The sequence below is a fragment of the Thalia democratica genome, chromosome 4 (genome assembly GCF_965202585.1).
Source record: "Thalia democratica chromosome 4, ktThaDemo2.hap1.1, whole genome shotgun sequence".
Taxonomy (NCBI): domain Eukaryota; kingdom Metazoa; phylum Chordata; class Thaliacea; order Salpida; family Salpidae; genus Thalia; species Thalia democratica.
Window position 1 is genome coordinate 16,962,296 of NC_139168.1, and position 72,089 is coordinate 17,034,384.

General features: G+C 25.4%; 4 protein-coding genes across 4 annotated transcripts in view; 2 read left to right on the forward strand and 2 right to left on the reverse strand.

Annotated features, from left to right (window-relative positions):
* Positions 1–7,449: 7,449 nt before the first annotated feature.
* Positions 7,450–27,069, forward strand: LOC145834431 (neuronal membrane glycoprotein M6-a-like). The gene is made up of 10 exons (XM_082941859.1): positions 7,450–7,582; positions 8,868–9,004; positions 11,236–11,340; positions 16,468–16,648; positions 17,553–17,712; positions 19,513–19,681; positions 21,078–21,177; positions 22,371–22,440; positions 22,922–23,142; positions 26,271–27,069. The coding sequence occupies exons 1-10, from the start codon at positions 7,491–7,493 to the stop codon at positions 26,419–26,421; spliced, it is 1,386 nt and encodes a 461-aa protein (XP_082797985.1). The 5' UTR covers positions 7,450–7,490; the 3' UTR covers positions 26,422–27,069.
* Positions 27,070–32,159: 5,090 nt separating this feature from the next.
* Positions 32,160–45,778, reverse strand: LOC145833082 (alpha-1,3-mannosyl-glycoprotein 4-beta-N-acetylglucosaminyltransferase A-like). Its single transcript, XM_082940281.1, has 8 exons — positions 45,539–45,778; positions 37,256–37,399; positions 36,220–36,402; positions 35,107–35,226; positions 34,629–34,730; positions 33,228–33,377; positions 32,363–32,478; positions 32,160–32,274 (listed from the first exon to the last, which is right to left on the reverse strand). Exons 1-8 carry the CDS (start codon positions 45,776–45,778, stop codon positions 32,160–32,162), a joined length of 1,170 nt encoding a protein of 389 aa, XP_082796407.1.
* Positions 45,779–59,444: 13,666 nt separating this feature from the next.
* Positions 59,445–64,678, forward strand: LOC145834030 (calcineurin subunit B type 2-like). Its single transcript, XM_082941345.1, has 5 exons — positions 59,445–59,560; positions 59,909–60,023; positions 61,679–61,828; positions 62,552–62,614; positions 64,156–64,678. The coding sequence occupies exons 1-5, from the start codon at positions 59,484–59,486 to the stop codon at positions 64,261–64,263; spliced, it is 513 nt and encodes a 170-aa protein (XP_082797471.1). The 5' UTR covers positions 59,445–59,483; the 3' UTR covers positions 64,264–64,678.
* A 6,838-nt stretch (positions 64,679–71,516) lies between these two features.
* LOC145834806 (multiple coagulation factor deficiency protein 2 homolog) overlaps positions 71,517–72,089 on the reverse strand; it is a 2,077-nt gene continuing 1,504 nt past the window's right edge. Inside the window, exon 3 of the mRNA XM_082942318.1 lies at positions 71,517–71,823. Within this exon, the coding sequence (XP_082798444.1) occupies positions 71,672–71,823 (152 nt within the window). The 3' untranslated portion in view covers positions 71,517–71,671. The remainder of the gene's footprint in view (positions 71,824–72,089) is intronic.

Consider the following 72,089-nt stretch of genomic DNA (forward strand, 5'->3'; position numbering starts at 1 on the left):
ATTCGTTTCTATGGTTTTAGAAATTGTTACTTTTAGTAGATTATCAATAAAACTTTGAAAGAAATTGTTAATTAACTGTGTGTATGACTTGAATGAGAAATGACAAACTGTCTAACCTTAATTAAATAAATTTTTTTTCAGGAAACTTTAAAGAGTTCTTCAAAGAAAAAAACTCCAGTTGCGAAATCAAAAACCACCCAAGGCTAGTAAATATATTATTTGAAAAAATACAAGAACTTTTTGTTGTAACTTAAACAATTTTTAAATAGTTGACAGAGTGGTAAATATACTAAAATAAGATTGAATGTGTATTTATTTCATGGTGTGTTTATAAAAAAAGAAAACATAGAGTTTAATTAAATGTATATTGAATAAATACTTATTTTTTTATTTTTAAGTTTACCTTCAATTTTGTTAATACAGTTTTATTTTTGTTAATACAGTTTTGATTTTTTAATTTGGTGAATAAAATAAAATTAATGCAATTTTTTTTTAACAAAAACAATAAATTGTCTAGCACCAAAATCAAGTAAGAGAAAATCTAATGAGCCATCTAAACCTGAAGAACCGACTGTAAGTTATTTTATTTCAAATATTACAACAAAATTACTTAATTTTCAAACTTAAGTACAGATTTAACTAGCAGTCCTTATAAAAATAAGTTATGTTATAAAAGTTTGTTTTTGTTGATTTTAGTTATTGCCTTTAGCTGTTACAAAATATACGATGTATTAAATGAAGAATTACTATTGAAAATATTTAAATCTAGTATTCAATATTTTTTTAGTCTGAAAATTGTCTATAATAAAAAAAAAATAAACTTCTGTCAACACAAACGAAAATATTAAACTATTTATTAGAAATTAACATAATATTAAATATACAATACTGCCAATACAGAAAAGTAATACAGTCAATATTACGAAACTTTTAAATAGCTAACTGCATTACTATCCCTAATTCTTAAAAACACTACTAATACTAATAACTTACTTAGTTTTTTGTTCCTAATAAAATATTTAATGTTGTGATTATTTTTCACTTCAAAAAATAAATTGACACTCAACATTTTGTATAATAGAAGAGATCACTTTTAAGATTTTCTTTTCTATTTAAACAAATGAATTAGCAAATATGACAAAATTTTTATACAGTAAAAATAATTTTCTTATTTTATAACAACTGAATTATTTTAATACAACCTGTACCATAGAAAAATCTGAATTCAAAAATTGAGACGAATTTAACTGGTATTTTAAAAATTTGAAACTTTGAACAGAAATCACTTAAAAACTTGAAAAAATGATTTTTTACGAATTTTGAATTTTATATATTGAGTTCTGATTTGGTTAAACATCATCTGTCATATACAAATTATTTTGTATCATTCGATTTTTATTTTTTTGGAGCACATTTGAATTAACATTACAGTACCATTTTATACCTCTATGCGTTAAAAAAGTTTTTACCTTAAATTCAGTTTTATACTAAAAATGGAAAGAAGCACTTGTAACTATAAAAACATTAAAAAAATCAGAGCACGTAGAAAATAAATCAAAAAATAAATGAAAATCAAGTAAATATCGAATATAAAATATTCTAGCGGCTAAAATATAGTGTAATTAAATTTTTTGAGGCTGTTGACACTTTTCAATTTATTAGTAAGAGAATTATTGCATATGCCTAATATTTTACTATTTTAATTTTTTTATGAAAACTGTTTCACTCCAGTTTAACTTTGTTTAAGTATATAACGCACAAACTTTATTTTTAACGTGAAACTATTTGTGTTATGTTTGTGAAATTTACTTTAATTCTCACACCTCAGGTAGACAACAACTGTTTCTTTATTTTTAGCTAGAATGTTTGTTTAAAAAAAGTATTTACGCTTAAGTTTCTCTCTCTTTTTTTTTTGTGATTTTAACTTTAATTTTCACACCTTAGGAGCAGGAACTCAGGTCTTCCGCCCGGGAGTTCTTGCAAGCTGTCGATCGAGCTACAACGCCGATCAAGGTCATATACAGTGAGTTCAAAAAGAGATACCCTGGAAGAATCGAATGGGCAACGAGAAAGCATTACATGAAAGATTTGATAATAGAAGTTTGTTTTTTAAATAAAAATAGCAATAAACAGAGTTCTGGACACTTGTTCGTTTTGTTGACCTAATAATAAAAATTATTACCAATAAAGTTCTTAAAATTTCTTATAAAGTGTTAAAATTAGTTATTTTTAAATATTATTAGTAAATTAAATGTTTTTGGTTTAAAAGTTATAAATGATATCTATAATTAGAAGTTGATTTTTTAATTTTATAGGTAATTTTTAAAAAATACTTAACAGGAAATGGACAAAATAAATGAAGAAAATGAAGAAAATGAAGAAGCGTGACGTCACGATTTCACATGACGTCATCTTATAGCAACTCCACCTGACGTCATCACAGAGCTTTGATACCATCTAGAGTTCAAAAAAAAAAAAATACTACTAAAGTTTGAGAACGTTTTTATAAGTTACATGCAATTTTACGTTCTGTGAATTTAAAGTTTTATATAGAACTTCGAACCAAGTTTATTTTAATTTAAATCTGATGTTTTCTTAATTTAAGTTCTTTTCTTTCAGAAATTATTTTTGTAGATGAAGATGTACATAAATGTATCGTGTTTAATGTATAGATAAAATAAATTACGTTTTCGAAAGAGGTGATTGTTTTTAAAAGTGTTCAAAATTATATTATGAACTAAATTAAGTAAGAATAAAACAACTTAGAAATATATTTTACACTTTTTTTCTTGGACTTGAAGCGGATCTGATCACGAAGTAATGCTTGACTTTAATTTTTATCGTTAGCTAAAAAATACCTAAAGCTAATTATTTTAAAGTTTCTTAAAACGCAGTTTATATATTTGTTAAACTGATAAAGCTTTTGATAAGGCTTATCTTTATAGAATTAAAGTGCTTGAATAAAAAGAAAATGCTTAAGTTAAAGTTATGTATTTAGTTAATAATTGCAAGCTTTGAGACTTAAAATATTTTGTATATTTTATATTACAGTTACATATTGCTACAAAAAAGTGTTGAGTTTCTCACATATCAAACATTAAATTTCAAATTTAAAGTTTTTTTTTTCGCTAATTATAGTTTAAAGTTTTTAGCAGGTTCATTTAGCTTTTATTATTTATCAACTTTTTAATAAATAGTTGAAAAAATTTTAGTTACCATTTAAGTTGATAACTAACAGAAGCTAAATTTAAATCAGCTATCACATCCGAAAAATAAATCATTTTAATAGATTCTCAAGCATTCTAAAACGGTTTAGGTATTACGACATAATTTTTATTTATATTTAATTTAAACAAATGCAATATTTTACTATCAAAGTTAATAAGTAAAAATACCAAACACTAAAACAAACTAGACCGAGTTTGTTTTACAAAACTATAATGATTTACTATTAAGCCCTTGATAGCCTTCAAACTATATTTTATTTGTAACATCGGCTTATATACCAAAATAATACTAACATTGCAGCTGCCTTTATTAAATTAAAACCAAATGATAGCGTCGGCTGAATTTCTCAGACCGCTTCTGATTAGCTAAGACTTTACAGGTTTTTATCTGAGTTTAATATACAAAACTTTTTTTTGTTTATTTTTCATACATTTCAGTACCTTGGATTAGGGATAAGGGTATAGATCAGAAAAATTCGGTAAGTTTGGTTAGGCATAAGGGTATGAATGTTTTTAACATTCTGTTGTTTTATTAACTTACCTCATTTGCATAAATTTTTAAAATGTTATGAATAAATACATTCCCAGAAATTTATTGCTGCAGCCGACCCCAAATGATATAATATTAACAAAAATCTCAAACGCTGACAGTAATTGTTGTTACTTTAGCAAAGAGGTCGGCATCAGAGTTGTCAAAGCGCTAATTGTTGTTATACCAAACGAGTAGTAAAGCATTTAAAACTTTGTTTGTTTTATACTAAAATTTTACGCTTGAGTAACTAAGTATTTTTTTTCATTAATTGTGGCTAGCAGTTATTTATAAGCAACCAGACTTGAAGATTTTTAATTTACTGAACCTAAATCTGGCCATATCTCACTTTACAAAAAAATACATGGACCATAGAGTTCTATTAAAAATCTGGCATTTAGATATTATGAAAAAAAAAACTAATAAACAAGAATTTTGAACCGAAATTTACTAAAAACCCATGAAAAATCTGGAATTTCAAACATCAAAAGTATTATTTTTTATCAGTTATGGTTTTAATCAACTTAAAACACATTTAAAGTAGCTTTGTAACATTTTTTAAATGTTGTTATACTAATTAAGAAATATTTTATCTAAAACTTAATTTTATACTAAAAATGGACAAACATATACATTTAAAACTGCATAAAAAATTTCAAATCCACTTAAAATGTTATGTAAGTTTATTAATTAAGTTAAGCATTCAATTGCGTTGTTTTCTTAAAGAACTTTTTCCAGCCTTTTTCAGTTTAGTAAAACCTAGAAAAAAATATATATTGAGTTAAAAGATTATCTTGCACAAAAGTTTGTATAAGCAAGAAGGCTAAGACAAACAAATTATGCAGTATTTTGGTTATATTACAGTTAAGCGGTTGGGAGTCAAAAGAAATAAGTTTTCCGTTAGGTTGCGTTACAAAAGTAATTTTCTCAAATCAAATATTTATTTTTAAATTTGTAAAAGCTATGAGCCATAAATGATTTATTTGTTGCTATTTTTTACAAGAGACTTTTTTAATTAATTTTTAATTTATACCAAGTCATGAAATAAAAATATGACTAAAGTATGAAGAATTAATAATGTTTACCAATTTATGTATATGCATTTGAAAATTTTTGCATTAATATGGTTTGTATTATTTAAATATGTACTTTAGTAAAACTTTGCTACAGAAAAATGTTTTTACACTACACTGTGATTTACATGTGACTGTGAGTTCACACTGGTGGCAGTGAACACACAATAGAATCGTTGATGTTTTATTAGTTGCAGCGTCCACATATGCTTGCTTTTCACGATTTTCCCACACTTTCTTGGTTTTAGTGTTGAGATTTTAATCTTGTCAGTGTTTGCAAAATGGTTTTAAGAATGAGATGTCACCAAGAGATTTTATTTTCAGTAATATATATATATAGTTTTGTTTTTAATTAGTTTAAACTCAATTTTAAAGGGAGGGTAAAATTACAGGTGATAACAACTTAATTTGCTTGAATTTCAAAAAATGTCTACTGTTGTAGCAGGAAGAGAATAACATTTTTTTTCTACTCTTAAAATAAAAAATTCCATAGAAGACAAAAAAAAAAGAAAACAATTTCTTTGAATAAACTTGTTTTAAAAAACTAATATAAGTTTATAAACTATATTATTAAAAATATATTACTTTAACAATTTTTCAAGAACATAATCATATCTACTTTTGTAATGTACTTGATGACGCTTGAATTCAGAAAAATTATGGGTGATTATGTATAGATTAAACTTTTGATTTCAAATATACAGTACAAAGTACTTTAAGTATATAATTTTACTATATTTTTCACATAAGAACAAACTAAACAAATTGTATGTAGGTAGTGTATATGTTTTTTTTAAAATTGTCACGTTACAAGCTGTGCTCTAAAGAATTTTAGTTAATTTTGGAGCTAATTTTTTACATTAAAACATTTTTAACAAAAACATAATGTGAGTAAGAATTTAAAAATTGACTTTAAATAAATAACAAATAAGTTTAAAAGAATATGCGGATGTACGAATCATTAAGTTGATAGTTTTTGTCAACAAAAATTATTTATAAAGTTGTAGAAACCTTTATTATTATCACCCAATTGTTGTTTATTATCAAGTCATACTACATAATATTTATTGGTATCTATAGACAAATTTATATTCTATTATACAAATAAAAGTTTTTTACCTGAAAATTTTATTTTTCAACATTGCTCTTAGCTTCATAATAGGATCAAAAAATTATTTTTTAGCTTAGAGATATTAAATACGAACTTTTTTATTTTCTTTAATAATTTTTATTGTTATATAGTTTTAGCTCAAAAGTAAATGTATTTTCATATCACTAATAGTATCTATACATATATATTTTAGTTGGCTGGCAAAAATACATTGACTTTAAAACTAAAGTTAAATATTCTTTAAATAAATGTGGAATTTCTTATAAGAAAACTATAAAATTAGTTACAAAAAGTAATTGGGCTCACTAATAAACGATTCTATTAATTATGTTAAATTTCTTAAACAAAAAATAATTCCAAGTAAACTATCAGTTTTAAGTTGTATTTTGCTAAGCTGAATATTAAAAAAAACTGTTTAATAAAATTCCACATATCAACAAGAACTTATAGTACTCTAAGTTTGTGTCCATAGATAGGGCACAGCTGTTTCTTACAAAAATGTACATACAAACTAAATTTTAAAAAATAAGTTATTTTTTGCAGAGAAATAGACAAATAAAAGAAGTTTATTAACTATTGTCATTTTTGTAAGAAGCCTCTTATACAAAAAAAATCTATTACTTTGTTACTTTTGAAATATATTTTCTTCTAAAGAGTTTTAAGTTAAGAACAAATGGTTTCTGAAAATATTTTCATCTGAAAAAATGCTGTTAAGATATAAAATATGGATAAATAAAAATTAAGAAAGTATAATGAACACTGCTTAAAAAGTTAAACGTAATTGTATTAAAAGTTGTCATACTAGTTGATATTACTGTTGAGTTAAAAACAAATTTGGCAGAGTTATCAATGCTAGAAAGAGATTGTAAATTTAAGTTTTAATGTTTTAAGTGATATATATATTTATTTATATTAGTGCATACCTGTGGTTCAGATTTTATATTTTTACAGTTTAAAGATAATCAAATAACAGTATACTTAAAATATATACTTTATTTCTTAACATGATATCATTTTACATAAAATACACTAAAAATCACCAAGTTCAAAGACTTTTTTTTTAATTTTAGTTAATTATACAATAAATCTTGTGTGAAAAATATGTTATTCTAATATTATTAGTAATAATTACCAATCTTAATAGCTTATTTATTTACAGGTGACACGCTTTTATCTTGTTGAATTTTTTTTTAAGTTATTTAAAACTTAATTGCTTAATGGTTCATAACTTATTAGATTTTAATTATTACACATGTAGTATAGTGTTTGTAGCATGGAATATGGATAACTTAAAAAACTGTAAAATAACCACAAGTTAAAAATAAACCTTGACAAACCAGCTGAAAGCCAGTGAAAATGTCAGTTCTGAGACTAAATCACTTTGATAATTAGTACAAGGGAAACAAAACACTATACTTAAAAAATATTGTAATAACTGGCAACTTAAAATGCCCTCAGAATATTACTCTATCAAGTTTTAACCACATCAAAAACACAGGTTACATAAATATACTAAATACACCAAAGCTTTAAGATTGAAATCAAGTAAGATGTCAGTTCATAGCCTGAACCACCTTGACACTTCATACAAGGGATACGAAATAGATGCAAATGGGGGTGTCACTGAAATATACGACCACAGGTTTCTATATAAGTTTATTAAAAAAAGCAATATTATTTAAAATAAAATACTACTTTTATATGTTAATATATAATGAACAAATCTAAATACAACCTCAGGTTTTATAAATTTACATAACAATAGCAGGGTTGCCAAAAAACCTGAAAATCTGGAATTTGAGAAATTTTGCTAAAAAAAAACTGGATAAACTTGGAATTTTTAATATGTTCAGTAGTAGGATTTTAATTTGAAACAAATAATCTATCATAAAGATAAAAAAATATTGTCAAAATCAAAAATTTATTTTATTAAAAAATTTATTTAAAGTAGCTTTACAGTATCTTTTCAATGTTTTTATTCTAAATAACACAGCTTCTTACCTTAAACTCAACTTTAAACTAAAAAAAAAACCAAAAATGTGTACTTTTAAAAACCTGGAGGAAATTTTGAAAATCTGGAAAAAATTGCCAAAAATATTTAACAACCCTGTAATAGTTGTTTTATAATAATTAAGTTTTAAATTTTTTATGACTTGTTTTATACATCTATATAAGTTAAATAAAATTATGGTTTTTTATAGCATTTGAAATTTATGACCACAGGTTTTAAATAAAACAAATAATAGTTATTTATTTTTGTATTTCTATCTGAAATATGCAGGGTTGCCACACATTCAGGATACTTTGTAACTTGAAAATTTCACAATAACTCAGGTTTTATTTTTTTCTACTCAGGATGACTCAAAATAGATTTTTTTTACACGGGAAAATTTAAAAATAGTTTCTACTTTCAAGACAGATTTCTTCAAGATTTGAATGAAATTTAATTTATCAAGTTTAAATGTTTGTAATTTACACTATTGTATTTATTTTAACATCAAATGTAGAAGTAGATACAAACAACTTTTATTTTTATCATTTATTAAAAATAAATTAACATAAGGTATAAGTAGTTTAGAAAAAAGTTTTTTTTTCTAAGATTTTAATAAAATCCAGATGACTCAGAATACTTCAAGGTCACTCTAGATAGTTTTAGAATCAAAAAGTGGCAACCTTGAATTTCAAATAAGGTAAAAAAAAATTGTATTATATTAATAAAATAATAAAAGATTACAGACTTTAAACATTTGTACAGAATAAACTAACAGTCAAAGGATTCCTCTTTATAAAAAACTGCAAATTCGATTTGCACATAAAATTTCAGAGTACTTTAGAGAGTGTTGCTCTAATCCTTAATAAACTTGAAGTAAAGTCAAATCTCCTTTCATTAAACAAGTAACGACATTTATTTAAACATCCGCTCACAGGGGGGAGGCGGAGAGCGTCGTGCCTCCACCATCAACTGCGAGGCAGCCGCTGATGATCAACACGGCTCAGGTGAGATCGGCGAGGAGCGCTCCGCCCAGCCAGGCCACCAGGAGAACTCAGCATCAGAAACAAGCAGGTTTTTGTTGATATTTACCAGTTATATGTGTAAGCAGGTTTTTGTTGATATTTACCAGTTACGTTATAAGTTGCCACACCCAGGCTGGTTTTAAACTTAATGGAAGGTGGGTTTTGATAAACAGCTATATTTTGAATTTATGTGCAGTAGCATGTTTTTATTATTATAAGTTATTTGCAGCAGAGTTCCCATGCTGGTTTGAAACTTAACGGTTTTGGTCTTTCTAGTAATATCTTTTCCTAATCAGCATTTGTTTGTTAAAAAACATGTTTTTGTCTAACTGTTAAAATATTTTGTTGTTATAATGACTTAAAGCTTGAATGACAGTTTATTGCAAGTTTTTGACTCATGCTTTTTGTTTTTATACTTTATTCTTTCAATTTGCACTGACCTGGATAGTTGGATATAATTTAGGCTAGATTTTTTTTTAAGTTGCAAACCCGTAATACTTGTTAAACTATATTATCCAAAATTAAGTTATTTGATTAGTTTTACATTCTAGCCACCTAGAAATTGTACTCATCAAAAAGATGCAGGTACTTAGTTTTAGTGAAACCAATTATTATATTTGATATTATTTGTCTTATAATTATATTAAATAATGACTTTTATCCATTTGAAGTAAGTAAGTCGTTAATTTAAGATTTAATTAATGTACTTTAACTTTTTGATTATGTGTTATGCTGTCAGTTATGTTTGCAAATATTAAACTTAAAAGTCAATAAAGTAATGTTTGTTGTTTAAAACAAAACATTAAGTAAAACTACCAACAATAAAATCTATTTTAAATGTACCAGATTAAAATTTTTTAGTTTGTGTTATTTAAATTAATTCAAATAAACAAACTTTTCCAGATTGTTTAACAAATTTTCATGTTGTTAAAGGTGTTTTTTTAATGTTTTTAAAGTTTAATTTAAGCTTAAAGTATAATTAAAAACTTAAATTAAAGCTATTAAACTTGCTCTTTCAAATAAAATTTGTACATAAGCTTATTTTTTTACATGTTGACTTCACAGTTGCTAGAGTTTTAACTTCACTGTGATTTAGATATTTTAAAAATTAATAAACTTTGAAATTAATTGTTGAGGTATAACAAATCAAATAATATCATTTCAAATATTGTTTAATCCTACAAAAGACTAAATTCACTAAAATCCTACCTCCTTGACCTTTGAAATTGTTTAATATTTATTTTTTATTTCTTTCAAACTATAAGAACTATTTTAGCATTAGAAAAAAAATTCTGAAGATCAATGCTTTTTTATTTTATTTTAATTTTATTTTACATCAGAATTACAAGTCTTTTACATTATTTAAGGAATATTTCCTAAAAATTTGAGGTCTGGAGCTTTAAATACAATAAAGTAGATACTTTTCTTGTGAGTCCTTAAAGTTATGAGAAAATTGGCTATTGTGTATTTATGGATAATTCAGAGGAACAATTACAATTCTGAACTTGATTTCTAGGAGATAAATACAAATTTGACAATTCAAAAAAAAAAAAATTCGCCTTGTGGTGCTCTAAAGTTATAATAAATTATTAAAAAAATACAATGTGCAAAATTTATCAGGGAAAATTACAGTCCATATGTTTTTATTGTTTTTTTAGCAAATGGACTGTTTCTAAAAATTTCAATATAAACTTGAAAACAATAAAAAATTCTTTTGAATTTATACACAAAGCATTCTATAAGGGTAAACGTTAGTTTTTGTGATGAAATGCCTTAAACCTATATGAAAGTAAAATTGATATGTAAAATAAATAAAAATTAAATGAAAAAAGCTGCACAAGATTATTAGTGATACTAAGTTTCTTGTATATAATTTAAAGTTTGTTCTTTTACTTCTAGATGTAAATAATGCTTTGAGTTTGTGAATTAAATTTACCAAACTTTAGTCAATTGCTTTTATACTATTTAAAATTTACATATTCAGGTAAAGTAAAATATTACTAACTTTTTTTGCTACTTTCAGTATTTGTTTTATCAGGATTCACAAACTTTGTACGGCTCATGCTGCCTTTTTCAATTTAAAATGTTTTTTGCTACTCTAACTGCACGTGGCAGCCTTCCATGTATTTTAAATCTTAAAATAGCTGCAAAACTAACTAACTATTTTAAACAAACACAAATATACAGGTTGTTGTTCGAGCCAAGTAATTCTGGCTGTGCATTAACTTTTAAAGCATTTAAATCTTAACTCTAAATTGGTTCATTATTTATTATTAAAAGGTTGCTGTGCGAGCTGTGTGAACCTCCTGACTGCTTGTGGCAACCTCCCTTGCGCTTCCGCCTTCAGTCTCATTTGCATATGGGCCGGAACCGCCATGTTCATGGGTTGGTTGTGTAAATTTGTGTTTAATATAAAAATCAATGGATATCTATTTGTTTTGTAATTCTAATCTTATTTTAACAAATTTATGCTTTGTTTTGTTTAATACTTTAAAATGTCAATGAATATTGCTTATAGAGTAAAAATGGTCTGTGTTTGTTTGGAATTTTAGAAAACACCATCAAAATGTTAAAAATCAGATTTTTAAATACTGTAATTAGTTTTAAAATTTGTTTTATATTAGTTGAAAACTATTTTCTTAGTGTTTGTTAAATAATCTTAAGTGTCTCAAACTAAATTTAGAGGACTGTATTTATTTTATTTTTTATTTGCGAAAATCACACACGCAGCTATAAAACAAAGTGCAAAACAGGTTGATATATTTTTTGATTTGGTTAACCCTGATATAAACTTAAACTAATGATTTCGAGATTTTGGGTAAATGGATACATTTAAGTAGAAAAAATAGTTAAAACTGTTTTTATTTTAGTTTAAATATTAATGATCTTAAATTTGTTTATATAATTTTAGACCTTTATTTTTAAAGATTTGTTTTATTTTTTAAGACACATAACTGAACCTGTTTAACTATTTTAGAGAACAAAAAAAACGTGAAAAAAGACTACAACAAAATAAATAATTAAACTAAAAATATAAACATCTTGCTTTTAATTCGTTTTAACTGCTTTAAAAAATTGTTGAAAAAGAAAAATTTAACATTCCAAATTTTAATTTCATAACTTTAATATTTAAATACCAATTTTTGTTTAATTTGTGTTTTTTGATCTCAATCATTTATTTCTCTTAGTTCAGATGTTATTCAAAAATCACTTTTTACTTTACACATACTTGTGTATTAATTTCGGTACAAATCAATAATATTTTTCAATATGTTTGCTAATATTTTAGAACCAGTATCTTTAAGTGTTTTTGTTATAATCCAAAAAACAGTTTTAATGTTTTTTAGTTAACAATTAATATTCGTTTAATTTACATATGTAGTTTTTTTAGTTAGTTTTTTGTTCCTAGACAAAGATGCTTTTTTTTCAGTTTATTTTATTTTTTTAAATAAGTAAACTTCTTTTAGTTAAAATATAAACATATAGTTAAAAAAGTTCATTATTGCTTTAATAAAGATAGATAGTAAACAATTTTAGGTCTACATGGTCCGTAGTAGATATGAAGTTGCAAGCAAAAGTTACAAAAAAAGATTTTTGTTGACTTTAAATAAAAGGTTTTTACATAAACACCTGTTACATATTGAATTCACAGTTTCAAGTTTATCTTGAGCATGTTTTAAATTTTCAGCTTTTTTAACTTACAAACTAAAAACTTAGCTTAAACTTACAATTTTGATTCATCTTTTAGTTTTTGTTTACTTGTTTACTAACTTAAATATAAAAGTTTATAATTTTTGTTTGTAAGTTATCAACTATTACTTATCAAAAAAGGAAAAAAGGAAGAAAAAGTTGTTAGAGTTTTTAGGCTACATAATACATGTTTGTTTGGTAGCTCTAATGAAGCGTTATAATTATTTACTTTTGTTTAAAAATAGTTGACAGCTCCATAATTATTATGGTATTTTAAACTCGTAAACATTTATCTAGTTCCTGTGTTTTAGTTTTGATAAGGTAAGAACTAGATCTTTTGACGAAGAATCAAGGTTTTTGTAAAAAAAAAAGAAAAAGAAAGACATAAAAATATAACGTTTACTGCACTATTAACTACCATAGAGGAAAAATTAACATACATGTATTTATTTAGTGTTTTTAAAGCAAGCTTCAGTTTTAATTTTTGTAAAGGAAAATTTATATTTTTAATTAGTACTTTTTTAACCTTTTTTTTTTAAAGAAATTTTAAGTATTTAACTTTTTATTGTCAGAAAAAGAGAAAAATAGTTTTTTAGTAGATTTTATCGAGATACAAATGGTTTTTACTTTTCAAGTAAACATAAAATTTTTGCTTATATTTATAAGTTTAAAGATTATCGTTAAATTAAATTTAAGAAAAAAATTAAATATCTCAAAAAATTTTAAGACAAAAATGCTTCTAAAGTATTTTTGTAATAGTAAATGCCACAAAAAGAATTCCTAATTTATAGCATTTTACAAAATCAAATATATCAAATTATTAATTATAGCTTCTTGTATACTTGTTAATATTAAGAAATAAACTTGTTGATAATAATGAAAAAATGATACATTGTTTTTATTACAAGAAAAACTAATGTTTTTGTCGTACATGTCTCATCATTTTATTCAAATCACTAATTATTTACTTTAAAAATTTTAGCTGAATTCAAAATTCAATAAAAACGTTAATTTTTATATGAAATTTTTAAACAAAACAACTTGATTTATTGCTTAATTTTACAAAGTAGTATCCCTTAAATACCATAGTATTAACTTACCTAAAAGGTGTGAAAAATTTAGTATATTGCGTTGATAATATACCTCGAAGGCCGTCATTAAGAATTAAAACACTTGAGAAAAAATATTAAATGTAATATTTTATATCAAAAAAAGCTATCTAGTGATACAAAACCGAAATATCAAATGATATTAAATTTTAGGGTTTTTTAACTTAAATATCGTTTACTGTAATTGACACTCTTTTTACGTTAGTACTTCTCTTGAACAAAATCCTTTACTTCTAAAGTCTGGGATTTGAACAATTAATTTAAGGTGTTATAGTTTTCATTTTTCTAACATTTATACTGAGCATTCAACTTCTTTTTTTTTTCGCTTTTTTAAAAGTGGTACGTGTAAATCAAAGAATAAAATGTATGCTACTAGTTAAATTAAGAAAAAAAATAGTTTACTGTAAGTTAGAAATTAGGTTTTATAAAAACTGAATTTTATAATAAAGTTTTGTAAAAAGATAGACGAAATTATTTAATTCCAAGTAACTTTCTATAAAAAAAGAATTTTTCTATATAATTTTTTTTTAACTTCATAAAATTTTGTTTATATGGTCTTGAAACTTAAATGCAGATTTACCTTAAAATTATAGAATAAATAAACTTTAAACTACAATTTTATATCGTAAAAAGTATTACTTACTTGAACTTTTTGATTAACCGTTTCTAGCTTATATGTATTTATGTGCAATGGTAAAAATTATCATTAAATTATTCTAACTATAAAACTTTTCTTAAAAAAGTTAAAAAAAGGCTTAGAAAAGTTATCAATTACTATCAAGTTTCAACTAAAAGAACAAGCTTTTATTAAAGCTAAAAACTGTATCTTGCACTTACTAAATCAATTAGCACTACTCTACAAAATATTGTTAAACATTTGCTTTAATACAGTTGTGTTTAACCTAACATAAACTGTACACACTTGATAAGTGGAAATTTAATTTTGAACACAATAAACTATAAAAATTAAATGTAGTTATTTGAAATATCTTTTATGTTTCGGTTGTATAAAATAACGCATTAATAATTACTAACTTATGTTTTCTAAACAGCTATTTTTGATATCAATAAAAGAAAACAAACTCTATTTAAAAGATACTTATTGACCTTTTTAAATTTTTTAGTACAGTAAAATATTTAAAATGCACACCTTGAAGACCACAGCTTTAATAAACTATTTAAGTGATAAATAAAAATATAAAGTGAAGTTAAAAAGGTTGTATCTTCTAAGTATACAGTTAAAAAACTAACACTTGAAAACAAAGAAAGCTTCTACTTAAACTTAAGTCGATTTTTCAGGTTTAGATTATAATCACACTAAGCGCTATAAACTTTTGCGTTTTTACTTAGTAGTTAAAATAGCTTAAAAATAATTTAATTTTGTATCTTTTGCTATAAGTTTAGTTATAAATTTTATTTACCATGTGATAATAATATTGAAAAACTGTTATATTTTCTACTACAAAAATAAACTCACAAGATTTATCAAGGTGAACGACTATTCAAATTCTGGCAATTCAAATAATGTTTTAGTTAATAAAGTTAATATCAAAATATTTTCCAAACTGTTTTACGCTTTTGTAATCTTGTTAATAAAACCTACATGATAACTTCTGTTGTATAAAAATATTTTTTTTGATATATGACTAAAATAATATTTAAAAGTAATAAAATATAGTAATTTCACATTCCTTACAAGAATATTCTTTTTTTACTATCATAATCTTTTTAGTTTCATCTACATATGCATATTTTACAAATTATAAGAAATAATGAAACATTGCTCTTTAGAACTTTTTTTAAGAATTTAAATTGTCAGGTTTTTTCGTAATTTTAATAGTCATGTAACCGTCTCATAAACCAGCATAGCAACGAGTGTCATTTTTTTAAAGTTAAGATATCGGTCAATTTAAAGTTAAAAAAAGGCTAAACATTGGGCTCAAAAATCATGCAAGAAAAGTTAAACAACTTTGTTACTTCAAACTGTGTTAATACAATACACTTTCGATTTAAAATTTTGAAACTTTATTAAAAAATCTAACAATTGTTATGTACATAGCATAAGGTTAATGAAATACTTAGTTATAAAGTTATATTGTGTATTATGAAGCAAATTAATAACCAATATTATATTGTTTGTTATAAAAATTCCAATTTTATTTGTTCTTTAGAACTTTTTCCCAGCTAATACAGTCAACAAATTTATTACTGTTATGGTAAAAGCTTTAGCTCATTCTATTATATATCAGTTTTTATTTTTAGAAATGAGTATTTTTACTTATACTTGTTTTCGTTTTATATTTTCATTGTTATTAAAATATTTAAACTTAAGAAGCTTTCTTTTCAAAAACCTCAGTTGTTAACATTTTCTTTACCTTATAGGTTAATACTAAACACCACAACATCTATAACTAACTTGAAGTAAATGTGTAAAAGTCTCATTGCAAATTAAAACAAAAAAAAAACGGAAAGCTTATTTCATTTAATATACTAACAGAAATAAAATATAAGTAAAATGCTTTAAGTGTGGATTCCCGAAATCTACAAACATATATATTTTAAAGGTAAATCAAAAAGTCATTACTTGAATATGTAACTTACAGTCTCTCCCCACAAGTTTCAAAGTATTGCGCGGGACGACCTTATTTAATGAATTAATGCTTGTATATATATTTTTACCATTACATATAAAAACACAAATCTCTCCGCGCAGGAGGGGGCATCAACGCGTTGCACGGGACGATCGACTTGTTCCAGAAGTTCGGCCCGCTGGAGGGAAACCCCGCCACCGACAAGGCCCCGGAGTACGTTTACCAGCCGAGCGGGGAAGCGTTCGCCAATCAGAACTACATGTTGAGGGATGTGAACAACCTGGGCAACAGGGTGCCCCAAGTGTTAGTTGTGAAAATAAACAAATAATGAATTGAAGTAATTAAAATTAGCAGTGTTTTTGTTGCAGGATGTTAAAAATATTGGTAACAGGGTGCCGCAAGTGTTAGTTGTGATAGTAATTAGCTATAAATTTAACTAGTTGATATAATTAGTGATCGTAAATTATTATAAATACTTATATTTCTGAAAGTTTTACTTATTAAAATAACTAGTATAATTTCGTAGTAGATGTTAGTGAAATATTAAACGTCATTGACAACTAAAAAAAATTGCTAAAAATAATAATAATTAAATACATTAACCCATAGATTGAAGTCAATTGAATACAAAATAGTAAAAGTAAATATGAAATCATTTTTTATTATAATCATCATTCAAATCAATAGAATACGCAGTGTACGCAATATTGTAAATAATTTGTTTTGTTTCAGATTCAAATCAAATAGATTATGCAATTTTGTAAGTACTTTATTTCGTTTCATATTCAAATCAATAGAGTACGCAATATATGTTATATTGTAAATACATAATTTTATTGCAGATTCAAGTCAATAGAGTACGCGATATTGTAAATACATTATTTCATTTCAGTTTCAAATCAATAGAGTACACTATGAAACCATTATTGTAAATACATTATTCATTTCAGTTCCAAATCAATAGAGTACGCGATATTGTAAATACTTTATTTTGTTTCAGATTCAAATCAATAGAGTACGCGATATTGTAAATCATTATTTCATTTCAGTTTCAAATCAATAGAGTACACTATGAAACCATTATTGTAAATACATTATTCATTTCAGTTCCAAATCATTAGAGTACGCGATATTGTAAATACTTTATTTTGTTTCAGATTCAAATCAATAGAGTACGCTATATCGTAAATACATTATTTCATTTCAGTTTCAAATCAATAGAGTACGCGATGTACGCGATTGTGCCGTTCATGGCGTTGATCAGCCTACTGATGGTTTGCGACAACCACTACACCAACCGGGCAATGAAGAGGAGAAGCCGAAAAAGTTTGAAGCACAAAAGTTCCGGCATCTGCTGCACCTCTTTTGTTAGTATTTTTTAATTAGTAAAACAAGTAGATAAACATTGTTAATATGTGAAGAGTTAGTATTTGAATTATTAGCTGTCATTATTTTGTTAGTATGTTTTACTAGAAAAAAAAAGTTGATAGATATTTTTAATATGTAAAGAGTTATTAATTGAACAATTTTATTGCACTTCTTTTTTAGTATTTTTCTATTAAAAAAAAGAAGATATTTTAGAATACAATAAAATAGTCAATATTATTAATAAATAAAGTAGTTATTAGTTTGTTTTTACAAGCTATTTTTGTGAAAACTAACAATGTTTTGTCTGTGAATTTTCTTAAACAATTTAGGCATTCGAGTACATATTGTATTTTAATAATAACTTAATAAATATTTTGCTTAAGTATAACAAGTTTCCATGAAACAAATGAAGTTCAACTAAATTCTTTTTTGGTAAAGCACTTTTCTTTTGCACTGTATCATTAAAGTATAAGTTGTTCTATTTAGATCTAGTTGGTAGCTTTGAGTTAAACAAATTTTTGTAATTCAATCAAGCTTTCATGAAAAAAAAGTCCGAATTCTTAAGATAACAAAAAATTTATGCTCACTTATATACACACAAGAATTTATAATGATTAAAAACATCTAAAACTATTTATGTTAATATTGTCGACTTTTTAGTATATTTTGAGTGTAATATAAGTAAAAAATTGTTTTTTTTTACGTGAGCTATCTGACTTCAACTAAATACTTTGGTACTTATGTTCATTCTTCATTAAAATTTAAGTTTTGCAATATTTTCATTTAAGCTTCATACAAAGTATAAATAAATTAAAACACATTACAACAATTTTTTTTTTTTTTAACGTTATTTTTTAATATTTAATGTTTACTTGTTCAAATATAAGTTTGGTCAAAACATCGGTTTTTATTTAATGTTATACTTACTGTAACTTCTAGTGTAAAAATCCATATTTAATAGAATTAAACACTTGCATGTTTGAATATCTTCATAAAAATTCGTTTTACTTTTTATTTTACTAACAAACATTTTTATTATAGATTAAGTTTCAATGCAGTAATTCTATATGAATGTAGCTTTAATTATGTCATCTTGAAGTTGTGATATTAAAACGTTTAAGTGTATAACGATAATAATGAAAATAATTAAACTGTCACTTGATTTTTAAGATTTTTTATTTCTAAAAAATATAAAAAACCTTAAAACAAAACTAATATAATTTTTTCTAATAGTTGTTTAAAGGCATACATCATATAATAATAATAATAACAAATTATACAGTATACTTCGTTTATTATACTAACACATGTTTTTGTGTATTGACGGATTAACACACTTTAACGGAGCTCTGTGAAAAATAAATACTGTAAGGAAAGAATAGAAGCTAAACTTTAGCTGTACTTTAGCTTCTTACCTTACATTATTTATTTTTCACACAACTCCGTTAAAGTAAGTTAATCCGTTAACACACAAAAACATGTGTTAGTGTAATAAAAGAAGGATACTGTATAATTTGTTATAATTATACATTCCAGTAAACTTGTTTCGCTACGATTTTGTTAACAAACGATTAGATTTATATTTTGAATAGTTGTATCATATAATGTTAACGTAGCTCATATTTTTATTTTTGTCAATATAAAATTAAAAATAACCAAACTCTTTTAAGTTGTTTAAAAAAATAGTTATACGTTTAACTCTTTTTACAAGATTAGTTGTATTTTGCAATTGTTTTGTTCATAAATATAAACTAGTACTTATAAACTAGTATTAATAATCAGTATATATTACGAAACAGCTGCTCTGCATCGGATACTTCCTTCTGATTGGCTGGATCTTCTTCTTGTGCTTCACCACGTTGGGGATATACTACTACCGCATGGTGATGCTCAGGTGCTACGATTTGAACGAGAGAGGGTACAGTGAAGGAGTGCTGAGTTCCATTTGCGTGGATCTCGTGCAGTTAGGTTGGAAATAGTATAATAATAGTATATATTATATGTATATTTTTTTGTTTTTAATATTGAATAAATTGATAAGTTATCTAAAAGCCCTTCTAGTGGGCTCTGTGGAAAGTGATTTTGTTTTTATTATCACGTTATTTTCTACATATTCTTTTCATGTGTCTTAGCTACAGTGAAGGAGTTCTTAGCTTAACATGTTTTGATTGATTTATCATTTTTTTGCATGTATTAGCTAAAGTAAGAAGAGTTCACTTAAATATGTTTTGATCTTGCTCAATTAGGCTGGATTTAATAAAGTTATTTGAAGTATTTTTTCAAAATAGAATTAGAAAAAAACATAATTCAATTATTACTTATTGCACTTTTTGAAATATTGATTTTTCAATATGCTCAGCTCCATATGCGTTGATTTTGTACAGGTAGGTCAAAAGTTAATGTTTCAACTTATAAAAAATAATTAAAGCAAGAAAATCTTGTTTGTTTGCGTTCATTTTGTTCAACTAAATTGGATATGGTTTTTTCAATAATTTATTAAAGTTAAAAATAAAATAATACTGTATTTAACTTTTAGTAATATTCATATGTATTGATGTTAAACAGCTGTGTTTATTTCAGTTATAACTATCTAACATAATAAACAAAAAGAATTAAAACTTTCTACAACTGGGTAAAAGAGTTGTAAATAAATTTGTTACTGTTTAAACTATTTAGTAAAAATAAAACTAAAGATGTTATTGATATCAATCTTAGAGTGTATTCGTTGGAAATTTAATTTTTTTTTACGTTTGTTTCCTTTAAAGCTACATCATCTTTTATCACAATGTTTTAAGTAACAACGTAAAGAGGGCTTTAAGTAAGTACTCAAGTACGTTTTAAAACGTTTTTTTCATGAGTCGATGTTGATCTATAATATATTGTCTACATCCTATTATATTTTCAATTGCAAAAACTTTCCATTCATTTAAAAAAAATGTTTTTACATGTCAGTTAATATATTCAAAGTTCTATAAATGTTTTCAAAGATCTGACAATACTAAAATTAAAGTTTTTTAAAATTCTAAAAACTTCCTATATATTTTGAAGTTGTTTTTTTTTTTACAAGTCCTTTTTTATTTCCACATGTCTTGTAGTACTTTTTGTTCATCTACAGCTCTAATGATGCCTTTTTTAATTTACAATGATTAATTTTTTATTTCAAAGGTATGGTAGTGTTTTTCATTAATTCACAGGTCTAATCCTTTTTTTTTAATTCACAATTGTTATAATTTATTTTTTTAATTACAGGTCTGATAGATTTTTTTTTAATTTACTGATCTAATAAAGTTTTTTTTTAATTCACTAGTCTGACAACAATTTTATTAATTTTAAGATTATATTAGTTTATTTTTTCAACTAACAGGCCTGATCATGTTCAGGGACACCACTCAGGAGGCGTTTGCAAAGATCTGCGGTCCCGGAGAGAACATGAGGATGTACGGAAAGTTGGACGAATATTGCAGGTAGTATCACTAGTTAATATTTACAAATCATTACTTTTATGTTACCACATTATGCGACTAGTTGTTTTATTGTTATGTACCATATTATTTATTTTGTTTATACATTCTATTTTAAGTATTACTAATCCTTACTGCTTTTCTCATCATTGTTATACTACTAAATATTATAAATAGTTATTATAATAAAATGTATTACTGCTAATAGTTTAACTATTCAAAAATATAAATTTAAGCGATTGTTAACAAAGATCCGAGCTAACAAGTTCACTGGAATGTATAATAATAACATGCAAAACAATAATTTTTCTTTATTACATTAACACATGTTTCTGTGTGTTAACGGGTTAACACACTTCAACGGAGCTCTGTAAAAAAAATACTGTAAGAAAAGAATAGAATCTAAAGTAGGTATATATATATGTGTTTATCAAAAATGAATCGAATACTAAAGATTATTGCAGATTAACATTTAAAAATAAATATAGAACATAATGTTAAACCCGACTGTTATAAAACTATACAATATTTGTTGTTTTACTTCTTTTCATTTATAATAGACTACTTATTATTTTTAAATAATTGCAAAAAATCTTTGAAGTTAAAGTGCCTCACTACTTTTTCCAAAAATGAAGAATAAATTATCTAGTTTGTAGTGTAAGTTAATTGACTTTTTTAAATGTTAATTATATAAGCGTATTATTATGACGTGATTAATATAGCTCTTTTTAATGATTTGTAAAGATAAAATACTTTTAATCAGTGTTTTCTTGATTTTCATGTAAGTGATTTTGTTATATGATTTGTGATGATTTTATATTGTATCTTTATCTAATTTGGACTTAACAACCACTAATATTGTATATTTTGCAACATTCGGATTTAACATTATGTATTGTATCTATTATTAACCATTAATCTACAAAATTCTTTAATATTCATTTTTATTATTAATAAACACACATATATATATATACATACTTTAGCTTCTATTCTTTCCTTACAGTATTTATTTTTTTACAGAGCTCTGTTGAAGTGTGTTAACCCGTTAACACACAAAAACATGTGTTAGTGTAATAAAGTGTAAAGAGTACTTGTTATTATTATATTTTGTTTATCTTCATTATTACTTTTCAATACAGTTGTATATTTTTGTAATTGTACATATTATATTAATTATGTACATTTTGTTTCAGGTATTACTATCCCACCTTCCAAGCTTTTCTCATCACCTTCAGCGGCTGCTTCCTCAACGTCCTCGGCCTGGTTTGTACTTGTTAAAAAATAATCAATGCAACATTAACTGTAACATAATTATGGTTTTATTTCTTTAAAATTGTTAATTTTCACATGTGTGCAAGTATAATCAGATTCGATTGTAGTAAACTTGAACAAGGATTTTATTTTTGGAAGATTGTGTTTGGTAAAAAAGAAAAGACTTGTTGTTTATGTTTAAAGCAAAAATTTTTTAACTATTTTTTTCTACACAGTAAGTTATGGTTTGCATTTAGTATTTACAAATTGAAATAATTTTCTCTACGAACGAATTATCATACGAAAATGCGGTACAACCATTAAGCAGAATATACACAATTTTATTTTTTGTTAGTATTTCAGTCTAATTAAAAAAAAGCAGTTAAAGTATATTTAAATTAAATATTTCTTATTTTGAAAGTAAATAACAAAATAAATTACACATCAGCAAAAATATAAATTCGAATTTAAAAATCAAAGTTCAACCCTAAAGGTAAACTTTCTGATGATGTCATCGGTGAACTACCACAACATCACGTCCAAGCCGTCAGTTGCCATGGAAACCAATCAGGGAGTTCCCCCTTCTACCACAGCCCCTTCCACGGTTGCCACCCACCTCGCCCCCTCCCTCCCCCCTTCCTACCACGCGCCAGTAGTCAGGAGGGGAAGCAGGGACCTGGATTCCGAATTCAGGAGGAACGGAAACCATTACAGGTTTGTTATTGTTGTTTTTGTTATTTGAAATTGAAAAATTTATAAAAATATATTTAAAAAAAAAATTCGGTGTTATGTAGATTTATTTCAACGGTTTCTCCCCTTTCTACACTAGATGGTTTGTTTGTTTTTTTTTTTGTAGACATATTTTAATACTTTTACCTTTCGATGTTTTTAGATAGTACATTGGACTAAAAAATGTGCAAAGTACAGGTATGACATTCACAATACTATAAAAAAACCAAAAGGTGATATTTCAATAATAGTTTTTTTTTTTTAATTAGGATATTCTAAGTAAATCTTTATCTAGTATAGGTTTGTAACTATTGTTTTTATTATTTAAAAAAAGTTAAAGTTTAGGAAAAAATTTAGAGTTTTTAAATATTTTTCTAAACAATTTATTTAAAATACAGAAGGGGATGTTGGGTTTTTTAAATTCCATTTTAAAAAGATACACATTGCAGATTTATAGTTTATTTAAGTTTATAGTAAACTTTTCATCAGTCATTTCAAATAAAAAACTGTACAAAACAACTAAAAGTTAGTTTTAAAACAACTAAATATACGAATAAATTAAATAGTAAGATACAAATAATCATAAAAATACATAAATAGAATATATATTAAAATTATCAACTACAGTGAAAATACAGTTACATAAATATTTATACATTGTTAAAAGAAAAATATATATAAATTCAAAAATCCTTAGTTTGTTGGTACCTTATTAAAATAGTATGTAATTTCTTTGAAACTTTAAGTATAACATATTGTTTTAAAAATTTGTTCTTTTTTAGTTTTGTTAATCGGTACAGGTTTATTATTATTGTTTAAATTACTTTTTATTGAATATTTGTGTGTTATATTTTAGTTATGTTCTTTAGAAATTGAAAACTTATGAGAAAAGTTTCAAGTATAAACTTTTAATGAATTAGATACTATTATTTAAAATTAATTAATATTGATGACTTGTTAGTAAATTAAACATTTGCATTCAAAAAATTTAAACGTTGTTTGTCTTTTAGGCGGATGATAATTTCAATGTATATGAAACATTTAAACAATTTTTTATTTATATTTTTGTTACACTATACAGTAATTTGAAAGCTTTATTGGTTACAAAACCCCTGGACAAAAGTTAATTATGTTAAATTTTGCAGTGGTGTATTTAAAAGAGTTTTTACACGTTGTAATTATTTGGTATTTTCCAATTTCTTTATGTCTAAATTTGTGTCAAAGATTTGTACATGATTGAAAGTTTTGGTTATTTTTTATAATTAGAATTGCAAGTACGGAATTTCATTACTAAGGTTTAACTGAAAACTTTTTTCTCATTATTATCATGGTATTGCTAACTTTAAAAAAAAAAATTTATACCTTAAAGTTATGGCTTGAAAGGAAACTGTAAAATTTTTTGTGAAAATCTAAACAACATTGTGAAAAGTAAGCAAACTTTTAATAGTCATATAAAGCAAAGTCATAAAACATTAAGTTGTTGAGAAAGTAGTTTTGCAGACATAACTGTTTGCCTTGACTAACAAGGTATTTATAGCTTAAGTACACAAATGTTGTGATCTGTTGATAATATAAACATTATATATAAAACTAATAAAGAAAAGTATGCACAAGTTAAGTTGCTTTTATACAACTATTAAAACTTTGAACAATTATTTTACTTACAATGTTTTAGGATTTTAATTTTGTAAACCCCAGTAAAAGTTAAACAATTTTAATTAACAATTAAACTACAAAAAGGCGTACAAGTTAAAACTTTCTAATAAACACTGTATATTGTTTGTTATATAATTATAATTTTGTATAAAAGTTTGTTATCTGTTTAAGTTTTTCGTTTAACATTAATTTGCTATTCATTGATTAAAAAGTATATATTAGATCATTTGATAATATTTACAGTAATAACACAAAGTTGAAAATGTATACTCTACTGTATTTTTAGCTTATTTTCTAACTTAAGATCTCTGGTTTAATTTACATTGAGTGTATAAGTTGTTATAAGACATCAACTAAATATTAAGTGATATTAGCACAAAAAGCTTGAGAGAAAAAGATAACGTTGTTTACATAATTACTTGCTAGGTTTGAACATGTTTACTTACGATTAAATAAACATTATGGATACGATTTTTATCTGTGCATTATCAATGCACTAATAATGAGACTACTTGAGTTTTTATTTAACACTCAAAAAATATACAGATTTACAGCTAAATATAAATAAAGACTCTAAAAATCCTGCTAACAGTAATATACTTTAATCTATACAATTTACTTTCTAAGTATATAGATACAAAAATTACATGTTGTTTTGTTTTAAAGTTGGTAAATAGCTATATTTAAATTAATAAACATTGGTAATCGCTTCATTAGAATGTCCAACATAAAGAAAGAAAATTAAACCAAACAAGTTTTGCAAAAAATCATATCTCATTTACCGAAATCTTTTTTATATATAATGCAATTTATATCACAATTTTCAACATAAAATTCACAAAAATGCATTAAAAAGTTTTCATCTACTAAAGTGTCTTTTCAATTTAATATACATGATTAAAATAGATCGGTATATGAATTTTATAGGATATTTATATATGCATAATTTACTAATATCAGAACGTCCAATACAAAAAAAGTATTTTTTACATAAAGCTAATTTTATTAAATATCTTAATATTTATTGAATTTTTTTACAAAACGATAATATATATGCGCCAATTAGTATTTGACTTTGAAATGTCTGTAGAAAATTTTAATTACAACAAAATACTTTATAACACCTACAATTTCATTGTTGTATAATCTATCTTCATACATCAGCAGAGTATCAAATCCTAAAGGGAAAACTTAGTTTACTAAAAAAAAATCATTAAAACAAAAGAGACATAAATTTTATTGAAAACTTTATATATAAATATTAATTTCCTCAGATCAGCACGTGATTTCTTTGACCGAAGAAGGTCACGCTTCGGTGATTTCGATATAACAACAACAACAACAAAACAATGATAATAATTTTATAAATAATAATAATAACAATAATAATAACAGAAAGAACAAAAATAATGAAAATAATGTAATAACAGTATAAAAATAATAAATGATACAAACAGATCGGCGCGTGACCTGCTGGACTCTGGCAGGAGGCGGTCGCGGTTCGACGATTTCGAGATGGACTCCCTGGAGGACAGGAGGAGTTTGCGGGAGGGAAGGGGCTACGAGGACAGCAACATGGGGGTCAACTACTACTACAGGAGGAGATAAGAAGGAAAATAAAATAATTAAACGAAGAACTTGTAGATACAACTTGATTGGTTTGAAAATGACTTGTAATGTTTTTTTAATTTTCTCCTGTCGCCTATTTTAAATTCAGAGAGGATATACGAAGGTAAATATCAATTAAAAGAATCAAATGTTCATCTTTCCTGACAACTACTATTGCAGAAGGAGATAATTTGAACAAGTGTTTAATTTAACTGATTAGAAACATAACTTGTAATTTTTTTATTTTTATCCTCTCTGTAAACTACTATAAGAGGAGAGGATAATACAGGAGGAATAGAAACCTAAACGATTTTCAACGATTTTAATAACTCTTTTTATCAAACGTTTCAGCGTCTGATTCAAAATCAATTAAATTATGACCATGGTAAACTTGATATAAACTAATGGTCGTACTAAAATTGATTTTATTTTTTGCTTTGAATAATTTATTATCATTCTCAATTCATATTGAAAAAATATTTTCATACGAATATAAGAAGGAAGAATGACAAAAAACTTTACAAAGTAATCAAACAAAAAACTACTTGTACGTTTTGACACGCTTACAGTTGACTTTTTTAAATTAAAAAGTTTGATAACCTTTTATAACAACTATAAATATTATTTGTTATCAACTATTTCAGGAGATTATAGTATATTAAAAATCTTCAAATGCTTTTATTAAATTTAGCTTCTCAAGTTTTGCTTATCAAAAGGTTTAACAAAGTTTAGTTTTTATATGAAGTTGTGTAGTTTTTAAACTTTTTTATTACACAAAAAGATATAGAAAAACTTTTAAAACTTTAAAAACTAGACGTTGACTTAATGAACTATATAACTACTTATTCTATAGTAGTTACTCATGAAACAGCTTCAAATACTTTTTTTTGTTAATTACTTTTACAATCTAAGTTAGGTATCTGAAAATCTTTTTTTATAAATTAATTTTCTTTAATGCTTACTTTAATCTAAACACAGTATAGATTTGAACTATTACCTAATACTTTTACAAAGCTAAAATAAGTTACTATGTGTTTGTAATTGAATTTTCTTGAACACTAGGGCAGATAACTTCAATAACTCTGAAATCTGTTGTTTACTACTTTACATTTAGTATAGCAGTACTTTTAAAAAATGTATATTTTTTTAGTTTTTGATTTTTTTTTGTAAAAGCTCGTTTTGTATCGTGTTGGATATTAATTTAAATCAAATGTTCTTTTCTCTTATTGTGCTTCGCATTGTTGATACCCTGAATTAATTTTGTTCTTCAACTATTCTTCTGTTCAAATTTATACCAACAGTAATTTGCTGTATTTTGTAAAGTGCTTACTTGAATTATATATTTTTTGACAAAATTTTCTATTAATCGTTAGTCTGTTTGTTATACAACTATGGTTTGATATTTTATAATCAATTATAAAAGTGTTTTGAGAAGTGCAGTTAAAAAATCATTTAACTTTTCAATTAGAAAGTCTAAATCATCATTTTAGTCAAAACTTTCGGTACTTTCAACTTTCCTAGTATTTTTACCAAATGGTGCTTTTTGAAAAAAGATAACATATCGTTTCATATATTATTATTTCATATATAAAAGCCTTACGTTCATTTGAAAGCTACTAAAAAAAATTGTTTGTAGTTAGTTGCGTAGTTTTGTAAATGCACTCTTGAAATAAATTGTACGTATAAATTTTCTATATGGAGTCGTAAATTATTTACAATTAGATTTAAGAACATTTTATAGTTTTGAGTTTCATATTTAAAATATAAACAGCATTAGTTATAGTTGTAAAGAAAACTATATATGATCTCTATATTTTTAACAGATTTTAATTGATAAAAGTAGATTTTGTTTTTGCTATTTGTACATATAGATATATAATATGTTTTGGTTTTAAGAAAACAAATAAAGAGATCTCAACTATTTTTAGATTTATTTAAGCACTGACGAGGTCTTTGACTAAAACTTAGTTTGTAAAATAAAATCCTGAAAGAATAAATACATAAGGATATATTATAGTCTGCTTTAATTCAAACAATAGAAAGTTCTCAACTTAACTATTCTTAAGGAGATTAGTTATATATTTTATTTTACAGTTTATTATCAACAAAACAATGTTTCACTCTTATACTATTGTATAAGAAATCATCGGTTGTTACAAGTAAATCTGGAAAAAAAATTTTAAACAAATAAATGGAATGTATTAAAATAAATAAAAACATTTATAATAAAAAAATTATGTAATAAATAATAATCAAAATCAACTTATGTTTAAAAAAAACTTTTAACTATAACCTTTAATTATCTTTTTACGAATTTCATTAGCACTATAGATTAATAAATACTAAATGACAAATAAAAAAATGAACTCACGTTGAAGTTAGTTGGAAAAAAAAAGTATAATAACAAACTTGCAATTGGTATACGTTTTACTTTAGAGTGCTGAAGAATGAAGTAGAAAAAAAACTTGATTTAGTTTTATGACGTTTTTATCTTGCTGTTTTAATTGATGTGCAAAATAGAAATAATTTATATTTTGTTATAATTTTTCAAAATGTTTACTAAAGTGTCTTATTTAAGAAGATTAATGTAATAAAAACTTGTAATTTGCGATCGTATTTTAAAGATTTTAGAGACTAAAATAACTTCTTACGATTACTAATAATTTAACTTACTAGTTAACGAGTGATAGTTTAAGTTTTAAAGCAGAGTTTCTGGAAATGTTGGCAGATTGCAAACAGCTCGTACCTCATTGGCTATCCCTACTTTTTTAAATACAAGTTTTACAATTTTTTTATTTCTATGATATGGTGTAGGATGCTCCATTTTATGTCGTAATTGATTTTGTTATTTTCAAATGCCATACGTATTTTGGTCGTTCGGTCCCGTTTTCTTTATATTTTTTTAAGTCGTTATTATGATTGTACCATCTACTTTTAAAAGTCTTTCCAAATGAGCCTATATAACTCTTCGTGTCTTTTGCAGATGTTTACGTGGCTTTGTAAATTATTTTTGTTATTAGGAATTTATTATCCAGGGGGCATATATCTTTTGATCTGCAGAAAAAGGATAAAGTATTGGTGCTGTTGTTTTTTTCTTCGGTTTTGTTGGTTTTATGTGAAGTTTTCTTGTTATAATTTTGTATTATTGCTTTAATGTTGCTCATAAAAAAGACAGTTTACAGCTATTTTATTTAATATTTTTGTTTTGTTTGCAGTGTTTATTGGTAATTTCGAAAATTGCTATGCCGATGTTAGTTTTTACAGACTGGCAGAAGGGAGGATTAAAGTAAATGGTTATCTTTGGTCGGTTAGTTTTCTTTTTAGTTTGAGTCTTTTGTTGTCTGTATATTTTAGTGTGTGCTTGAAGTTGTCGTTGTCTGAAGCGTTTTGGTATGTGGCTACGGATTTGCTGAATATTTGTTCATTTTTGGAAAGTCTATTAATTTTCCTCTCAATCATCACTGGGAGGTTCGTTTTTAGAACTTTAGGATGGTTTGATTTGTTGTTTACATGCTTTACTTCTGAATTTTTGGTATAAATAGGGTATATATAGAGATAGCCAATGCTAAGAAAGAGACTAATTTGAACAAGAGGTACGAGCTGTTTGCAATCTGCCCGCATTTCCAGAAACTCTGCTTTCAAACATTAACTATCACTCGTTATTTAGTAAGTTAATTTATTAGTAATCGTAAGAAGTTATTTTAGTCTTTAGAATCTATAAAACACGATCCCAAATTAAAAGTTTTTGGTTACATTAATCTTCTTAAATAAGACATTTTAGTAAACATTTTGAAAATTTATAACATAATATAAATTATTTCTATTTTGCACATCAATTAAAACAGCAAGATAATTACGTATAAAACTAAATAAATATTTTTTAACCTGATTTTTCAGAACTCTTAAGTAAAACCTTTACCAATTGCAAGTTTATTATTATACTTTTGTTTTTTTACAACTAACTTCAACGTGATTTCAGTTTTATATTTGTTGTTTAGTACTTTTTTAATATATTATGCTTATGAAATTCGTTAAAAGATTAGAAATTGTAGTTGAATGTTTTTTTTAATTTTCATCACAAATTGATAATTATTTTTAATTATTATTTAACTTTATTTGTCATAAATTTTAATTTTTATATTTTTTTTAATACCTTCCATTTATTTGTTTTAAAGTTTTTTTTTCCAGATTTATTTGTAACCACTGATGATATCTGTTACAATAGTATAAAAGTGAAACATTGTTTTGTTGATAATAAACTATAAAGTTAAATATATACAAATATAGATATGGTAGCTATTGTAAAGTTTAAAAAATAAGAACTTGTTTTAAGTTTATATAAGCTATTTTTAAGTTAAAAAGAGAAAGTTTTGTATTAAGATAAGTAAGATTCTGTTAAGTTTAAAAAGAGTAAACTTGTTATAAGTTTATATGAGCTATTTGAAAAGTTAAATAGAGGGAAGTTTTTTAAATGTAAAAACGGTAAAACTTGTTTTCAAAACTTTTTTAATTTTTTATTGTATCGTGTACCCCGCTGTTTTTGAACCTGATATTAATACTTTCTGTACGTTCAACTTTAATAAAAAATTATTTCATATACGTATTGTGTTTGTCTTTTATAATTTGTAAAATTATGTAAGAGTCAAGCAGACTGATTTGGTTATCAATAAAAATGCTCTGTTTATTAAAGTTTTAAACGTAATATTGACTCAAAAAAAAATTCTAGTTTTTGACACTATCTAAGTAGTAAGGCCGTTTAAAAATTTAGAATTTAAAGAATATTCTTTTTAAACTCTAATGCTGTTTAGGAATTTATATTTATACTTAGTTTTACTCGGAAAAATACCTAGTAGTTTTTTTAAATGCTGTGACAAACTAGGTTAAACTGCAAAAGTATTTGTTACGAAAAAATAAACGGCAGTAGTTGTACAAATTAAAGTGTTTAAAAATTAATACAAGTAATAATATTTTAATAGTTTATTCGTAAGTTTAAAATAAAAATAAAATAAAATAAATGTGTGCTGTGTTAGATAATTTATTAATTGAAAATTATTTTAAAAAACAACAAGTTCTAATCTGCGTACTTTGCAAAACTATAAAACTATAAAACTTTCAACGAGGCCAAAATATATTTTGTCTGCTAATAAATAAATACAAAAACTTAAGTATATTGGGTCTACAAAACTTTAAAAATTACTTATTTGTGAAAAGTTGGTAAAAAATGTGTGCACTTCAAAGTTTTGTTTAGCACCAATACTTTTATGTAAACGAAACAAAATTATTTACTTTTGTGTCAACTAATAATAAAATACAGTAGCAAACTTTACATACAAAACTGATTAAAAAAAAATGTTTTTATAAATAAAGAGAAAACTGTACAAACTAAAGCACAAAATAGTAAATAGAAATAGTACTAAAACTAGATGTTATTGTACTAATATTAGTAAAAATATTTAAAAACAACTATTAAAGTTTGGTGTTTGGAAAAGATTATATTATTTCAAGTTTGTTTTTCATTCACTAAAAGTAGTTTTGTAGTTTGATCGTGTTAAAATGTGTAAATAAAAACGTTTAAAAATTATGTTTAAATAAAAAAATTTGAAATAATTTTTTTCATAAATTGTAAACTTTAAGAAACCTAGATACAGCTAATTATTCATAAAAAAATGTTATAAAGAAAGTAATCAGTTATAAATAATTTAAAGCTTGTTTTGACAAATTTCTAAACACAGTAAAAATTAAACATTACCCCCTGGCGTTAATTTTTTTTCCTTCCGAATTTTCTTTCCGAAATTTTTCTTTCCGAATGTATCATCCTTGATATTTTGTATTTTGCCCTTCAGCGACGAAACTCTTTATAAACGGGGTAATTAAATTTTGAAAAAGAAACAAGGAACTATTTTTTTTTCAGAATATAATAAATAGAAAACAAGGAACCAACTTTCCCATGTGCTGGAAGAGAGACGGTTTCCTGTCGAGGATTCTCTCCTTCCTTCTTTTTATGCAATCTTCACAGGGTTCACTGGGAGAGCACGTATCAAGGGTTGAGAAATCAAACTAAAAACAATTGTTTGACTTTATTTTTTATTTAATATTATATGTGTACAAGCATGTAAGTTTAAAAAAGTTGTTTAACTGTTTATTTACTACTTAATAATATGTGTGTATTAACATTTGACATGAGTTGAAAAATCTGATTGAAAAGAAACGTTTATATTACTTTAAATAAATATTATACGTGTATTAGCATGCATAAAGATTTGAGAAATCTAACTGAAAGAAATATTTAATTTTATTGTTATACGTGTCTAGAGTGAGTAGTCGAATTGAAAAGGGTAGAATAGTTAAATTTGGTTAATTATCACAAAACTAAAAACTAAAATCAACAAGAGCATGTTTTTTTTGTTTTATTTAAAAATGTAGCTTTTTACATTAGGCTAATTTTGATTATTTACAACATACTTTTATGTGATATTAGAATTTATTTATAAAATGAAATACAAAACGTTTTCAACTTGTTTGCAAATAAGAGACGAGTACATACAAAATCTTACAAATCTGTGAAATAAAATACATACTGGTATACAAAATTTAAATTTACATATTTAATTTTTTAACTTTATAAAATTTACAAAATTACATTTGTTTTTAATTTGAAACAAAATTCGACATAAGCTTGTTTACCATAGAAGGATGGAAAGACTCAGTAAAAATTTCTGTGAGCTTGATAGTTTAAAATATTTGACTGTTATTGCTGATTAACAGCTTAAAATTAGTTTTTTAGTTAAAAAAAAAGCATTAAAAACCTGCAGCCAGTCGAGGGGCTTCTTGTTGAAGTACATGTGGATGAAGGAGGCGTATTTTGGCAGGTCTTTCCTCCTGAAGAGCTTGGCAATCGCCCCTGCAGTGCAGAACGACAGGTAGAAGTAATCCTTAGACTCGTTCTCCTCCACAAACTGTTAAAAGTTTCGTTAATATACACAACTGTAAAAAAAATTGTTTGTATTGGCTTGCTAGTTGGAATGCAATTGAAGTTATTTTTATAAAGCGTTACAATGTTTAATGACCTAGGAAAAAGAGTTGTTTTAATTTATGTTAAGTTTAGAAATTTAAATGCTCAACTCGTTGACAAGCAGCAGCATTAAAAAAGTATTGGTATAGCGACTAATGGATTGCTGTAAAAATTCAAAGTGTTAACTTGTTGATTTGGATGGTGACTATTGCTCGCAATAATTTTATTTAATATTTAAGTTTTATTGATACTTTAAAATATTTTCTTGCTGGGCCTTTAAAATGAGTCAATTAACCTGTCATGAAGTGACTAAGTCTATATCTCAGTCAAAAGGAATCATAGTTCACATCAGACAAGGCAAAAACTAAATGTTCAGTACAAACGTTTGTTTTTTCTAACTTAAATGTCACGATCTAGTAATTTGTTTGAGATAGAACACGGCTTAAATACCAAGTGAGCTATCGGTATGAAGCAGGTTTTCCCAAAGTGGGCAAAGCTGGGCCCCGTTGAAGGCCATTACAGAAATTTACAAGGCCACAAGCAGCAATGGGACTAAAGGGGGGGGGAGGGCATGAGGCCATAATTTGAAATTTACACTAAACATTTTGGAGTTGATGATGAAGAGTAAAAAAAAGGTCCTAAGCGTTTTTAATGGTAGTTTTGAAACTTATAACGCATATTATGATATAGTTTCAAGAAATTTAGGGGGCCATAAGGAGTAAAATGGGGAGCCACAAAACCATAATTTTAAACTTATACTAAATATACTGGAGTTGATAATGAAGAAAAAAAAAAGGTCTTGGCTATTTTTTAGAGACTTGTCGGAGAGGGCGATTCTTTTTTTAATTTCTAAAAGGAGGCCTTTTAAAAAAAGTTTGGATAACCCCCAACTTTGGATAAGTTTTGGATATAAAGCATAGCAGTGACTGTGTCGTTTTAAATAAAACTTAAACTTCTTCAGGATCCGACTAGAAACTGTGAAAAATCCTATGACGTAACAACTGAAACAAATAAAAGTCACCTTCATGATGTTACTTAAGTAACAAAAGTAAATTTAAAAACACCTAAACACTTGCAAAACAACGTTCTACAACTTTGATACAAACCAACATAACAAATAAACAGTGATGGTCGATTGGTAAAGTTTTAATCGGTCAAAAATCAAATCAAAGCTTGAACAACTGTGATTCCAAACCTTCATAATGTCTTCAACGTAATTTTTCTGCGTGATGACGTCATCTTCCATCATGACAAAGTAATCGGCTTGCAGGTTGTAGCCGTACATGAGCAGGTGAACCTTTAAAAAAATCATGTTTTTTCAAAATTTATATAAAATAAAATGTGTTAAATAAAAGAAACAAAGTTTGTCACTATAGAAATAAAAAATTGTCTTTTTTCAGTAAAACAATATCTTTTTCTATTAAAACAAAAAAAACATTCATTATTCACAAAAAAGTCATGTTCTTTTCCACATATAACAGTACCAAAATCGTCTACTGTTACAGTAAAAAAAAACATATCTTTTTGCTTAAAAAAGCCATTACTTCCAACAAAAAAAGTATGGTTTTTTAACATAGTAAAAAAAATATTACTTCACATTTCACAACAAATTTTTTTTTTCACTATTCTTTTTTTTACTGAGAGAAAAACTAATCTACTAAGTATAAGTAAACCATGTCCAAGTTCTGCTTGCTTCTCCACTTGACTCTTTCGAAGGAGTCTCCGAAATGATCGGGGATGGAGATGACGGAACGCCAGTCTTCGGGATACAAGCTTGGTTGCGGAGTGATGATCTGAAAAAAAAATACTTGGTATAAAATGTGTATATTTAAATTAAAACATACTTTACAATGTTCAGGCTACAAGTTTGGCTGTGGCTTTATTATCTGTGAAATAGTTCATTTGAAATTAAAAATTTTAAGAATTGAAAATATTTTTTTTCTCCTTCTATGAAATTTTTTAACAGTTTTATAAAATAAAACCTGTACAAGTTCGGATACGAAATGTTATCTGTATGAAAAAGAATGTTTTTTAAATGGATGTCTTAATTGTTTTATGTACAATTTTCTATGAGAAGGTTTGACGGATGAAAAAAAAGCTTTAAATTTGATACTTTTGAGAAAATAAAAACATATTTGTTCACGTTTTTTTAGAACAGAGACCATTAGTTGTCTTATAAAAGTCAAAGCTATAGAGTAGTTATTATATTATTATTATTTTGTTGATGTTATTTTTTATTTATGTAACTCAACCTGTTTTGGGGGTTTGGATTGGTAAGCTTTTCAATTTTACTTCTTAATTATTATTAATTAAATGTTAATTTAAAAATCATAAATATTCAAAGCATAAAAAAAAATACTATGCTATATTTTTTTATGCTGTTTAATTTCAGCTCACTTCTAAACAGTTTTTTAAAAACTCGCAAAGATTTTATAATTTTTAGTTTTCTTGAAATGATAAATTGTGCTGTTTTTTTTAAGTTATAATTATTTGAGAAACAACTGGTTATTGTACTTAAATAGTTTGTTATGATTAGCCATTATTTGTTCAGAAAAGGATAAACAGTTATGCTAAAAGGTAATATAAACTTTAAATTTTTAGCACCAAAACTAGCCAAAGTGTATTTTGAGATAAAATACTGCAATTTAATTATTAGACACAGCCAATGGTTATTTAGTATGTTGCTCAATAACTCACCTATAAGAAAGAATGTACACACAACCTAATTAGGTACAAAGTTGCGACAAAAGCAGCATTTGACAAGCTCAGCCAAATAAAAAAAGTACCTGAAGCAGCTTTCTTTCTATCTGTTCTGAAAATTCCTCCGATATTTCCTTGATAATCTCGAAAACGACATCCGGGTCGGTTTCGCCCACAAAAACGACGAACCTGGCTTTTATTTCGCTTCCTTCGCTCAAATTTTCAAACAGAGACTTCAGGGTTGCGTGCAGGTAAGAAACCCCTTCTCTCTTTAAAGTAAGTATTAGTTATTAGTTAGTTTTTTTATATATTTTTTTACGTATTGTTAACATTCCTAATAAGCGACTCTATTGAACAAAGTTTAGTTTACTATTTTTAAGTATTTATTTGTATAAAAAGGCCAGTTTGCTTGATTAGTACCCATTGGAGTTGCACAGTCTTGTCAAATCTGGTTGTTTAGATTTAATTAATATTGCGTAGAAACAAATAACAAACAACTTGCTGAATTAAAATAAATTATTTGAACAGCTTTTTTTCGGTGCATACTTATTTAAAAAATATAACAAAATAAGTTATAATTGTTTCAATCTAACGAGTTTTATTAGTATACCAAATGAATACAGCATAAGTATTTAGTTAATTTTTAACATTCGATTGTTACCTCATTTTATACTTTAAAACTTTAAACTACAGTATGATTTTATTTCAATTTTTAAACATTCTAACTTAGTAAGATACAATATCTGATCAGCCTTACTACGAAAATACTAAAATAATTTTTTTTTAATAAAATGTATTTTGTTATATTTTTTAAATAAAACCAGTTAGAATTCTAGTCTTATTGGAGCTTGTTGCGTAAATTTAAAGCACCGTAAGTTAGAAGGAAAAATCGTAAGTTTTAAGTAAATTATGCATTACTATTGCAAAATGAAAACAATTTTTGTCATTGGATTTACAGGTTTAATTTAACATTAACACTTAACTTAAATTTTTCGAGTTTTACTATAATGAATGTTAGCATATTTTATTTATTTCTTCAGAAGTTTAGGAAATTAATAATGTTTTACTTCAACACTGCTGTCGAACGGTTACACAAATTTATGTCAAAATACACATTTGAACCTTCACAGTCGGTATTGCGAACAACAAGTCCGCCGCCTCGTCCACGTGACCGACCTTTACGGCGGGTTCCGGGTTCCTCAGTCCCCCTGACAACGGGATCCTGTCGTCTCTGCTGTCAAGCAGCTGTTTCTTTGTTTCTTCTTTCTGTTGGCAACATATATGGAAAGTTAAACTTCAAAAAATCAATGAAGCGTTCATTTATAAATCATTATTATTGCTTGATTTCTTTTTTTAAGTAGACAAAAAATAATAATAACAGTTGACATATTTGAAGGACGATTTGAGGAACTTGAATACTATAATAGCATTATTTATTTCCGTTAGTAATGTTTGTGATTTTAGAATATAGTTAAAACTAACTTTTTTTTCATGTTTTGCTATAAATCAAGCTTATTAAATTTTAACAAAAACACAAAAGTTAGTAAACGTTTTTGTGTCAGGCAGTTATCTGTCTGTTGTTTTAATTATTTTTTAATGTTGTTTTAATTAAATTAATTTTAATACATACTCGGTGTATTTGGTTCAAAATTTGATCAATGCTTGTAAAACAACTTTACTTATTTTATTACTGTACACCAAGATTTTCAAATCTGGGCCAAGTGCATTAAAGGGGCCACAGGGAGGCCACGAGGTAATAATTTGAAACATTCTAGAGTTGATGATGAAGAGCAAGAAAAGGTCTTAGGCTTTCTTTATAGTAGTTTTTTGAGAAATCTTGTTGGACTATAGGTTTTTTAATCTCTTTCAAGAGGGCCTTTTGAAAAAAATTTTGGGAAACCCTGCTGTACGGTATACAGTTAGTACACTGTACAATCAAATGTTGTCAAATATTTTTTCGTTTTCTAAATATATATCATATAGATCCAAGCAGAGACCATTGGAAAATCAAAACAGAATTTTTTCGCAACTAACATTGAAACGTCGCAAGTCAATAAGTTGTTCGCGTGCAAAACATCTGCTTTTAAATACATGAAACGCTTTAAGCAACTATCTGTATGCTATTTAGTATTTTATACAAACATACTTCGTTCAAACTGTCAAAAATTTTGTTATTGCTGTGAAAAATCTTCTTTAATTTATTGTTGTATTAAGACTAAGCGCAAAGACCGGGGACTGCAAAAGTAAATTATTTTGGTTAAAAAAGCTACTATGGGAGCGAAAGCTTAAAAGGGTAATTTAAGTATCCAAGGGGCGATATTTTATAAAGGTAGGTTATTTTTTTTAGTTTATACAAGTAGGCGATTACGAAAATGAGTTTGGAAGCCCTGGTGTAGACAATAGTTATTTTTAAACTTTTAAATATTTACTGTTTTAAATTGCAATATTCTTACCTTCTTTAACTGTGCTTGTAAGATATTAGTTAACGTTTTGAGATGGTCATTTTCTTGTTTTAAAGTCTTAAACTTGCTTTTCTCAAGTTGCACCTGTTTTTTAGTTTTTTAAATCAGTAAGGTTATGAATTTAAATGAATGCTGTGATGAACTTTTTTTACCTTTGTTAGCCGCTCTTGTAAGATACTCGTTTCTGACTTGAGTAGGATATGTTTTTGTTCCAGTATTTCCAACTCACTTTCCTCAAACCTCAACTGTTTTTAATTTATATGTAGGTAAAGTTTCAAGATCAAACGGTTACTATATGAAGTAATTCTATTTTTATCGTTTTTAAATGTTCAAACAAAATGCTAGTTTCCCTTTTAAGCAGGTCGTTTTCTTGTTTTAATATATCTGACTCATTTATATCAAACTGCATCTTCTTTTAATTTCAAGTCGTTATAGTTTTAGATTTATTATGATGTTTAGAATAAAAAGTTTTAAATTAGTAGAACTCATTTTAAATAACAGCTTTTACCAAAAGCTAATACGTACTTGTTTTTTACTGACTATTAAAGCTAAATATGTTAACAATAAGATAAACATATAATTGTAAGAAAAAAACTATTTTTGAGCTTTTTTTTCTAATGGTAAAAAGTTGGGTTAAATACTATTTTTCTCTGATAAAATAGCCTATTTTTGCATATAATCATTTAAAAAAGACTTGATTAGGGAATACTGTTAAAAAATAAAAATACTTTTGACTTAAGTTCTTCTAAAAGTTGATCCTTTCTATTTGAAGTTTTTTGTAAAAACACCAGAAATGTTACTGCGAACAAGGCAAAGGACGCCAAAAGAAAATATCTTCTGTAAATGCGCATTGTTTTGTAAACTGTAAAAAGCACAGTAAGTTTTAATAATCTAATAGTACTCTTAAATTTTAACAACAACTTATCAAAAAGTTAATATCTTTATAGACTTTTCAGATTTATTTTAAAGGTTTCAAAACTGAAACAGTCTTCGTAAGCAAAGTTCTAGTACAGGGGTCGGCAAACTGCGGCCCTCGAAGTGTAAATCTGTGGCCCGCGAGCATTTTTTTTATTTAAATGGAATGCGGCCAGTAATAGAGAAAATCTACGGCCCGCTAGCATGCAAATGTGGCCCTCGAACATATAAATTTAGGCCGCTGAACAAAACTATATTTTAAATTGACTTATTTGAAAAAAAAAAGTATTTTTATTAGTTTTTTTTAAGTACCTGGATATCACATAAAAACATTTTATTATCTTCTCTGCTTAAGCTTAAATATGTGAATTAAGACATATAGCAATTCTAGCAGTTTTTATTTTAATTTTACACTTTGATTTTCTATTTAAATAACAACATCTTCGAGTGTATACAAAAGATTACGTACTTGGGTTGGAAAGTTGTTTAGCTTTAGTAAGTTGACAATGCAATAAGTAATTTTATTTAGTATAAAGGTTTTTATGTGCACAAATATTACAGTGTATTACTAACATGTCAATTTTTTATAATTTAGGTATTTTGCTTTTACATGTGATTATAAAAATGTTTCTTTTATAGTTGTTGTATCATTATATTGAAATTTGCAAAGCAACATTTGAAAGAAATCAAAAACTGTCGAGTAAAACTTTTTTTTTAATTTGTAAATTACTTTATTTAAAGTGCAAAGTTTCAGTCTTTCAAATCTTGGCGTTTTTACATTTTGTTATCCTTTAAAAACACGTAACTGGTTTTAACTTTTTTGTTTCAAAAAGTTGCAACCAGGAAAACTTTAAATAGATTATTAAAATATTTAAGGGTTTAAAAGAAAAACTTGGGCTGTTCAAAGTTAAATAAATAATATAATTTTTGTTTGTATTTAATTTAACAAAATAACTGTAACTTTGAACATGTGATGTGCAATGTATTGAATATATAAAGATTATTTTCAACTACTTAAAATAAAATAATAACTAAGTAGAAATTGATTATATAAAAAGTGTACAAAGTGATCCACATCTGTTTTTTGAACTTGGTTTTTTACAGATTTCAGTGAGAATCGCTTGTAAATTACTGCGTGAAATGGCTATCTACGAAATGCAAAAGACTAAAAGAAAGAGAAAAAACAACAATATACGTAACCGTGCTAGAATAGGAAATGGATATCAAATTTTATTAGTTGTTTTACTGCATCACTGTGTTTGAAGTTTATCTTTTATTGTTGTGTAACGTGTAAATTTTTTTCAAACACAACACGTCTGATAGTTTGCTTATTTCATTGTTAAAGAGTTAGGTGGTAATGAAAAGAACAAAACTGTTATATTATTTAAATAAGTATACAAATAGTGATAGAAATAGTATTAGGACATAAGTATTGTATTAAAAATTAATTTTATACTCTAAAACAAAAAATACATTTTAAATGTGCCAGGCCAGACCCTTATAATGAGCTAAACATAACTAAACCGATTAAAATAAAAACTGACAAAACTAAAACTGCGGCCTACATAAAATTTGTTATTTAGCCCGCGAGAACTAATTGCCTGCCGAGTGCCGACCCCTGGTGTAGAATAACAGAGTAGTTACCAATAAGACTTTATTTATCTATTTGTATTCAGATCTTGATATTATAAACAGGCTGTTTAAAGTTTTAGCATTAGTTTTTATTTATATTTATCTTCTACGAATGATAAAATTAACGATTCTAAAACACTAGCCTTACGAGCAGCAAAACAAACAAATCGTGTAAACCGTTCTGTCTGAAAACACATTTTAAATTAATTGTTTTAGCAATGAAAACTTGAATTATAAACAAAAAAAAGTTTGTTGTGCAGCTGATCTACAAAACTTAACACTTCATTTAATCTTTGCATAACTTACGAACTAGTAAGGCTGCTTACAACACAAAATCGTATTAAATAAGAAGAAAGCTTATTGTGCTCACAAGCAGATTGACTAACTATTAACTTCATAAAAGCTTCCTGCTTATTAGCTGCTGGGCAACGAGCAAGTAGGTGGGCGTAAAGTGAACAATAAGTGCAGCTTGCTTGTTTGTTTTAAAAGTAAATGAATTTAGTTTTATTTTGATGCTTTAAAAAGCAGCGGATCGCCTAATTTTCAAAAGATATGCACATTAAAAATGAATTTATGTACAGTGCAGACCAAATTATTTACAATAAAAAGTTTAACTAATTTTGAAAAGATAATTATACCTAGTTTATATATACAATATAAAGTATTTAAAAAATTAGTTTCTGCTTCTACACTACACTTTTCTTGGTTATTCTATCTATTTTTAACCATGTTATACTTATCTGACTCGCTAAAATAAAACTAATCCTATAAGTTTTATTTCATTGAAAACTGTTTTTTCACTTAAAACTTGAACACCTTTTGGCTTAGACAATTATTGAAAATTATTTTATTGATAAACCTTTTAGTTAGCTTATTTTAAGTGAAAATAAAAAATTTTACTTTTTTAAAACTTAAAAACTTAAAAATTTTAGAACAGTTATATAACAAACGCATCATGTATGAAGTCTGTCTTTATTATTATTTTGAACTTTTTACTGAAAAATATTTTGTTTAAAAAACTAGTTATCTATGTAAGACTTTATCTTAAATAAGTTTAAATTTCAACATAATGAGCATGTCAACCAATAACTTTTCATAGCTTTTATTTGTTTTTTTTAAGATTTTTTTTTATGTTGCACTGCAGAGCTTTTTTGGCGAAACTTAATTAGATAAATAAACTCAAGGAAAACAAAAGTTTGTGACTTTTTTTATTCTTGTAATTAAATTTGTGTTCATACTATAACTTGTTCATTTTCTAATATTCGTCCTTTACTGTTTGAAGTAACTTAATTTTTTAGATCTCAGTTGAACTGTGTTATTACTTTAACATAGTGAAACGATGCTAGCTACAAACAAGTTAAGTGCTTTGCAAAATTTTGTTGATATTTCATATAATAACTTTTGCACTTCATAGTAATGAAGGTATTATTGTCTGACGTTTAATAAATCTTGCTAAGAACTCCATTTTTGAAACTGATAAAAAAAAGGTATTTTTAACAGACATATATCTATCAAATATAAAAATGTAATTAAAAAAATCTAAACAGACCAGTTGCTTTAGACTTATAATCATTAGTTATGACTCAAAGTTTTAATATTAGAAAGTGTAAGTACTATTAAAGCATAACTAATGTGCTCGTTGTGGAAAACAAACTAAAAGCTGTTGTTACAAGCTCTCACGTTCAATCGGTGCTGCTCACATTTGCATTTTATACGAGCGGTGCAAGTGGCTGGAGTGAAAATAACATTGGATCACAGCCGGTTTGTTTTGCTACAAAAAGTCAGCTTTATCTTTTAAGGATTTAGTCTCCCTTTTAAATTTTTGTTTCTTTCCTTCTTTTGTTTTCGTTCTAAAGTCTCTAGAAAATTTATACTAACTTTTTGAATACCAAACATACATAGCCAGTGCGCAGAAAGCATTGTGTTCCGGTTTTGATGAAAACTCCATAAGTAATTGGTTTTCAGTTCATAAACTTAATAGAAACAATATTTTCAAATAGTGCTCAGTGATGTTTATCCACCGTGGTAGTAAGACAGCTACAATTGATTTTTTACAAGAAAAATACTTATATTTTGTAAACAAATCTTCAAGCTGAACCTATCTTATGACAAGATTCAAGAACATTTTTTTTATGAAAAATTTAGTAAACAATTTTTAATGATAAGTAATAATAAAAAATTTAAGAAAACTTTAAATAATAATGCAAGTTAATTTAAAATAAAATGAATAATATAGTTAACCTCACTTTATAAAAGACTAATATAAACCTCAGTAAACTTAAAAGTATTTGTAAAAGTAGTTTCTTATACATTTGAAATTAAAAAATTGTAAATTTACCAAAGAGTAGAATTGAAAAATTCGATTATTTTCTAGCAAACTAGTCTACTACCTTTTTTCACTTATTTTTTATAAATACTATCTAATATCCTTATTTTTTCCAGTTAGTTTATTTATTTTTTTTTTGGTTATGTATAAAAATAATTTTAAAAAAGTTTAAACATTTTATTAGTAGCTAAAGGAAAAAAAAATAGTATGCTTAATTTATAAAAGTACTGAATTAATTTTTGATTACTATGATCAAATGTTATAAAATAAGAGTCTCTCTAATATTGTTTTAATAAATTTAATTCTGATAAAAAATTTAAAGTTGAGTATTTCCCTAGAATTTGATAAAAAAATTTAATCTATTGGTTTCTTTCAATATATCAAGCACTAACATTAATTAGTTTAAAAAACCTGTTGATTAAGTTTTTGTAAACTGTAACCACTAATTAAAATAAAATATTAGGAAAAATAGCATTTGAATTTTGCTTGAATTAACAATAGAAGATTTAAGGACATAAAGGATCCGTCCGTGTTCCTGCTTTATCTTAAGAATAGTTATTTTCAAGAATTGAAGTTTTAATCTATTAAGGCCATAGGGGCGAAGTGAATCAACTTTTTTTTAAAATTAATCTTTTTTTATTTATTGAAAACTTGATTATTTAATAACATCTCTTTTGGAAATTTCATGTAATCTAAGAGTTTTTAAGACAAAAGTAAATCATTTCACTAAACATCTTTTTTTCTCCTAAAATAGTTTTTAAATTTTTTCAGTCAAATCTTAAATAAATTTCAAACAACTTGTAGAAAACAAATACATTTTTTTAAATCAAAAACAAAAAAGTAATTTAATTTTGGTCATAAGTTAAAAAATTATATTTTAAAAAATCTGTTTTTTACAAGAACTTGTAATACTTAAAATATACTACTCCCTTTAGATCAGGGTTTAAAACAGGCTTTAGATCAGGCCGAATGGCGCCATTTGGGGTCATTATAGAAATTTTGGAGGACACGATTAGCAAAGTGAACAAAGGGGGGGCTATGAGCAGTATAGGGGTCACAGGGGGGGCATGAGGCCGTGATTTGAAACATACTCTAGATATTCTGGAGTTTATGATGAAAAGCATAAAAAGGTCTTAGGCTTTATTTATAGTAGTTATTTAGAAAATTTTGTCGGACCATAGTTTTTTTTATTTCTTTAAAGAAGGCCTTTTGAAAAAAAAAATGGGAAAACCCTGTTCTAAAAAATAAAATACAATTTGTTGTGGAGAAGTCATCAAACTGTAGCCGTAGAAAATGACTCCATAACTTAATTTTGTACACCAGGTCATTTAAGAAAATTTTTTAAGTTTTTGTTGTTAAACTGACTATACTTTATTTGTAACAATTGAAAACAATTAATTTTTAGAAAATTAAATGACTATACTTTTAATAACATTTGTATTTTTCTTGTTTGATGAATTTTATTATCCAATATATCAAACATTTATCCTTTTTGACTACTTAAGGCAACCAGAAGACATAACTTTTCCTTATGACGTTGTCAATAATGACTTATTATATTACCTCCACAAGGTTCGATTGATATTTTGTAAAAAATAGTAACATTACTACAAATAAACAACAAAATACTATCACACATACATTGCAAAAATATTGTTCGGACAAAATTAAATTGAACTGTAATAAATTAACTAATAGGTTAATTAATTATTTGCTCTTTAGAGTAAAATAGTCACTACTAAGTAGTATGAATTTTTTTTTAAACTATTGTTAAATAAATAAACGTTTTTGAGTAAGGAAGTCTAAGATTTGTTTTTATCGTTTTACATGCTACACTTAAAAAAAAGTTTCTTTTACTAAGAATAAAGATATACAAATGTCTGTTAAAAAGTAACAATGTATGTACAATTATTAACTCGTTTATTAATTTGCGTCTAAAATCAGCAAAACAGAAACAAATTTTATTTTTGTCTATTAAGCCTGTCCGTAGACTCAGTTTTACGCCTTTAACGTTTTACGACTCTTTGCTTTGTTCTTTACATTCTTCGAATTCACGTTACGACTTTTAACTTTGTTCCCGCCATCCAGAGTGGCGGTCACAACAAAGTAGGCGAGTCTGGCAACCGATGCAACAACATTCGCAACCATGGAGAACACCAATTTCACGATCAGGAGGGACTCCAACACGACCAGCAGAAACAAGGACAGCTTCAGCAGGTAAGCGAACTGTTCGTCCGTGAAAAGCTGTGACACGGCGCTTTTGGTCCATGGGAAATCTGGTGCGGATAAATAGGAATGAAGGTTAAACATGGTCTGTAAAAAGTATATGCTCTTAGTGGTATCCTCGAGTTGCTTAAATTTTTTTTTCACAAACATTATGTTCGAATTATTTAATTTAAGATTATTTACAGCTAGTTTAAAGCACCAACGTAATAACGCGGTTTTAACTGATAAAATAAATTTATATGTTTTAAAGAAAAGTAAGTTTAAGTTAGTTTACTTTTAAATAGGGCTACCCAAACTAATATTCATGGTAGCTTAACTTTACACAAGTTATTGTTTATTTACCCGTCTTCATTGCAAATTCAAGTAATGTGGGGTTACTTTTAGATATCCTGAAATTATCCCTCTGTCCTTTTTTTACTTAAATTTTTGTTTACTTACTTATTATCTTGTCCTATTTCGTTTTTGACAACTTACTGGTTTTTATTCCCTTGCAACTAAATATTTAACATTTCTAACCCCCATTTACCAGTTCGCCCCTTTACTTATTGCCTCAAAAATAACTAAAATCCTCTAAAAAAAGAAAAAAAATTTTTTAAGAATTAAGATTTTTGTAAGGAAAATAGTCAGCCTTATCGAAAACTAGCTTAAAGATTATTAAAATGACCTAAGTTAATAAATTTTTTTACCCAATAGTAGTAAAAGCCAAAAGATAAATTTCAACTGTTAAAAAAGCTAATATACTTAGAATACTTTTAATTTGTTAAAAGAACTTATTACTCATAAAACATTTAAACACTAAAAAATAGTTGATTTAAAAACCTAAAAAAAATCAGGCTTGTTGTCTTTTTTTTTTTGCTTAAGTTCAAAAAAAAAACAAGCCTGATTTTGTTTAGATGGCCTGAGAATGTGGCAACGTTGATTACATTTTAAAACGTGCAGTTATCTTAAATTTCAAAACAATATATCTGAAACTGAACATAAAAGTATGAAAAATCAAGTATTTAGGGAGATGTTATTGACTCGTATTATCTAGCCATCACTAGTTAAGGCATAAAATAAAAAGGATAATAGTTTACTTGTTATCTAAAATAGTACCGAAGAATTTAATCTAGTTATAAAAGTTTATGGATCTACGATTTCATAGTAATGGGCAGTAAATAAATAATATAAGTAAAAATTTTTGATTGGAAGCAAACAGTTCTTATAAATATTTAAACTTAAAATTAGTTGAGTAAATGATCTTTAAAAATTATATCTTTCTTTAATAACAAAATACTCTGAGTTACCTTACAAAAAGTCTTATTAATATATATTCAAATATCTTAAAAAATCAATAACAGATTACTTTAAATGAAGTTTTAGCTTTTGAAATAAAACATAAGCAACAATTTTCTGTTACAGAAAAAGTATTATATTAAACAAACTTTTATGTCATTTTAGTACGCATACTTTATACAATACAGAACATATTAAAGCTTATTAGATTTTGTCAGATTTATATGAAAATAGAGTTTTGAAATTTGGTTAAGTAAAATATAGTATCTATAGCTGTGATATAAAGATAAAAATAACATTAGTTTGTACTAAAGATAATAATACCACTGTAGCTTTAATGGTATACTATCAAAACCCAACCGTGTTTAAAATCAACCCGATTTTTTATATTTTCTTTTTTTATTAATTTATTTTGTAAGTGTTTTGCTTTTTTTTATTTATTTTTTATTAAATTTTCACTATCAATATCACCCGTAATATAATAATATAAACTACTCAATTGGTAAGCGGTTCTCGATTTTGACTATGTGGGTTTTGTTCAGGTGGATTTTGAACGTTTCTCAGCCTTAATATTTACAAACTTTACAAGAAAATTAATAATAAATACAAAATTTATTTATTACAGTGTAATATTTAATTGAACTTCCTAAAATACTTGTTAAAAGTTAAAGAATAAACTTTTGTATATTAGATGTATTTTACTCAACAATATGGGTGGAGTAATTTAGATTAAAAAGCATTAAAAGTAGTTTAGTTACCATACTAAATAAATTATTCCAAACAAGTCTGTAAAGTTACGTACAGTAATAAATAATTCGTTTCAAAATGTCTCTAAACATTAAAATTTATTAGCTGTTTATTATCTTTTAAGATTATAATAACAATTTATATAGTAAAATAGTCATTAAAACTATTGAAAGTCAACAAAGAGAAAATACTATTTTTAAATATCAGTAAAATTGTAGTAGACTGTTATTAAGTTTTTACTTAAAACTGTTTTAGGAATGTATGAACATTTTTTTAAATATATTCATATTTGAGGTTCTAAATTGAACAAAAATAGTTCTCAACTTTTTAAAAATGATAAGACAAACATACAAAATTAATTATTCAAGACTTTTTTTGCAAAACTAAGTTTCACCCTTCATGTTTTAGGCTTAAATCTTTTTATTTATTTTAGTATCTAAATTATGTACCTTGTTTTTTTATTCTATGCCAATATGTTTCTTTTACAGTTAAAAGTTTTTTTACAAACTTAAAAGTTTTTTCTTCCTTTCCAGTTAACAGATTATTCAGTATAAGTAGTTTTTTAAAATTTAATACTCAAATCTTTTGTGTGTTATAGTTTTAAATTTATTTAGTTTCTAGCATCAAGCTAGTAATGTTTTTTCAAACTAAAATTTTACATTCAGTGTAAGTAAGTTTCAATTTAAAGACTTAAAAGTTTTCTCTGTATACTATAAGTATGTAAGTAGCTTGTTTTATTCCTTAATTTTTGAGCCAATAATTTTGTTTATAATATAACAGTTTCACATTCAGTTTTTTAATGGTCTAAACCCATAGTGCTTATTTTGTGATTTATTCAAAATCTTGATTAATTTTCTAATAACATAGTTTACAATTTCTAATTTACTCGTTTTGCTTTATGGTATGTTCCATGTTTTCAGGGTTGCCACTCGTATTTTCAAAATTTTTTCTAGGTTTTTCAAATCTCTTCCAGGTTTTTAAAAGTACACATTTTTCGGTCTACTTTTAGTTCAAAGTTAAATTTAAGGTAAGAAACTGTGTAAAATAGTATAAATAGATTGAAAAGATACTGTTAAGCTACTTAAAATGTGATTTTTAATAAAAAATTTTTATTTATGACAAAAGTTTTTCATCTATATGATAAATTTATTGAGTCAAACCGAATTTTTACTACTGAACAAGTTAAAATTCTTAAAAATTCCAGGTTTTTCCAGGTTTTTTTCTTAAATTGTCAAATTCCAGGTTTTTCTAGGATTCCAGGTAAAGTTGCAACCCTGTGTTTTGTTTAGCTTTTATTTTTCAGATTTTAATTGTAACTGAAGATCCCTTAAAGGGTGAAACTTAGTTTTGCAAATAAAAATCTTGAATAATTAATCTTGTATACCTTTTTAAAAAAAAATATGTGACTAAAAGATTACTTTTCAATACATTTTTGTTAGCAACTAAGTTTAACAAGACTAAGAATTGAACATAACAATAAAAGAGAACTTATTTAAATAACAACTAGTAAAAAAAACCTTATAATAACAAAACAGTTATCTTTATATATGCATACATGTAAGATTTTCTTTGCTCTACTATACAGGGTTCCCATTAAACTTATTTCATGACATAACTACAGAATATAGATTTGTTAATATTAATCTTTAACCTAATAATACTTATACTTGGCTGTAAATATATAATATATTATAAACAAAATATAAATACTGTGGAAATATTAAAGCTTCAAAGACACTTATGTTCACAAATAGATCCTATTAGTTTTTTTACAGGAGGTAAGTAGGCATTATATAAATACTAAAATCTTAAATAACAATTTAAAGCATACTTTATTTTGTTATACAAATTATTTTTATTAACCTTGATGGGTTTTCTGTAAGTGATGAATTTTAATTTAAAAGTTTCATGTTTCAACTTTAATTAACTTTTTTTTTTTAATATTGTATATATATATATATATATATATATCACAGATGTTCTTGTGCTAAAACTTTATTCCGACTAACGGCGTTTCACTGCTCTCAAATAAATTTAAGAACAGATCTACGGAGTCTATAAAATTTTAACACACATTAGAAAAAAAGCAGAAAAAAGCATGTATAATTATGTATAGTGTTTATCTAGGTAGTAACTATAAATGGACTTTATGGTTTAAAAACAAAGTTTGGGATAAAAGCGTGAAATTATAAAATTGTCTACAAAAAAAAACAAATTTAATAAAAGTAGGCACCAACCTCAAAAAGCTCTATGAATAGGCAAATTTTAAAAATGAAAATTAAATTGAGTTGTGCAGAAATGTTACGTCATAATAATTTTAACAAATTATTCAATAATTTATACAGCTTGAAAACATGAAGTATTAAACTTGCAAGAATATATAAGTTTTGTGAAATAAATTAGTACATAAATAGACAGAGTTATTTAAAGTAGAATCGTCGGTTATGGGGACAGATATTCGATAAATCTTGCCGCTTATTCAGAAGTAGGTCTTTATCTTCTGCTGCAATTACTGCTCTTTCTGTATTGCAAGTTGGGCAAATTCTACTTACTCCGTTGGATGTATGTTTTATCTTTGAAACAATACTCCACTCCATGTTTGGCCTTTTACCGTACCTGTGAAAAAAGCTCCAGACATAATCCGATAAACGCGTGCTTTGTTTTTTATTTATATTTTTAAAAGTATGTTTAGCATATCTATCCTTAATAAAGCACGCGTTTATCGGATTATGTCTGGAGCTTTTTTCACAGGTACGGTAAAAGGCCAAACATGGAGTGGAGTATTGTTTCAAAGATAAAACATACATCCAACGGAGTAAGTAGAATTTGCCCAACTTGCAATACAGAAAGAGCAGTAATTGCAGCAGAAGATAAAGACCTACTTCTGAATAAGCGGCAAGATTTATCGAATATCTGTCCCCATAACCGACGATTCTACTTTAAATAACTCTGTCTATTTATGTACTAATTTATTTCACAAAACTTATATATTCTTGCAAGTTTAATACTTCATGTTTTCAAGCTGTATAAATTATTGAATAATTTGTTAAAATTATTATGACGTAACATTTCTGCACAACTCAATTTAATTTTCATTTTTAAAATTTGCCTATTCATAGAGCTTTTTGAGGTTGGTGCCTACTTTTATTAAATTTGTTTTTTTTGTAGACAATTTTATAATTTCACGCTTTTATCCCAAACTTTGTTTTTAAACCATAAAGTCCATTTATAGTTACTACCTAGATAAACACTATACATAATTATACATGCTTTTTTCTGCTTTTTTTCTAATGTGTGTTAAAATTTTATAGACTCCGTAGATCTGTTCTTAAATTTATTTGAGAGCAGTGAAACGCCGTTAGTCGGAATAAAGTTTTAGCACAAGAACATCTGTGATATACATTCCGATAAGCTTAGCTTATCAGGATCTCCAGGATTTAACGCCTTATAACGTTACATCTTATATATATATATATATATAAAATAAGGTTAATGTTCAAACTTAAACACCTTCTACTGAGCCCACTTGAAGGGCTTTAAAATAATTTATTGAAATGGCGGTTTTAAAAATTCTGGTACATATGTTTCATAAAGCTTTAATTTTTCATAAAGCTTTATGAAACATATGTACAGTAGCCTCTCGCATCTTTACGCACTCATGACGTTACGCACTCTCGTTTAGTTACGCATTTTAGAATTCTAGAAAAATTCTCAAAATAAAATTCTAATTTGCTTTAATATCGCACAAATTAGGTTTATTGTATATTTTTAACTTAAAATGTGTTTTTAAATGCTAACTCTACTCTATAAATCTTTAGAATTAGTAAAATTATGTTTCTTGACTAACTAATTAACATTTATAATACCTCAGTGTATCTGAAATTTTGTTAACAACAAGAGATTAAATTAAAATTCTTAAAAAAATATGACTCTGTTAAATAATGAAAGTATAATGAAATAATGAGAGTTTAAAACACAAATAAATAATACAGCACTTTTGCCCTATATATGAATAAACATCTAGAAAAGAAATCTAATGAAACTTTCTAGCAAAAGATAGCAGTGATACTTAATAAATATAGAGCTTACAATTAATACAAATCTCAGTTGTTTATTATTATTAAAATTAGTAAAATTTTTAAACAAATACTATTATTTTATATAAATTTAAATCCTTTTTTTTAGTATATGTATAGTTTTATCTTTTATTTTCATATTTATAAATAAAGTAAACAAATTTTTAAAAGTGAAGAAGTCTCCAGTCTGTTTATAACTAGAAGCAATATCAAAAAACAGCCATCATAGTAAGTATATTTGGTACCTCTCGTATCTTTACGATCTCTCATATCTTTACGCACTTTTTCTGTGGACACAATGTGCGTAAATAAGCGAGAGGTTACTGTACCAGAATTTTTAAAATCGCCATTTCAATAAATTATATATATATATATATATATATACATTTAATTTGATCTTATTTTAGTTAAAGCTTTGTATTTAGTACAAAGACTATTATGTTAATATATTTTTAACTTTATGCCATAATTTTTTTTTGTTGAATTTGGTTGGAAAATAGTAACTTAGTATATAAAAATAGTTCATTCAATTACTACTAAGAAAACTTTTAAATTTTATACATTTATATTCTAAATTAATTTATTTTATTTTTGGTAAAATTTTGGTAAGAAAGAAATCAAAATGTAACTTGTTACAAATCTATTCACAATATGAGCTAAAAACAAGTAAATTTTTAGTTCACAGCTACAAGTTTTAAACATCATATATTATTTCTTAAATGGAATAAAAATTTTAATATTAAGATGTTAGAAATATATACTTATGTTTAAATATAAAATTTTTACTTTATTTTTCTTTTTAGGAGCTCTTTATTGTAACAAATGTTAGAAACTATCTACTTTTTACTTAAAATATGTTTAACTTTATCTTTCAAATCAAAATAATAATCTTCAACAAAAAAAACATACCTCTTTTTATTTATGCTTTCTTTTAAAACATTTACAACATGCATCATAACTAAGAACAAACCGAAAACTACTAAAACGGATTTTACGAGTTAGCATTATTGAAACAAAGCGGACTTTAAGCATTAAAAAAATAACTTTTTTTAACATAAAATCAGTAAAAAATCTAAAATATTTTCTTCACTCAGTACTATTAAATGACTCTTTAATGGTATAAAGATATCTGATTCTAGTTTATAAACTCACACAAAAATACTCTCGTAAAAATGTTATAAAAAATATATAATTAAGATCGAGACTAGACCAACTTTATTACTTATTAATTAATCATATCAAAATATAAAATTTCCTTCAGATAGTTTTTGATATACAAACAGTTATAAATTAAATTATTTTGTTTTCAGACAGTTCTAGAAACATTCATTTTTTATATTGTTTTGTTTAGAAAAGAAGGAAAACGAAAATACTAAAAAAAAAGAAAGATATATGTCACATTTTATCCAAAATGGCCGTATTTTTATTTGAAATGACAATAAATGACGAAAAATTTATAAAGTAAGTTAATACTTTTTAATCAGACAGTTTGTTTAAAGGTTCTAACTAAAGCATTGTTTCTTTTGAATTAAAATGTCATATTCAGATAGTTTTTGACTCTATGCTCATAGCAACAATGTATTATGCTGTTACAGTTTCATCTCAAGTGTTTTGCTTTCTAAATCAGTACAACTATGATCGTTAAAAATGATTTTATAACTAAAACAGTTTAAAAGTATCTTATTGTAACTACTTTTTTGTTTAATATGATTTTTGGTAAGAAACCCTTCGGTAAAAATTTCAAAATATATTTTTTTTCGAACAGAATCAGTTATAATACAACATATTTAAAACTAATTGTTTTAAAACTTCTTCTTTTTGGACTCAGTTTATTAAGAATAGAACGATAATAAACATATTAATGCATACAACCTTATAATTCGAACAGTTAGATTAACGAGTTAACGAGTTAAGGTTATCTATGGCAAAAAACACGGTGTTTAATATGTAATATTTAAAGAACTGTACACTTAACTAATGCTTTTATGCTTAAAGACAAAATTTTATATTTTTATTTGTAACTTTGAAACTTTGTAACACAATTGCTAAATTTTTTTGTGTAATTATTGTAGTCAGTAAAAAAATAAAAAGTCATTTATAGGATTTTAATTATAAAATAAAACACAAAGTTATCTATAAATCTTCTTTATTAGAAAAAAATTATTTTTTCAATTTACTTCTTCCCCGTCCATTTTTTCGAAGTAGTCAGACGAAAGTAAAAATCGTCTCTGTCTTTTTCTAAGGAAACAAAACTATTTTGGAAAATTAGAACTTTTTTCACTTCTTTTGTTTTTTGTTGAAACTTTATGATGTAATTTCCGGTTTCTAAACTTATATAAAATGAAACTAAATTACTTTTCCAACTGCTAGTTTAAGATAAATAGTGCGAAAAAGTAATTTTATGTCTGTAGTAGAAAATATTCGAATGGTAATTAACATATAAGCTAGACAGTTAAAATTACCATGCCTCTGGTTTGCCTGCTGCAAATGATTTTGGAAATAATTAGTAATTCTTTTCATATATGTAAATGAGAAACATCAGTATTACACCAGTTTATTACTAACTTGTTAAATGTAGCAAGATTGGCCCTAGTGATCAACACATATATAAAAAAAAGTTTTGTTTCAAATTGGTTGGGATAACTAGGAAGTAAATATGACTACTAAACCAGCAGTAGTCTTCAAGGTAACCAAAAAATATAGGGTGCATCCAAGGTTGCAATTAGTTGTTTATAATGTTTTGTTGTACTTTGTTAACATAAGTTGTATGAAGAGTGAATCTTCTTACTAAATTGTGTGCTGCAAAGATGTTTCTTAAGTTTTGCACACATCTACCAAATGCTTTACAACCTCTGGTATAAGCCAATGGTTCGTAACCTCAATTTGTTGGTATAAGCTATCAATGGGCATCTTGGGATTACAAAGTATTTTTTCTGGTAAGCCTGGCATGTCCACAAGAAATATTTTTTTTAAGGTATAAAAACATCAGAGTTCATTTTCCCCTCTGCAACAATAAGCATTTTCTAAAGGTTAAGCAAGTGAGTTTAAGTATGTAATTTAAATTTAGTTAGAAAAATAATTTCCTTTTGATTAGAAAATAAAAGTAAATATATTTATAAAAAAAAAAACATAACTTTTATTTTTAACTAACCAAGCAAAAAATAAAAACTAATCCTAACCTTTTATTGAAAAAAACCTTGTGACAAGTCGTTTGGCAAAAAATTACAAGGTTAAAATCTCAACATCAAAAACCAAGTAGTTTAAAAAAATCCTGAAGCTCAAATCCCCAAGAAAGTGCTGTTGACTTCTGAACAAAACAACAATGAAAAGAATCCAATTATGGTATCACTGCTACCAAAGTGAGTCCACAGTTAGTTAGTCCACAGAAAAATTTAAGTAGCAAACAAAACACCATTAAGCAGTATAACTTATAAATAAATAACTACAAAACAACAAACTTCTAAAAGAAAAAAAAAACTAATGTACTCTATTGCTAGCAATTGCTTAAGAAAAAGCTTGATCAATATTTAAAAACTTGACAAATGATTTCTCTCATAACAAAGTTTTATTAACAAAAGTACAACATCTCAATAGAAATGTTCCTTTATATTATAAAAATAAGATAAATAACATACAATATTTAAACTTAGATTTATACCAAATTCAAAAGAGAATCAAAATATGCAACTAATCTAGTTTATACACAGATGCACATAGGTATTAGAAAATAAAACAATATACTCAGACATATGATTTAAGGCACTCCAGTTTTACTTGTAGCAATTTAATAGAAAATATTAGCACATCACTTGACTTTTCGAAAATTTTGCCAAAATGTTGCCCACCCTTAAGGTTTTTTAGTCTCAAAATTGAAGCAACATTTATTCATGTTCAAAAGAATTTTTTCGGTACATGGATTTTAAGGCAGAAAAGACTTTCATCTATTTTAAGTTCATTGGAAAAAGGGTAGTTCCTTTTCTTAATTAATAGTAATTTACTTTAAAAAAAACATGTGTTTATAAAATGTTTTTTATAATGCTGAAATTATTTTTTTAATTTAAGCAGGGTTACCCCACACTTCGAGTACTCAGGATATTTTAAAGTTCTAGAAAAACTCAGGATGACTTTACATAACTCTGGATATTTTGAATTATTATTAAAAACTCAAAATGACTCAGGACAGTGATAATTTTTTTAAATATTAGGATAATTTTTAGATTTTTAAAAATGTCAGGACAGATATAGTTGATCTGGTTTCAATATATAGTTTTTTGTTATTTTAAATAACTAACTTTGTCTAACTTTAAGAAAGAACATGTTTTTTATTGATTATGAAATGCTTATTTAATACTATTGAAATGCTTATTATTTATAACTCTGTTCTTCACTATTTTTTAGTAATAAAAATTTAGCTTGTGTTTTAAACCTTAAATTAATATAATATATGATTTAAGTTTAAATTAAACTGTTTAATTAAAATTAAAGTTAACATTAAAGATCATAAATATGCATTAAAGTGAGTACTTTATGTGGCTAGATTAAATTTAGTCAGTATAAATGTCAAAATCAAACTGTTTTCTATTACAAATATGGTTACATAAAATTATTCTCAAAATTAGTTTCAATTTCAATTGATTTAAACGTTTAATGTTGAATCTTTAAAATCAGTATTTTTCATAAGTTTAGTGAACATTGAATGTAGAAGCACACACATACAACCTTACTTTAATTATTAAGAAAAAAAATGAACATGAGGTATACGTAGTTTATCGTAGTAGTAAGGATTTGAAAAAAAAACTCAAGACAGTTTTTTTGACTTAAAAAGTGGCAATCCTGTCTAAGGAAGAAAAACATAAGTCTCAGTCTTCTCTCTACAAATCAAAGTTTTTTGTTGGTGGAGCAAGTAAGTTACATCATGTGGTTTGAAAGGCATGAATTAAAGAATTAAAAACAAATCTTCAAAATCACACATTTTAGCTAAACAAGAAATTTCCCACAAATTTTTATTATCCACACTTTCAAATAACTGTTTTTCACTCTTTATTGCAACCCTTTTAAATGAATATGTTCCATAAACATTAATAAGACGATTTCAAATTGAGAGTTTTTATTCTACACAGTGTTTCATGCAAACACAATGATCAGATGTATAACCCTTAAAGTTAGTCAGACAAAGTCATGTTTACTACTATACTAATTATGCTAACAATCAGCATTAATTATATTCTAATTTAAATTGATTAAGTTAAATGAGTCTGTTAGGTTACAGGGTTGCCACTCGGTCAGGAAAAGTCAGGAAATCAGGAAAAGTCAGGAAAAAATTAAAAAAATGACAAAAGTCAGGAAAAAATGGGGGGTTTTGATAAAAGGTCAGGAAAAGTCAGGAAATTTCATAGAATTAAATAAAAGTCAGATATTGTCAGTTTAAATTTACAAAATTCCTTGTTTTCCAAAGTCTTCAAATGGTAAAAATTAGTTATAAGTCCTTTAAAGTCAGAAAAAAATTTCAAAGTTTTCTTATAAATTTACAAAAATATTTATTATTATTTCCAATGCATTCATCTGGTATAAATTAGTAAAATATCTTTATAAAACTGCAAAAATGTTCTATTAACATATTGAACAAGTACCCTACTTGAACAAGCAGATTTTGTAAGCTTTTTAGTATTGATGATCTGTAGCAAGGACACTTCCATAGTGAAACTGTGATATATAAACAAAAGTTTATCTAGCATAATTTTAGAATCAAAGTGTTTTTTGTTTAAGTAAATAATTGAGTTCTTTATAACTAAGCAGTTAGTTTAGTATTTTATGTAACAAGTTGATGTTATACTGAAGCGGAATAAGACCAGATGAAGGAAACCATATCTTCATTAGATGAAGAGGAAATAATAATATCTTTATTAGATGAAAAACAGAGAAAATAAATTTTAGTACATACATTTAAAAAAACAGTATTAAATTTTGTTTTTTATTGTTTTAATGTTTTAACTGTAAAAGTTTCTTGTGGTTTAAGGTTTAAGTTGTGAAAGTTCCTTATTGATTTAAGGTTTTAATTGTATAACTTCCTTATATGTCGTTTGTTTATCTAGATACATTTATGCTAGGAAATGCTAAAAAATTGTGTCTTTTTTCAGACAAGCTGTGTTTATAAGGTGATGATACAAGTAATTTGCTGATAGAGCTGTTTATTACAAACATCAATCATACACAGATGGTTTAAGTGATGTACTTGAAGTTTGATGATAGAATTCAGCAAAAAACTGTTGTTTTTAACCTATATTAAAATTAGATTAAAAGCTTTATATAGTTTCAAGTGTTAGGTTATGTATTTTAGAATAAGTTTAATTTAAGAGTTTGAATAGAAAAGTCAGGAAAATTTTGGTAAAAAGTCAGGAAAAGTCAGGAATTTTTTCTCAGCTTGATCAGTGGCAACCATGGGTTAACAAAACTTCCAAAATGTTTAATGCCCAATTAAATAGTCGTTAAAGAGCTATCGTTCTAGTAATAATGGGAGTTAGATAAAAGTGATATACAAAAAAATAAAATAAATAAAAATACTTATGTTCCATAAAGCACTATTTACTTAATAACTCTGATCAAAAGTAATGTTTTTATGCAAAATTAACAGACTTAAAAATAACTGCCTATCTATGTTTTAAAAGCAATCAAATGAAAAGATTTTATAACAAAACTAATATAAAGGCCATAGGGTGTGTTAAACATTTATTTTACATGACTTAACATTGTGTTTAAAATTAAAACATGAAGCAGGGTTGCCACACACCTAGGTTAAATTTATTTATTAAATAAAAACTCAGGCTAGTTTAAAACCCGCTTAGATCAATTGAAAACCTAATTATTCTTATTTGAATTCCTTATTATCATATTTTTAATCAAGTTTTATGTACTTATGTTATTATTATGGTTCAAAGTATTCAAGCTACTTTAACAGTAATTTGTTTAATTTTTGAATTTAAAACTTTTTTTAGTTTTTAACAAACTCATGCAATTTTGATGTAGCTAAGGCTGGCTTTTTTTGTTTATTTTTGAAAAACTCAGGTAGTTCTGAAATTTATATTAAGTTTGAGCCTTTTTTTTTGACATTTTGAGATTTATTTTGAATATTTTGTTAAAAAAGTTGATTTTATTGATAAATAAAATTAAGGATTTTGAAAAAACTCAGATCAGTTCTTGGTCACTCAAGACAGTTTTTTATGACTCTTAGAGAGTGGCAACCCTATAAAATTTCAATGTTGTTTTTAGTTTACAAATTTTATAGCTTTTTTTGCCATAACCTACTTACATAAAAAACAACAAGTTTTTAAACAATCTCCAACAAAGTTTTTACAAACAAATTAGAAGCATAAACGGAAGCAATTACTTGCTGCTAATGGAGCTGTGAAAACCAAAAGTTAAAAAAAATGTTTGAAAATGAAAGTAAAATTATATGTACCAGCCAGACATGTTAAAAAGCTCTGCTTTGTTTACTCGAGCGTGAAATTACTAACTTAAAACAAACCAAAGTTTATACGCTTCATTGCTGAATTACCATAGTAACTATTAGCATTTTACCAACTCTGGTACCAGCTACTAATAAAGAAAAGTAACACCAAGTCATCATGCTTTTCTAACAAGGTTTTTGCTCTCACAGATAAATTGTTACCAAGTATTTAACATAAATTAGTAAAATGGGAAATGAATACTCACTGCCGATGGAGCTGTGCTCCCACTTTGACACTGATGAGCTGCAAAGGCTGGGAAAAAGGTAACAAAAAAATGATAATAAATAAAACAAAACATAATATGTAAACACAAAAATTATATTATCAATTGAAACAGTTTATTCAACTAAATTTTAATTTTTGAAAAGGTTCAAAAAATTTAATAACAATTAAAGCTAAAGGAATTAAACAAAACAGAATGTATATACACAAAAATTATAAATAAATTAAGTTATCAATTTATGTAAGTTTAATTAAAAAAATTTGAGGTGTAAGAAATTGGTTAATATATAAAACAATGGTAACTAATTACAACAGAATACATTAAACAAAAATTATATACACGAACCAACTAAAAACAAGTTTAATCAACAAAAGTTTGATATTTGTAGGTTCAAGAAATTGGACTTGGACAATTCCGGGTCTTTAAGCATTGATGAGTTCATGTCGTTGCCAGAGCTGCAGCAGAACCCACTTGTGCAGAGAGTTATTGAAATATTTGATCAGGTGACTTACTAACTTTTCTGTAATTTACACTCAGAATAACTTAGCTCAATTTGAGATTTAAAAAAAAATTCTGTCTTGTTTGATTTTCATCATAACTCAGGCTAGTTTTTATGACTATATTTTTTTTTTAGTTAAATCTTTTTTTTGCTGTTTTGAATTATTTAATCAGCTTTTATGGTTTGCTGTTTTGTTGATATAAAATACTTCGGTGGTTTTCACTTTTAGCTTAGATCAAGGTTTTTCTAACTAATTTTAAAAAATTGCCAACTTGGCAGAAATTAACAAAAAAGTTGTTACCCTTTTTTAGAAATTGCCTTTTACTAGTAAACTACCCATTTACTTTTTGCCCCTATAAGTGAAGCTATATAGACGTGTATATAGTTGGCTGACATGTTTAATTGGTCTCTAACAAACTATTGATTATTTGCCTGTTGCAGAAATTTAGTAGCAATGTGTATTGAAAAAAAAAAGAAAAAAAAAATCCTTTAACTTTTTATTGTTCTACTTTTGTATAAATAAGTTTAAATGTCTTTTATATTTTTTTTACCTTGCGATTAATGTTAAAGCAATTTTATGAAAATGCTTTATCAGGTGGACGTTACTTTACTTTTACTGTTTTTATTTATAACATGCAGTTGCAAACAATTACGGACTTGATGAATACTTATTTTAACTGAACTTGAACAGTCTATTGCAGTGAAAACTTTTATTAGTAGTTGTTATTATACTTTGAGTATGATTGATTTCAACAAAACAGACTATAATTCTACATAACATGAGAATTGCAATATGAAAGTATTGGTTATCAGAGAGTTGTTATTGAAACTTTAGTCTAGTAAAATTCTGTATGTCAGCGCAGTTTTTAATTGTAGTTAAATTAGTAAAAAAACATTAGAATAGATGAGTTTTTTAAATTTTTTATTAATTTATTTTTACTTATAAACTTTCATATTCATTTTGAATATTTTAATTAAAAAAATTCTCTAACTTCATGTAAAAGTGATACTTAAAATGTTTTTACTACTGAATATAAAACATATTTTTTTGCATTAGTATTGAATTAATACGCATCATTTTACCAGTCACTATGTTTATTACAAATTAGTATTATAAATTTGCAAGTTTTCTATGATTGCATGAACAACATTAATTATATGTGGACCAACTAAAACTATAAAAGTATTCATCAATGTAATTATTACATGCAATTTTTACTAGTTTAGTTTTGTACCAATTATTCGATAAAACAACATTTGTGACTCATTATATTTTACTAATTAATAAAAGTAAAGAAGTATATATGTAGTTGTGTTTTAATTTAAATAAAAATGTATTTGCTGATGATTGCATAGTTCTAAATTAGAATATTTCATCTAGGTAGTTGTTACATTTACCTTATACTTTAATTACTTGTGTATGTTATCATTAGAATTTTTTTTTTAGTTTATTGTTAATTCTTTTTTTTTTGTTGTAAAACTGGAAACTTTATTGTTTTTTTACATTGAAATTTCTTACTGCTGTAACATTTTTTTATTGCAAATTTAAAACTTAACAAGTTGTTTTTAGAAAACAATAACTTTAGCAAGTAGACATTATAGTTTTGTATAAAAAACATATTCTAAATGAAAAGATTTAAAATAATTTTATGCTTTCAGGATGGCAACGGGGAACTGGACTTCAAAGAATTCATCGAGGGGATCTCCCAGTTTTCTGTGAAGGGGGACAAAATGTCCAAATTAAAGTTTGCCTTCAGAATATACGACATTGACAACGACGGGTTCATATCTAACGGGGAGCTTTTTCAGGTTAATATTTAGAAAAATAAATTAACATTATACAAGCAACATTGTTAAAGTGTAGTTTATTATTTATTTAATTATTTGAAAAGGTCAAATTTTTTTCTTGCTGAAACCATTTTATAAAAGAGAATGATTTCTAAGCACATTGATTATTATTTCTAGAACTGAAATGTTTATGTTTATGTTCATATTAATTTTTTTAACTTATGGTTTTAAGAGTATTAATTATAGTTCTAAACTTGGGTTTGATAAAACATATTCAAATATTTTATTTCATGTTTTTATTCAATTTTTTTATTTCAATATTTTAGATTTCTCAAGCGTATAAATTTCAAATATAAAAAGTACTTAAAATATTTTTAACATTTATTTTAGGCCATCAATAAAAGGTAAAACATTTTTGGAAAAAGTTATCTTTAAAAAAAGTTAACTTCTTTCAATTTAAGTTTATTTGAAATGGCGAGCTATTTCAGGTTTTTTATATGAACAAATAAATGCATCGAATATTTGAATGATGCTTTTTGTTTTACTTATGGCGCGCAAACACAGCATTTTTATGTAACATGTGTTTTATACAATATTAACTTTTTATGTATATTTTTAAAGTCTTAAAAATAAAGGCAGGTGACAGTTTAGTGTATCGAACTAACTCGGATTTATTTGTTAGTATGCTGTAAGCATTGAGCTAAAAAACTGTACATGTAAATCATGAAATTTTGTTTGTTTCAGGTTTTAAAAATGATGGCAGGTGACAATTTGAAGGGGGATCAGCTGCAACAGATTGTTGATAAGGTTTGTTTATTAATATCTTCATTGTGAACAATACAATTTGAAAATATGTGGTGTGCAATAGTGTTTGTTTCGTTTATTGTAAGATAAATATTATTGTAAAGTAAATTCGATACTATAAAAAAGCATTGCATATGTTATAAAAATATATTGAAAAATAATCAAGTTATTGTTTATGCAGTTGCAACAAATTGTTGATAAGGTTTGTTTTTTATAAAACATTTTATAATTTAATAAATAAGTTTTAGATAATAATAGTTACTGTGTTAATACAGTTTTTTTTTAATAAAACTAGTGTTACTGCTAGCATTGAACTTTTTTTTCAATTAATTTGGTTTAGTGTAACTTTTTATTTTACAATATTTAAAACAGTTGGTAAATATGTGGTGTGTGGCATAGCTATGATTTTAGTTTCATCACTTTCAAAATAAATATTATGACATACATAAATCGATAGTTTACTTTGACAAAGCATTGTAACATTCAGATCAATAATTCTCAACATAAATTATTATTACAGCATTTAATGCCTTTTAGTACAATATTTTATATTTAAAATTCGTTTTAAGAGAGCACAACTTGATATCAAATAATTCTAGTAATCAGAAAATGCAAGTAAATAACTAAAACTATTTTTTTATTAAAATAAATTTTTATTATTTTTTAAGACCATCAACATAATTCATTTAAAACCTTATTATTATTATTTAAATTTATTTTTTGGTGTAACCACTTCTTTTAAAACATTGTTTCGTGCCTAAAAATAATTATATTTTTTAATTACTAACTGATAAATGTTGATTGTAAAATACTTGAAGTAAAATTAGGTAAACATATGTTTTATTTGGATCATTTATTTTGTTATGAACAGTTATTTTTAGGATCATCGTACACAATAATGTATACAAATCAATATTTAGCCCACATAATTTTAAAAGACTTTGTCATATTTTAATCAACTGATGAGTATAACTTGGTTGCCAAAAAACTTAGAAACCGGGAAAAACCTGGATTTTGACAATTTTGGCAAAAAAAAACCTGGAATTTTAAAAGTTTTCAAAAAAATCTGGAAAAATCTTGAATTTTTTAACAATTTTAACATTTAAGTAGAAAAATTTCGATTTTAATTAAAAAAATCTACCATATAAATAAAATTGTCTTCAACAATTTTTTTTATTTTATTAAAATCCTTTAAAAAAGCTTTACAGTATATTTTCAATGAATTAATTCTATTCAACACAGTTGTTCACTTTAAACTTAACTTTAAATTAAAAATAGACTCAAAGATGTGTATTTTTAAAACCTGGAGGAGATTTAAAACACCTGGAGAAAACTTGCCAAAAACATTTGGCAACGCTGGTGGAATTACCTTTCAACAACTTTTTGTTCTACGTTTTATGTTTCAAAAAACTTCTAATTTGTTATAACTGTATAACTATTGCTGTAATAAAAGAAGCTTTGAAATGTAGTTCGTAGAATCCACATGCAAAAGCAAGTTAATAACTTTATTATTTTTAGTTATTTTTATTGAATTATTTTTCAAGACCATCATATACCACGACAAAGACGGAGATGGGAAAATTTCATTTGAGGAATTTTCATCAATAGTCTCAAATTTGAACGTTGATAAAAAAATGGTCGTTGATGTTTGAATGAAAAATACTTTAATTACAACAATCAATTTCAAACACAAACTTATTTAACAAGTAATAGTTTTTACAGCTTTATGATTTTATAAAAAGTAAAGTGATCTGTTTTAATGTTTCACCCCTGTTTCAATTTAGTAACGTTTTACACAAATCAGTTTATTACTTTTTTTTTGTTGTATTTACTACAATTTTTTTTGTATTCCATTTATGCAGTATTTTAATGTTTTGTCGATTCTATTTGTAACTTTTAAAGAGATTACGTTTGATTTTTTTTATAGTAATTAGCATATCAAAACTTATTGTTTTTCACAAAATACTTTAAAATGCCTCAATTTGTCAAAAATATTCACTTTTTGTGTTTGTAAAGTTATAAAATTTTACATTTAGCTGTGCACTTAATTTTTTATTTTTTATCAAAACCACCCACACTAATAAGCTTTTTTCTGATGATTTTTTTTTTCAAAAACCATGTGCAATTTCCAGCTATCTTTAAATTGTAAAAACCTAATTTTTTTTTTTAATAATTTCAGTAATATCAATAAAATATGATATTTTTTGTGATCAGTTGTATTTAATTTTAAGTTCTTTGTTTTATTTACTGCTTAGTTATAATTATTATAATTTAATAATAAGTATTTTATCATTTACTTTAAAGTTGCTCGTTGTTCATGTTTTTTGATACAAACAAAGCTCTTACAAAATGTTGGTTTTGTCGTTTTTATTAAAAGTTGAAATAAAATTATACCTACATTTAAAAGACTTTATAAGCAATAGTATTGCGCTGTTTGAGTTTTTAGACAACACTGATGTCACTGATCAATACCAGCAAACTATTATTTCGTATAACTATTATTATTTCGATAAACTATTTGAAGTTTGACAACTGCAAATTTTTCGGTTGTGACTAACTGATGAGTCCTAATAAAGACAAAACCGGCCTCAGTCTACCGAAGGCTTGTGGTCTGATGATCGGATTGGTTTGATCAAACCTTATGTTTGAATTTTTATTAGTTATGTACAACATAAATGTAATTACTTAGTTTGTCTTAATTAATTTTTTTTAACTTTTTTAATATTTTAAAATGTTTTATAAAACAGCAGTTTTATATTTCAAAATTTTTTGTTTTTTTACAACAGTTTTAATTCTAACGATTACAATTAATAAATGCACATATAATTTTATTAGTTATAGACATTTTCTTATTTGAAAAAGCACAGTTATTTTTTGCCTGTATTTAATTTTTGTAATACTCTATTACAGTATTTATGAGTACTTACATTAGACACAAAAACTACTTTTTAACCAAACAACGTTTTTACTAAAATTTTACGTTAATTTTTTGAATTAATTCTAAAGCCTACTAACCTGTGAGCTTTCACAACTAGAGTTAAAAACAGGGATCAACAAACTTCGGTCCACAAGGATCTTTTCAGCTAAAATCATAATGTTTTAATCATTAGATAATAATATTTTAGTTGTAAAAACTCACAGTTAGGCTTATAGTTAAACCTAATTAGAGTTGTAATGGTCATTTCATCATATCTTTGGTTTAAAATTACATTTTTGTATAGTTTTCCACAATTTTTTTGGAGCAACAGTGGCCCGCAAAAGATTTTTCATGTGTTGTAGCCCGCGAGCGACTTTTTTTAAAAAAACTTGGTCCTCATGTTGTAAAAGGATGCAGATCTTTAGTTCAGAACACCAATTTGAGTTCGACGAAAGTTATCCTGATCAAACTATTTGAAAAATTCGGACCAACTTAAAAACTGAGCCAAGCCAGTTGTTAACCAGAATTGCAACATGTTTCTAAAGTTTTTTTCGGTAACAATTACATTAAGAAAAACTTATCACCAACACTGGCCGTAATTTATAAGTTATAGGTTTCAGTAAAATGCGGGTTGACAATTTTGAATTTTAAAGTACATGTATAAGTTATTTTTTGGCAACTGTTATTTCAATGTATTTATTAATAACAGCGGTTTAAAGAGTGTTAAAACTAACTCCGTAAAAAAGTTAGTGCGGATCGAATGTAAATTGATAGACTGTTTATCAAAACAAATTTTCATTTATAATTATTGACAAAAAATGCTTATAAGTCAATTATAAATAGTAAAATTAAAACTAACATTTGTTACAGCATTTATTTCTTATCAATCTTAAACTGTGTTTTTACTTTTCACAAAGCTTATTTGCATAATGAGAACTCAACGTCCAATTCGAAAAAAAAATCAGGTGAGAATATATATCAGAATGAATAAACTTCTCCAAATTCACAAATTAAAAGCTTTAAACTCCTTGATCTAATAAATGACTTTTATTAAATTACTAACAAAAATATTTTTGTATATATTTTTTTTAATTATGTCAAGTTGTAAGACTTATAATTTACTAAAACAAAATGTTTCACCGCAAAGTGGACTTTAAAATTCAACATCTTTTATGTAATAATATAAATCAAATTATGAATTATCAAATTACATAATATAGTATGACATTTATTTGTTATTTTTGACATTATTATTTTATCACAGATCCACAATTTGAAAATCTGCTTAGCGGTGAAACATAGTAATTTTTTTTGTTGAAAATTACAAACTATAAATTTTGACTGAGGATCGATTACTGTGTCTAATTTGTTTCAAACTCAATAGTTAAGTTGTAAGAATATTTTTTGAGTTGTAAGCGTAGATTTACATAAAGTAACATTTGCTTGTTTAATTTTTTCTTGTAATCAGAATCCGTGTGTTCTCCACCATATTAGAAAACCTACTAATAAAAAAATGAGTTTTTATATGCAGAATATAAAACAAATATTGAAAGCGTATAACCAAGAAGTATGATTTTGAATAAGTGTTGTTATTTTTTTTCCAATGTTCAAATTATGATTACACCTTGCTTGAAATCGTTCAAAAACTATCGGCGAAAGTCAAACAAGAACTAAGCTTGGGCTTACGTATGGTCAAGTTAGCACAAAAGTTTCGCCGATGTTTTTTCGATCGTGTTCAGAACGGGTGTACTAGCTGTCTTGCTAAGTGGACATTTAATATTTTACAAAATTCAAAAAAAAATATTTTTTAAACTGTGGTCGGCAGCTTTTTATAAGTCTTTGCTGGGAAAAGTTGCTCGCGGTCTGCACTTTATCACAAAAAGTCTTTCTCGGCCCGCAGTTGTTACTTTAGAAAACAATATAAAACTAAATATGTTTTATGAAAAACAGTTCAATATCTAAACTTTTAATATTATATAAAATTGGTTGTATAGAAAGTGAATTAAATACTTTTTGAAAATTTTTGAAAAATTGAAGCACAAGTAACGCAAGACTAAAATTTTCAATTTCTTACTCAGCATTTATATTTGTATCAAATTACTGAACATAATTGAAATATTTTCAGTTACCACTTTAGTGTTTTTTTCTTCGTTATTTCAATGCAAAAATAACAATCATTTTCAGTTATACTTCTGAAAAACTGTTGTTTAAAATAAAAACACACTTTGAACGTAGTCAAAAAGACTGTACACAAGAAATCCAAGTCTAAATATCACGAAATAATCCTACAAATTTCAAACTAAAGTTTTAAAAGCTTTCAAGTTTATAGAAAATACATGCTATGAAAAAAAAAAATAACAAACATTTCCTTTATTTTAAGAACATCTAGAAATAACGTAAAGTAGGACATCAGATAAAGCGGAACATATATTTACAAGCATTTATTGAAGTTTTTCAAACTAACACTATAATGATAATGTTCACACATCATCTATCATTCTAAAACGGCGCTTCACAAAATAAGTCATATCGGCCTCTTGGAGAGTTCTTGTCATTAAGGGTCAATACACTTTCAAACATCTAGTAAAGGAACACAAGCTGGCAATACCAACGACTCACGACGTCTGTCATACTTGAAAGAATGTTTTCTTCAGAATTGTTGCAACCTGCTGTTAGTTTTGAAAAAGCACGATATTATAGAAACTACGTTTGATAACTGTCAAAAATAGAAAAATACTTTTAAATACTATGCATAATACATTTTGTTATACTTTACAAGGTCGTAGTTTTTTTTTTTGCCAGCGAAATCTGGTATCAAATAAAACACCTCATTTGTATTATTTTTGAGTAATAGATTTTAAAAAAAAAAAGTATCTTATAGAAACCTAGACCAAAGGCTGGAAGACCCGTGATATTTTTTTCACACAAAAATATACCTTTTTCATATAAAAGAAAAATATAGTTTTGTTGTAAAAACTTCTATTAACAATCTTTTTTTATGATTAGGAATTGCTAGTGCTTTATTACTGCTTATTTCATTACATTTGTGAACTAAAACAAATCTATTTTCCATACTTAAACTATTTTTGAAAACTGCAGTCCGCGGGGTTTATTAAACAGTATTGAAATGGTTTTTGTAAAAGACTACTAACCTCTGTTCACAACCCAAACGACAAGCTACTGTAATAGAAATATCTTCAATCCTAACAAAATGAAAGTTGCAAAGCTTATTGTTTTCGTTTAACTAAAATTTAATCAAAAAATTAATAAATTGAAAATAAATATTTGTCAAAAACTTTTTCACAGATATAAACTTGAGTTGTTGGTAAAATATCAAATTTAAAAAAGTCGTTAGGTTTGTATTTTAATTACTAATATCTTTAACAAACAACTTTACAATTTTAACCTGAAATTTTTGTTTACTCCTACGCTAAAGTTCTTGATTATTTTGATAGCTAACAATATTTTTTTTGCCTACCATATAGCAAAAAACATCTGAATTACTTTTTTGACAAATACTTTCATTAAACACTTCTTTTAGAACAAGATAACTAATAAACACATGTTGTCTAAGAAATATTTCTTTTTTATATTCGCTGTTGTTCTTATTGAGTAATTTTTTTTACTATAGATTTAACTTGTACTTCGTAGCCTATTTTAAAGATCAACACTTAAGTTACAACTAAGTTGTTAACAAAAACATGCTAACTTTCACAATGTAAAAAACTTAGATAAAATTATATAGAGTTTTGCAAATAGATAAGCTTATTACAGTAGTTGAGCAATGAATTATCTGGTTCAGTAAAACTGCACTTTTTTTTTTTTGACCTAAGAAAAAACTTTAAAAAAATACTTTTGTGAGTTATTACTAGAAAACAGGAGTTTAAACTTATATTTTAAATACATTAATTCAAAATAGTCATTTTTATACTCTTATAATAAAGAAGCAATTTTTGGCCAAGACAATAAATTAAACACTTTGTTTAACAAAAATTTAAAACATGTATACGCTTAAAAACTTTGTGATCAACAGTTTAAACCGTTTAAAGTTAATTTTAGGTAATCAAATATCAACACTCTATTATTGACTATTAACATTAGATAATAAAACAATAAACTTTTGTTAAGTGATAATTAAGTACTTTAAGCTTTTATTTGGAACTAAGTGCAATTATAGTACTAGACATAGTTTGTTGTTTGAAAGTTAAACACTAAGATAATATAAATTTACAAGTTGATTGGTTTCAGAATATTTGGTTTTCTTCTGAAAATACTTAAAAATCACCTAAATTTTAAAGCTAATAATTTTTTTTTGATCTAGTTTATACCCAGTATTTTTTACTAAAAACATCTTTCAAACTACAATAAATACCTGGGTTGATAAAATACGGAATAATATGTTTAAAAACAACCTTTATTGTAACTATTGTTAAATTTAAGTTTTAATGATTAAAATTATGAAGGTTTAGTAAATCATAGGTTTTGTGAAATTTCTTCCAAGCTTTTTGGTTTATTTTTTGTTTAAGGTCAAGTTTAAGATTAAGAATTTTTTATGATTTTAAACAAATTGAAAAAATACTGTAAAGCCTTTAATGAAAAACAATTTTTGATAATTAACATTATTCTTTATCTATATAATAGATTTTTCGGGTCAAATTAAAATTGTACTATTTAACATTTTAAAGTTGTTTAAAACTCCAGGTTTTTTAGAGATTTTTGTAAGAAATTCCAGGTTATTATTTTAAAATTTTAAATTCCAGCTTTTTTAGCCTAAATTTTAAAATTACAGGTTTTGTGGCAACCCTACTTTAAAAAAAATGTTATTTTAGATATATACTAATTATCTAAAGACGTGTTTTTTTTACTTTAGAAAGCAAGTTAAAAGAAAAACTTCACTTAAAAGTCAACTAAAAAAAAAAGCAATTTAATAATATGTCTTAAAATAAATTTTTGAAAACTTCCATAAAACACTTTAGATAAACATAACTTTATTAGAAATTGACATGTAAATTGCTCAACAACAAAAAGTTGGAAAAATTATTTAAAAAAATAAAAGCTAAAACAACGATTGAATTGTTAAGGCAAAGAATAAGTAAGGCAAATTTGCAAAAAAAAAATAGTACTACATGTTTGTTCTTTAAGTCTATAGCTTTTGAAATATAAAACTTTAGTTTTTAAGGTTATGAAAAAAAGTATTTTAAGTTTAAACTAAACCAAACTTGTTTTTGTATTTATGGTAGTTATTAATTTATATTACAAATTTGAATCAATTAAAAGTTACAAGTAGAAATTTAAAACTTTAAGTTTTTTAAACGAAGAGATTAAAAAAAAAAAATAAAAATAATTACTAATAAGAAATATAACTGCATAATGCAAGATTGTATAAGATTCTTAAAAAAAATATTTTTAACCGAATACAAATAATTAAATATACTATAAAACTCAACTGCTAGTTGGTAATTGTAAAAAAGGTTTAAATAAAGTTTAAGTAAGAATGTTTATCGTATTTATTTCATACAATTATTCAAAACTTTAAAAAAAATACATAAAAACTTTGACAAATATACTTAGATAAAGTAAAAAAGTTGCAATAAAATCTGAAATATATAAAGAACTGCTATGGTGAAGAAAATATTTCCTTAATCTCGGGTTAGGTTACATGATTTGAAAATAAATTATAAAAAGGCTAGATGATTAGAAGAACGAAATAGCTAGCATTTAACAAATAGTCTAAAAATACTTATTTGATGTTTTTGACTTTACGGTAGATTTAGTTTATATAAGATTTATGAAATGATTTTAAAAAAATAAAATAACTTTTTCTTCAAATAAGACTAAAAATTGTTTTAAATTAAAAACGTCAAGTTTGATATATTCTTGGAAGTCAAGCAAATATGCTAATTAGTAATAAAAATTCAAAAACATTTTAGAACTTGATCAGACATTCCAATATATAAATAAACTTAATTATGTCCTTTGAATATGAGCGAATAGTTATTGATAATATTTTATCAACATACTCTTGTGTGTTGAGAAATTATTTTAAAAGTTAAACTTGAATATGCTCTTAAAAGTTGGCAAATTTTTAACAAAAAGTTAAAATTTTGAACACGTTCATGAAAGTTCGGCAAAAATTATGCATATTAATTCTTAATATACTCCTGAAAATTGAGCATACCATCTCCGTCTTGGTCCTTCTTCAAAATGTGATCCACGAACTCAACTGCGCCGTTCAATCTTGTGACGTCATTACCGTGGTGATGATGCAACATCGACGTCAGAAGCTCGTTTCCGTCTGTTTTGTTATCATTAAATTGTTTCAGAAAAAAAGGTAGTCAACTCTGTTAAGTCTGTTAACTGTTATGTTCAATGTTTAAAAATTAAAGGTTTTTAATTTATTCTGTTAAAATTAAGGTGATATGATTATGCTAACAGAGAATTTTAAAACTCTGTCAAATATGTTTTGTTAAACATAGTTTATTTTTTGGTATCTTTTATATACTTAACAAAAGTTTTAGAACATAAATAGAATGCATACACTTATACACCTTTGAGCCAAAA

Excerpts from the sequence above, each read along its gene's own strand:
- LOC145834431 (XM_082941859.1), top strand. The coding sequence starts at position 7,491 with ATGTCAGTTCATAGCCTGAACCACCTTGACACTTCATACAAGGGATAC. Across the intron at positions 17,713-19,512 it reads GCATCTGCTGCACCTCTTTT|CTGCTCTGCATCGGATACTT; the intron begins GTTAGTATTTTT and ends ATTACGAAACAG. Across the intron at positions 21,178-22,370 it reads AAGTTGGACGAATATTGCAG|GTATTACTATCCCACCTTCC; the intron begins GTAGTATCACTA and ends ATTTTGTTTCAG.
- LOC145833082 (XM_082940281.1), bottom strand. The coding sequence starts at position 45,778 with ATGTTTAACCTTCATTCCTATTTATCCGCACCAGATTTCCCATGGACC. Across the intron at positions 33,378-34,628 it reads ACGTTGAAGACATTATGAAG|TTTGTGGAGGAGAACGAGTC; the intron begins GTTTGGAATCAC and ends AACTTTTAACAG. Across the intron at positions 32,479-33,227 it reads AGCCCCTCGACTGGCTGCAG|TTTGATTTCTCAACCCTTGA; the intron begins GTTTTTAATGCT and ends AATTGTTTTTAG.
- LOC145834030 (XM_082941345.1), top strand. The coding sequence starts at position 59,484 with ATGGGAAATGAATACTCACTGCCGATGGAGCTGTGCTCCCACTTTGAC. Across the intron at positions 60,024-61,678 it reads TTATTGAAATATTTGATCAG|GATGGCAACGGGGAACTGGA; the intron begins GTGACTTACTAA and ends TTATGCTTTCAG. Across the intron at positions 61,829-62,551 it reads CTAACGGGGAGCTTTTTCAG|GTTTTAAAAATGATGGCAGG; the intron begins GTTAATATTTAG and ends TGTTTGTTTCAG.